This window comes from Orcinus orca, chromosome 13, assembly GCF_937001465.1.
Source record: "Orcinus orca chromosome 13, mOrcOrc1.1, whole genome shotgun sequence".
In the NCBI taxonomy this organism is placed as follows: domain Eukaryota; kingdom Metazoa; phylum Chordata; class Mammalia; order Artiodactyla; family Delphinidae; genus Orcinus; species Orcinus orca.
In genome coordinates this window covers 14,088,813-14,155,694 of record NC_064571.1, presented here as the reverse complement: position 1 = coordinate 14,155,694, position 66,882 = coordinate 14,088,813, and the positions used below count along the sequence as shown (strand labels likewise).

At 46.1% G+C, this 66,882-nt stretch overlaps 1 protein-coding gene across 8 annotated transcripts; it reads right to left on the bottom strand.

The window, feature by feature from the left end:
* Window positions 1–17,288: 17,288 nt before the first annotated feature.
* ST3GAL5 (ST3 beta-galactoside alpha-2,3-sialyltransferase 5) lies at window positions 17,289–66,387 on the bottom strand. 8 transcript variants are annotated; one of them, XM_049695800.1, is made up of 8 exons: window positions 66,175–66,315; window positions 65,628–65,735; window positions 40,386–40,509; window positions 37,758–37,869; window positions 27,495–27,838; window positions 23,617–23,803; window positions 22,000–22,158; window positions 17,289–18,518 (listed from the first exon to the last, which is right to left on the bottom strand). In XM_049695800.1, the coding sequence occupies exons 3-8, from the start codon at window positions 40,505–40,507 to the stop codon at window positions 18,270–18,272; spliced, it is 1,173 nt and encodes a 390-aa protein (XP_049551757.1). In that variant the 5' UTR covers window positions 40,508–40,509; window positions 65,628–65,735; window positions 66,175–66,315; the 3' UTR covers window positions 17,289–18,269. The 8 variants fall into 8 exon arrangements, with proteins under 8 accessions (XP_049551757.1, XP_049551753.1, XP_049551756.1 ...); XM_049695796.1 differs by lacking the exon at window positions 65,628–65,735 and having other exon boundaries at window positions 66,175–66,387; XM_049695799.1 differs by lacking the exon at window positions 66,175–66,315 and having other exon boundaries at window positions 65,595–66,096.
* Between the last annotated feature and the right edge of the window lie 495 nt (window positions 66,388–66,882).

Below are 66,882 nucleotides of genomic sequence, written 5' to 3'. Positions count from 1 at the left end.
CCTGTACTGGGCAGGCAGGCCAGGCCCCGGCCCAGGAGGGACGCTGGTAGGTGGGAAGCCCATTCCCATTTTACAGATGAGAAAACTGAGGATCAGAGAAGTGAAGTAAACTGCTGTTGAATGGTCAAGCCAGACCCACCCCGCAGTGCTCTTCCTCCTACTCCAGATAGAGTCATTTTGTGTGAATGTAACAGAATAGGCATACTGGAAACAGTGCCCTTCTTTATTTCACTAAAATCAAATTAGACCTGGGTAGGGGAGGGATAAATTAGGAGGTTAGGATTAACATATACACACTACTATATCTAAAATAGATAGCCAACAAGGACCTATTATATAGTACAGGGAACTCTACTCAATATTTTGTAATAACCTATAAGGGGAAAGAATCTGAAAAAGAATATATATATATATTCATATATAACCGAATCACTGTACTGTACGCCTGAAACTAACAGGACACTGTAAGTCCATTACACTTCAATAAAAAAAAAAATCAAATTAGACCTGACGCCACCTTTCCAGGGCTGCAGAAAAATTCATTGTTACTTGATTTTGGAAGTGGGAGTGGGGCTTCTCTCCCCTAGGCCCATGCAAGGACCCAGGAGCCTAACATGATGCCAGAAAAGGGGTGAGTGTGGGGGAGGGCAAATCTTCAGTATGTTGGGGCCACTGTGAGAGCGTCATGTCTAAGCCTCCAGGAGGCTCTGCTGCTTCCTTGCCAAGATCGGCAGCCCTGGGGCCTGGGCCCATGCCCACATGCTCCCTGGGCGCCCCACACAGCGCAGCCTTGCCACCTGAGGTCCTGTCTTCCTGGTGAACACTGCTACTCTGGGTCACCGCATTCTCCCCAGACTACCTCTTTCTCTTCTCCCCAAACCCTCAGCCCAATCCCCTTAAATTGCTCAGGATCCTGAAAATAAAAGCAGGAAAAGTAGGTTGAATAAGGGAAGGAAAGTAGATCAAGAACAAAGGGTAAATAATTATCTCGAGAAAAGTTCCTGCCCCTCTAAACTCTGCCCGGCAGCAACTTGTGCCTATGGGAAAATGCTATGTCCTTGGAATGACCTTCTTGCTGCAGCTGAAGCCAATAAGACACGGCTCAGACAGTGAGCAGGTTGGTTGAATCCAACTGAAGAAAGCCTGGGGGAGCGGTTGGTCATGAGGAATGGAACGTGTTAACTCATGTCCCAACTAAACCGATAAAAGCTGAAAAAGAGGTTATGGAAAACTGGGTAAGGGGATAAATACCCAGGGAGCCTGGGTTGCAAAGCCATTCCTATCTGAAAGGGATGGACTTGGGGCCCCTGTTGTGATCTCAAGTTTACAAAGGGCCTGGTGGGTCCAAACTGCGGCCCTCTGGACTCCGCAGTTCCCAAATCCACAATACTGTCTTGAAGTTCTGACCAAAAACCATCCACTGCTTGGCCATAAACTACCAGCTTAGTGTCACCGGTTCCCTGAGGGTGGTGTCCATGGCTTGCTAGAGATGGTGCATCTGCTTCCTCAAGGGCCCTTTTCCAATCTGGGAAAGTTTAGGTTTAAACATGAAGATGATGAAACAAATTAAGCCCTAAGGATCAAACTCTCATGTTAAGTTTAGAAGTAACATGTCTATAGTGGTTTCTTTAAAATATTGTAATAGTTAAGAGACTCTAACACATTAAAGACTGACAGATTAACGATGTGTTTTAAATATGTAATAGAATTTAGACTTGTGACTTTCAGTTGGAAGGGGAAAGAAAATTTGACTCCATTTTTGGGAATATTATGAGATTTTAAAGAAAACTGGTGCTTCACTGTATTAGTACATTTTATTTCTTAGGTTTATAAGAATTTATTACTTAGAGATATTTTTCCTTGTCGGGCAACTGAAGTGCTTACAAAGGAAATGTAATATATTAAATTTATGATTGCAGTTCAAAGTGTTTAGGGGAATTTAATTAATTAAGTTTGTAAATGATATTTCAAAGGAGCTTAGGGTCTTCAAGTTGAGTTAATAGATCATTAATCAAAGAGAATCGAAGGTCACTAGTCTTATCTTGCATATTTATAAACAGGATAACAAGATTTGTAAACTGAACATAACTGCTTAAGGATAACGAGGTTATTTCTGTGTTATGAAGGGAACATTAATTTAAAATCTAAGTAACTCTAAGTAGTCCCTTCTGGACTGCCCTCAGATTTAAAAAAATAATTCACAGGAACAGCTATTAATGCTAACAGCTAATATTTATGGAGGGCTTTACACGGACGATCTCATTCCATCTTCCATTCTAGATGAGACCCTGGGAGGTCAGGAACTTGCTCAAGGCCACACATCTAGGAGGCTGTACAGGTTGGACTTGAGTTGGCTCTTCCACTCCAGAGGCTACGGTATTAATTTTTGGAGGAGAAATTCTGCATTCTCCCTTTTTTTTTTTTTTTTTTGGCCTTGCCGCACAGCATATGGGATCTTAGTTCTCCAACCAGGGATCAAACCCATACCCCCTGCAGTGGAAGCTCAGAGTCTTAACACCTGGACCACCAGGGAAGTCCCCAGAAGCTGCAGTATTAACCACAGTGCTGAACGATCTTTGGGTCCTGGGTTTCCAGGGTCTGCACCGAGGTCCCTGGAGAATGGCTACACTTCCCTAACTCATACCAGTGAATGTGAGCTTGTCAGGGCCCCATCTGCCCAGCTGCTTTGGTGCTCAGCAGAAATAGGGAAGGGATTTTTTTTTGACATCTATTAATTTTTTTTAAATAAATTTATTTATTTATTTGTTTTTATTTTTGGCTGTATTGGGTCTTCGTTGCTGTGCACGGGCTTTCTCTAGCTGTGGCAAGCGGGGGCTACTCTTTGTTGCAGTGTGCGGGCTTCTCATTGTCGTGGCTTCTCTTGTCAGCTAAAGCACGGGCTCTAGGTGCGTTGGCTTCAGTAGTTGTGGCTTGCAGGCTCAGTAGCTGTGGCTCGTGGGCTCTAGAGTGCAGGCTCAGTAGTTGTGGCGCATGGGCTTAGTTGCTCTGCGGTATGTGGGATCTTCCCAGGCCAGGGATCGAACCTGTGTCCTGCATTGACAGGTGGATTCTTAACCACTGCACCACCAGGGAAGCCCTATTAATTTTTTCTTTTCTTTTTTTTTGCGGTACGCGGGCCTCTCACTGTTGTGGCCTCTCCCGTTGCGGAGCACAGGCTCCGGACGCGCAGGCTCAGCGGCCATGGCTCACGGGCCCAGCCGCTCCGCGGCATGCGGGATCCTCCCAGACCGGGGCACGAACCCGTGTCCCCTGCATCGGCAGGCGGACTCTCAACCACTGCGCCACCAGGGAAGCCCCTATTAATTTTTTTGTACATATACTTTGTCCCATTTTCCCTTAAAATGTATGCCTTCAGGATTTTTTTTTTAATATTGAGCTATAGTTGATGTGCAGTATGTTTCAGGTGTACAACATGTGATGCACAATTTTTGAAGGTTATACTCCTTTCACAGTTATTATAAAATATTGGCTATATTCCTTGCATTGTACAATATATCCCTGTGGCTTATTTATTTTATACATAGTAGTTTATACCTCTTAACTCCTTACTCCTATCTTACCCCTCCTTGGGGAAGGGACTTCTGAGTGGCCAATCTGAACCCCTAAGTACCATTTGTGGAACTGCCATATACTTGTGTCCTGTAAACACAGAACTTCTGACAATAGCCTGGCCTTGTGACAGGTGTGAACCAGGAGCTATGCATATTTTCTTCCTTGTTGTATACATTAGTCCTTTTCCCTTACTGTCCCTCTCCTAACGATTTACGTAAGAAATGGTGTTTAACATTACAGCATCGTTTCTAGGTAACAGAAAATTCAGGTGGGATTGGTGATTGAACTAGAAGAGAAATTAACATTGCGGAAAGATGGAGGCAGAGACTAGTGGGACCTGGTGTCTAAAATTTTGTAAAGAGAGTGCGTGTGAGTGACAGTTGCATTCTGCTAGGCAGCAGTGTGAGGGTGTAGTGATCCCTGTCACTCAGAGGGCTGTGCTGGGTCACGTCCGCTGTCTCCTGATTGCTTGTCTAACCATCCTCTCCACGGAAGGATTTGGAAATCTGAAAGCCGTGTTCCCTGACTCTCTACCTGTGAGGTTCTGCTGATGAGAGGCAATGGTGGGAGACTGGAAGGCGGAGATGGGAAAAGCCTTTTTAGGGGTGGGGGCTTCTGATAGCAACTCTCCTGGTAGCAGTGCTGGCAGTGGTGGCAGCAGTGGCAGGGGTGGTGGTACTGGGTAACACTGCTGCCCTTTTTTGCTTCCTGCAGGTACGAATCTGTAGGTAGCCTGAACTTCCACTTTTGTCCCTCCAGCTATTCCACCCCCTTTATCACTAATGCTCTGTGTTCAATCCCCTCTGTTTAAAATGTTTATGGTGCTTTCCATTTTGTTGATTGGCCTGAAACAGATCTCATTCTCTTGTTTGCTTTTTGTGCTCAGCTCTTTGATTTGAAGATAATCCATCTTGTAGCGTCTACACCAGGTCTGTCGCCTCTAACTTCATGGGGTGTGCATGGACCACACTGGACCTATCTCCTCCTCCAGGGTGGACACCCAGATTGCCCCCCAACATGCTGTCATAAATATTCTTATACATATTTCCTTTTTATACCCGTGTGAGAACTTATCTGCAATTAAAACGTATACCCAGAACTGAAATTGCTTTGTCATAGATCATAGGTATGTCCATACTACATCTGACTAAGTATTATAAGGTCATGACCCTGAATAGCCACACCTCCCCAAAATATAAGATAATGCTACATATACTATTCTGTAATTAAATTTCTCCCACTTTAGGTCAGACGAAAATTCAAATAATTCCAACTAGGGAAAAATTGTTTTTAATTAAGGTGCAATTATAATCAATTCTACTGAAACAACAGAAACGGTGTTTTGGATAACAGCTTCTAGAACGAGACTGCAAATTCCAGCTTCACCATGCACTAGCTGTGTGACTTTGGGACAGTTGCTTAACTTCCCTGTGCCTTGTTTTACCTACTTGTAAAATGGAGATGTTAATAGTACCTACCTTATTAGGAGGTTGTGAGAATTAAATGAGATAACGCACACAAAGTGTTCAGAATACTGCTGTTGGCTATTATTGTTGAATATTTAGGTAATATACAATTTTTTTGCTATTTCTCAACAATGCTGCAATGAAGTTCAAGATTTTTTATTATTATTCTTGCTGTTGTAAAAAACACATAGCATTAAATTTATCATTAATAAATTCACATCTTACTAAGCGAAATAAGTCAGACAGAGAAAGATAAATATCATATGATAGGACTTATATGTGGAATCTAAAAAATATGATACAAATCAACTTATTTACAAAACAGAAATAGACTCACAGACATAGAAAACAAGCTTATGGTTGGTTACCAAAGGGGAAAGGGTGTGGGGAGTGATAAATTAGGAGTTTGGGATTAACATATACACACTACTATATATAGAATAGATAAACAGCAAGGACCTGCTGTATAGCACAGGGAACTATACTCAATATTTTGTAATAACTTATAAGGGAAAAGAATCTGAAAAAGAATATATATATATATATATATATCTGAATCACTTTGCTGTATACCTGACACTAACACAACATTATGAATCAACTATACCTCAATAAAAAATGTTTTTTAAAATTTATCATTAGTGTGGGATTCTTAGACTGCCTATTGCACTGGAGTTCTGGCAGCAAATGCCAGCCTGATTTTAGCAACCTTTTGACTTGGGACACCTGGGTCTTTTTAGAGTAACAGGATGTCTCCACACCGTTTGCCCCACTGCTGCATGATCAAGGCCTGTGGCTGCGAGAGCCCTTCCTGAGGTTCCCTGATTTCTGCAGAGCCAAGATCCTTACCAGGGCCTTCCTGAGCCCTGGGGTGGGTGAGACAGGGCAATAACCTCCGGTTAGGCAGTGGAGCATCTGTACAAGGTTGTGTGCCATGAAGGGATAGAATTGATTCAAATTCCACAACTCTACCACCTGTGTGATCTTGTGCAAGCGATGTCACATCTTTGGACCTCTGTTGCCTCATCTGTAAAATGAATCCTGGCCTCGAGACTCATCAGCAATGTGGCTTGGGTAAGTCATCTTTTCCCCTGGGGTCTTAGTTTTCCCTTCTGTGAAGTGGGGTATCATCGCCTTTACAGGTTTACTGTAGGGATTAGGGATAATGTTTGCAAAGTGCCTGGCACAGTGCCTGGAGGAGATTCTGGGGCTGGTAGACAGTTTCAATACTGCGGATTCTGTCTGCTTGACCCTCTGGAAATTCTGACTCGTTGGCATCCAACCTGCGCATCGAACATAAGGTCCCCAAAGCCGCCTCATGCTTATGCTCCAGTGTCTCTCTGAGTTTGTAAACACTCTTTCTGGATGCCCTGTGGGAACATTAGGCAGCCTTCTGTATCTGGTACTGGGGCCACAGCCTCAGGATCCCTTCTGAGACCTCTTCCTTCTCCTCTGCCCCTGTCTCCATCCCGTCTTTATTTTCCACACTCCAAAGGCAACCTTCTTCCTTTCCAACATGAATGGATGAAGACATTTCATCTACATACATTCCCAAGGGCACCCCGGGAGGGGGCTGTCTCTACTTCCCCACCTCTTATTTGTAACTCAAAACAGCAAATCAGGGGGACCCCGGTTTTAGCTCTGAAATCTTGGAAGTCGTTGCTCCCATCCTTACAGCAGGAGAAAAGCTGAACAAACTGACAGATCAAGGAGACAGAAAATCAGTAATCACATAGTTGAGCTAAAGAGCACCATCAGTTGTCTGGATCTAATTGACACTTATAGAATACTTACCCAACAAGAACAGAATACACATTCTACTCGAGCTCACACAGAACTCTCACCAAGTGTTTGTGTCTTCCCCAAATTCACATGTTGATGCCCTAACTCCCGGTGTGGCTGTATTTGGAGATGGGGCCTCTGAGGTAGTAGTTAAGGTTGCAATGAGATCATAATGGTGGGGCCCTTATCCAATACAATTAGTGTCCTTATTAGGAGAGACATCATGTGAGCACAGAGCAAGAAGGCAGCCGTCTGCAGGCCCAGGGGAAAGCCCACACCAGACACCTACTGGCAACTCCCTCTAACTTGCAGTTCCAGTTTCCAGAACTGTGAGAAAATAAATTTCCATTGTTTATGAAACTGTGCCCCATAGAATTAACAGAAGCTGATAACAGAAATTCTTGAACTTGTCTTACATAACAACAGATAAAGGAACAACTTGTTAAAAGTCCTTTGCTTGTAAACTGCCTTCGTTGATTAAGTTCACTTTAGTTTTTTTCTTTCTTTTTCCCCCCTCTCTTTAATTACATACCTTCCCAGCTTCACACAGCCAGCTGTTCTACAGGAACTTGGAGTCAGCTCCTATTCAGTGCAAGACGGCTGGGGGACGACTGGGACCATGAATCCTAGACCTGGCCTGTGCAGATGTCCAACCAACAGCCTTTTGACATCAGAGGGCCAGAAAACTCCACCCTCAGATCATGCTAAGCACATGAATATGCAGAAGCATGTAACCCAGATGCACCTTCCCAAACACCAATTACCTCATCTTTTTCCCATACATCCAATCACCTTTCCCCACACCTAAGGCCACCCTGCTAATCCTATAAGTACCCCAATGCCCTCACCTTCCTTTCTTTTGTTGTTCATAACTTTGTTGTCATATCTAAAAAGTCAATGTCAAATCCAAGGTCATAAAGATTTACCCTTATGTTTCCTGCTAAGTTTTTTTTTATATATATATAGTTTTAGCTCTCATATTTAGGCCATTGATCCATTTAGAATTAGTTTTTTGTATGTGGTGTGAGATAGGGATCCAACTTCATTCTTTTGCTTGTGGAAATCTAGTTGTTCCAACAGCATTTATTGGGGAGACTGCTCTTTCCCCATTGAAAGGACTTGGAACGCTTGTTGAAAATCTGTATAGCACAGGGAACTTTACTCAGTATTCTGTAATAACCTATATGGGAAAAGAATCTGAAAAAGAATGGATTAAAAATAAAAAGAAAAAAAATCAATTGGCTGTCAATGTATGAGTTTATTTCTAGACTTTCAATTCTGTACTATTGGTCTATTTAACTATCCTTATGCCAGTACCACATTGTTTTGATTAATGTCACTTTATTGTAAGTTTTGAAATTTGGAAGTGTGTATCTTCCAACTTTTTTTTTTCTTTTTCTAGATTACTTTGGCTACTTGTGTTTCCTTGCATGTCCATATGAATTTTAGGGTCATCTGATCCATTACTGCAAATCAGGCATTTGGAATTTTGATAGAGATTGCACTGAATCTGTAGATCAGTTTGGGAGGAGTGCTGCCATCTTAGCAATTTTAAGTTTTTTGATCTATGAACATGGGATGTCTTTCCCCTTATTTAGGTCTTCTTTAATTTTTCAACAGTGTTTGGTAGTTTTCAGACTATGACTTTTGCACTTCTTTTGTTAAAAGTATACTTTTATATTCATAAGTATTTTATTCTTTTCGATACTATTGTAAATAGAATTGTTTTTGTAATTTCATTTTTAGTGTGCTCAAAGCTATTATACAGAAATATGATTGATTTTTATGAGTCGATCTTGTATTCTGCAAACTCGCTGAACTCATTTATTACTTCAGTCATTTTCAGTGGATGCCTTAGGATTTTCTATGTACAAGATTATGTTATCTGAAAACAGAGACTGTTGCAATTGTTCCTTTCCAATCTGGGTGACTGATATTTCGTTTTCTTGCCTAGTTGCCCTGTCTAGAATCTCCAGTTTGGGGGAAAGCATTTAGTCTTTCACCATTAAGTGAAAACCCATTAGCTGTGGGCCTTTTGTAGATGTCTTTTATCCAGTTAAGAAATTTCCCTTCTATTCTTAACTTGTTGAGTGTTTTTTTTTACCATGAAATGGTATTGGATTTTGTCAAATGATTCTCCTGCCCCCATCTAGTGGGATGATCATGTGAATTTTGTTTTTTATTCTATTGATATAGTGTATTACAAAAAGTGTTTTTTCTAAGTTAAACCAACCTTGCTTTCCTGGGATAAATCCCTGGTCATGGTGTATAATTCTATTAATAGAGTGCTGGATTAGATTTGATAATATTTTGTTGAGGATTTTTGCATCTATACTCATAAGAGATATTGCTCTATAGTTTTCTTTTCTTGTGATGTCTTTTCTGGTTTTGATATCAGGGTAATACTGGTCTCACAGAATGAGTTGGGAAGTGTTCTCTTCTGTGTTTTGGAAGCGTTTGTGAAAAATTGGTATTGATTCTTTAAGTGTTTGGTAGAATTCACCAATGAAGCCATCTAGGCCTGGGCTATCATTTGTGGGAAGTTTATTGATTAATTATTAACTTGATCTCTTTACTTGTTATAGGTCTATTCAGATTTTTTTTTCTTGAATTAGTTTCTATGTCTTTCTAGGAGTTTTTCCTCTTCATCTATTATCTAATTTGTTGGAATTCAGTTGCTCATAGTAGCCACTTATGATTATTTTCTATAAGGAAGGTCAGTAGTAATATACCCTTGTTTATTTTTTAATTTAGTAATTTAAGTATTCTCATTTTTCTTGATCAATGTAGCCAAAGGTTTGTCAATTTTGTTGATCTTTTCAAAGAACCAGCTTTTTGTTTTGTTGATCCTATAATTTTTCTAGTCTCCATTTCATTAATTTCTATGCTAATCCTTGTAATTTCTCTCCTTCTTCTTGCTTTGGGTTTAGTTGGCTCTTCTTTTTTCTAGTGTCTCAAGGTGGAAGGTTAGGCTGTTGACTTGATATCTTTTTTTTTTTTAAGCTTTATTTATTTATTTATTTTGGCCGCACCACATGGCATGCGGGATCCTAGTTCCCCGACCAGGGATCGAACCCACGCCCCCTGCAGTGGAAATGTGGAGTCCTAACCCCTGGACCACCAGGGAAGTCCTGAGATTTTCTTTTTTAATGTAGGCATTTACAGTTATAAATTTCTTTCTAAGGACTGCTTAACTTCATCCCACAATTTCTGGTACTTTGTGTTTTTTATTTTCATTAATTTCAAAGTATTTTCTAATTTCTCATAAATTTTTTCTTTGACTCTTTGGCTACTCAGTTGTGTGTCATTTAATTTCCACATCCTTGTGAATTTCCCTAATTTATTTCTTTGACTAACTTCTAATTTTACTGCATTGTGATTGGATAACATTCTTTGCATCATTTCAATCCTTTTAAGTTTATTAAGGCTTGTTTTATATACATTGGATAGAACAACTGGGCAGAAGGCCAACAAGGAAATAAATGACTTGAACAACGCTCTACAATAAATGACTTGAACAACATTCTACGCAAACTAGGCCAAGCAGGACATTTTCTAGAACAATGGCCACTAACCACTGGACCACCAGGGAAGTCCCAGCATGTATGTTTAAATGTATCAGTATCTCCTGTGGATGTGTATTATTTGTACCATAAAGAAAAAACACAAGTAGTGTTTCTTCCTGATGGCGGGTCTAGGAGTCAGGAGTTGTGGTGGGCAGGGACCAGCAGATCAAGGAATTGTCAAGGCCAAGCTGGGCTCTGCAGGGTCTATAGGAGCTCCACTGCCTCCCAGAGCCTCACTCTCCCAAACCGTCCACTTAACAAGGGACAAACTTGGATGTAAGAGGTGTTGCAAAGGCAGAATCCATCTGACCTTCCACCTGAAACTGGAGGACTCTGGGTCATGGTACCTGTGAGATTCTGCCTATCAGAAACTGAGTCGTTCAGCAGAAGAGCCCTGGAATTTTTGGCATTTGGAGTCTGAGGTCCAGGCTAGCTGGGGAGGAGGCAGTGTCCTGAAGGAGGTGGACACGCTGGGCTGTGGCTCTGGAGACTTGACGGGGAGGCCTCACTGCAGACCTGGGTGTGGAGTAAAGAGAGGCTGTATCAAAGTGTGACCCATGGGAGTGGATGACCCTCCAGGGGGAAATTACAACGGGAAGGGGAAAAGAGGATCACGGCCAGAGGCTTGGGAGGAGGAAGGGGAACCCAAAGAGAAGTGGTCAGAGATGGTGCAAGAAGGAGGAAATTAGCCCAGCCGAAGAAGAGGCCTGACACGCAGAGGAGTGGGTCCCACCGGCCGCCCTTGGGGCTGCTTGGAAGCCCGGGGCTCTGAGAGCCGCGCACGCACCGCAAGACACTAGGCGGCGCTGTGGCCCATTCTAACAGCCACTCCTTTTCGTGTCGGGGTTTTCTTCTTTTTAAAGAGAAATTAATGTGTGCTGCCCTCCCCACCCCACCCCCCCATTTCCTGTTTAACAGATGAGAAGCTCAGAGAGGGACTGTGGTTCCCCCCAAAGCATACAGGGGTGTCATGGCCGAGGTAGGGCCACCTTGCCCACCAGGCCCAGCCCTCCAGCACCACCCACTTTTTAGTCATGCCAACAGTGAAATCACCTTCCTTGGTTTTCCCATCCTTTCTGCTTCCGGTTCCCCATCGGCCCCACCCCCATTCTCCGTCCACCTGCAGCCACAGAGATGTGTTTCAGTATAAACTGAATCAAGTTGCTCTCCCAGTAACACCCTGTGGTGGCTCCAGATTGCTTTTTACCCCGACATTCAGCTTAGCCTGGCCTGCAGGGCTTCATGCCTCTAGACGCTTCACCCTGAGCCTATGCATACTTGCCTTTTGGGTTTGCTCTGATAAAGCGGGTCCTGCTGTGTCACCTCCACCAATCTCTTCGCTCTGCTTCCCCACTCCTCCTCTCTCCTCTAACTACCCCCTTGGTCTCAGGCTGACTTTCCTGGCTCTACAGTGCCCTCCCCTGTGCTCTAATGCCTGCGTTGTCATGTTCATGTCTTTAATGTTTTTTCCCCTCTGGACTGAACTCCAGGGCACTAGGACAGGGTCCATTTTGTCTGCAGCCTGTCCATCAGGGTCCAGCCGTGGCTCTAGGAAGGCTATCGCACTAAGGATGACCATGCTGGCAGAGCGGGCGAGGAGCTAGCACCAGGTGTCACGGGACAGGATCTTTGGGGCAGGTCCACTGAGTACTAACGTATAGCCAAGAGCATCTGTCTGGAACCGTGGGCAGACCATCAGCTGTTCTCAGCGTTTGAACCAATGGTGTTCCATACAGAACGGTCAGCCAGAGCCACAGAATCGAGTCAGCAGAAGGGGCCCCCACGGTTGGTCTCACTTTTGTATTCTAGGAGCTGGTATATTTTACTGTTTTTAAAAATAGAACAATCAGGGTTTCAGTTCCAAGTTTTGGAGAATGTGGGGCTGCATCTGGAGCAGGTAGGAATCAGCACGGCCTTTGTTCTCACCTGGTCAGACCTCTCCCAGAGATGAGGCCAACAGACCCTTGAGCCAGACAATGACTAATGTGGAGGCACCCACAAAGCTGATGGTGGACCAGCGCCCCGCCATGCTGTCGCTGTGGACATTACCAACTTTGGGCTGTTGGCCAATAGGACAAACATGTCAAAATATTTCCCTCTCCTTTCTCTCTTACAACAAAGCTGCAGCAGTGGGTGTTAATAGACGTTTTGGATTTCCCCAGTGCATAGGCCAGCTGCAGGGCTACTGAAACCCAAGTTTGTTATGCAAAGGAGGTCATGCACAGAGACTTCAAAAAGCCTGAAGAAATGAAAAATGATCTAAATAAGCTTTTCTTCTTTCTATTTCATATCTCAATGCTAAATGATATTTAAAATCCTGTTAACTTTTTTCAGGAGTATTCAAAATTGGACAATAGAAATTAGATAGTCCTTTGTTTCTGCAGGAAGTTTTGACACCAGGCTGTGGTTTTTAAATCTGCCTCCTAGCTCCAGGCCAGAATCTCCTCAGTTGTCAGCCTAATTTCGCAAACTTCCTAGAGAGGAAGGATTCTTTCTAGTTGGAGAGAAGCGAAATCGATGTTTAGTACAGGATGTGAACAGGGGGTGGGGTGGGCAGAGAAAAGGGAGAGGGGAAGAAAATCAGGACTGGCTCTCTATAGAGAAAGGTTTGGGGAAAATTCTGGAGCAACTTTGAAGTAGCTTCAGGCTGAGATGTAAGTGGTCCGGAGAACCCCTTCTGAAAGTTACTCCAACTGTCTTGGTATAAATACTTTAAAAAAACACAAAATAGGTCACTAGGAATAAATCTATAAAGCAATGAGTATGGTGATTATACTATTTAAAGTCAAAACCAGGATATTTGACAAGCTAATTGGACAGTATAATTGGAACTGAGACTGCCCACCCCTTCCAGATGAGAGGTGCCAGGCTGGCGTGCATGAACCCTAAATGCTCAGCCGTGAAGCAAGAGGTCGACCAGATGTTTCCTGATTCCTGGTCCTGTTTCCGGATCATGAGTGGTGGTGATGTTGGGAGAATAGGAGAGGTTAGTAAGAGAACAGAGGGTCTGTCCCTCTGACTTCTCCTCAGCTCACCCTCCAGGATCACAGCACACACCGTGTTCTTAAATTTAGGTCAATTTAGAGCAAAGTGACATAGATGAGCCACAGACGAGACAGAGGGGGAAAGGCCACTGCTGGGACATTCCACTCAACTTTTAACTTTAGGACAAGACTTTTGGTTTACACTGGAATCTATAGTTTTGCCTGTTTGGAGCGTGTGTGTGTGTGTACGTATATTTTTTTTGAGTCTTCCTGTTCATACTAAATATCACACTGGAAGAGGAAGCAGCTCTAGAACAAAACCTCATAGTCAGAAAGTATTTTGTCCACCATTTATTTTATTATTTATTTATTTGTTGGCCACACTGTGTGACTTGTGGGATCTTAGTTCCCCCACGAGGGATTGAACCTGCGCCCTCAGGAGTGAAAGCGCGGAGTCCCACTGGACCGCCAGGGAATTCCGTCATTGTCTTTAATGTCATTTTTCTTGAAACTGATTTTCTTCGATAAATCAAAAGAATATAAGCCAGGTAACAGAGAACAGAGTGGAAATACGTTACTCCTTTAGAAGTTACAAGTTTTTAGTGTACAAACAGTTATTGCTGTTATGACATATCTCCTGAATAGTTTCTTACTGTACATTTTCTGAAAGTTCACTTTGTTAATATTTCCAGCTACACAAAGGCTGTAATGGCTACATCTGCCCAATCTTGGATGGCTGCCTGACACCACAGCAAAACTTGACATCTCACTTCTGCCAGACAGAAGGAAACTTATAAACCTGTCATTCTTTGGACATGTCTTATTGACACAGCTCATTGGAAAAATCTGCTTTTAAAAAAGTCATAACTAAATTTCACAGCATGTAATTTATTCTCATTTCACCACAGCCCCGCTGAGTGGCTACTTTTCCTGTCTGCAGAATGGGTTGGAATTTAATACTGGGAACTAGTCAAATTGAATCATTTGGGTAATGAAAGTCCAACTACGAAGACTGCAGTTTCCTTTTGGGGAGCACTACTTTCTTGTCAAAATTTTTTTTTTTTTTTTGCGGTATGCGGGCCTCTCACTGCTGTGGCCTCTCCCGTTGCGGAGCACAGGCTCCGGACGCGCAGGCTCAGCGGCCGTGGCTCACGGGCCCAGCCGCTCCGCGGCATGTAGGATCCTCCCGGACCGGGGCACGAACCCGTGTTCCCTGCATCGGCAGGCGGACTCTCAACCACTGCACCACCAGGGAAGCCCTCTTGTCAAAATTTGAATGTGCATATGAATGAATGGTTCTCTTCAATTTACTTCAGTTTTATGTTGTGTCGGTTGTAGGTAAATACAGATAAACACCTTGTTCTGTGAACACAAAAACAGGCTAAAATGGCACTGGGATGTAGGAAAGAAGAGAAAAAGACAAGTTTGGGCCAGGGTGCCTGGCCCTCCAGGGAAGGGCAGGGGGTGCGCTATGTACTGGGTCTTTTCCCCTGTTGTCTGCACTTTAGTCTGAGAGCTGAGGGTGCGGTCATCTGGGCGGCCTTCAGGGAGGGTCAGCGTCTGGGGAGATGGTGTCGGTCCCACGGGCAGCAACACAGAGTCCTTCGTTTGAGGGAAGCATTTTGTCACCATGTGCGTGAACGGAAGTCAGGCCCAGCATTGCACAGTTCCTGCTTGCTACACAAGCATTCTAAAAGCTCACTTCATTCTAAGGGGAATTCTGCTAAATCACAGAACTAGTCATTTCCTTCTTTCTTAATGCGCTTGACTGAAGTGCACCAAAGAAAGGAAGAAAAAATAACCCACACTTGGATGCTGTAAACCTGCCAAGGAGAATAGATCCGATTTCAAAATCTTCCTATGATGCTGGTCTAAAAGTTTCTCCTGAGACAGAAATAAGGCAAACGTAACAATCCCTTTGATATCAAGTCCAAAAGCACTGGAGTTAGAATGTAGTTAAAATAAAGAGGTCCTTGGTTTCAGAAATCTTTAATACCCTGGGGAGACTAGGGTGTGACTACTTGTTGTTCTCTTTTACAATCAGCCCATGTCTGCAAACCAGATTGACTGTTGCCGGTCAAGAGGTCATAGTTCAACAGAAACAGTCCAAAAAGTGGGCTTGACAACTTATTTTAACTAATGGGTCCACAGATGATGAGACCCGCCCCCACCCCCAAATCTGTGAGAATAGACATCACCAATGCCTTATTAGTACCTTGTTGGGAAATTTAAAAAAAACACCACCACCACCGTGACACAAAAGTATCAGTGAAGAAGACAAGGTAACACCTAGAGGCATGAAGTTGTTCAGAAGATCCCAATTTATCTTTGTCTAGAAACATGGCACACGTCATCAGGAGATACTCATCCTGGTCCCCAAAACATTTTTCTACGGCCAGCCTAGGTTTCTGGAGAGAATAAGCTCTCTGTAGGAAAAAACAGAAAACTAAAACTCACTGAAATTTTCTGTGGCTCAAAGTTCTAGTGAGAAGTATGTTAAAGTACAGAACATGTGTAAGTCATCCTAAGTTGCCTCAAAACCGATGATTACATCCACGTAAGAGCATGTGTGCCTACAAGGCTGCACAAAGCTGAAAGTGTGATGGAGGAAACTCAGTTACTGGAGACCAACCTTGTGACACCCTGGGGCACCTGGAGGTCTGTTCCCAGAAAAGCAGGCGGAGACACAACCCTGAAGCAGAGAAGCAACTTCTAATGAAAACTGCCGAAGTGCTTAAAGTTCTCAAAGATGGTCTCTGGTCAACTCTGATTGGTGGACACCATGAAAGGTCATTGAAAAAAATACGCCTTTTTATTCACTTAGGGCACTTACTGCCTGCCAGTAATTAAACGTTGAGAGGCACGGGCAAAACAATGTAAAAATGAAAAAAAAAAGACACACAGAGTAGGAGGGGAGGGACGAGGCCAGGTCTGGTATTTGTTGAAAGCTGAGGAAGTGCTGGACGGGCTACTTCCCAGCAGCTGTGCAAGGCAGGGGAAACAAGGCCACGAGACCACGCGCACCTGTGAAGGGATGCACCGGGAAAGCTTTCCAACTGTTGGACCCTGGCTGTTTCTTGTTTTTTCTAATAAGCATTTGGGCTTCTCTAAGTAGCCCCTGAGGAACGAGGGGGTGGAGGTGTGTGGTGCAGGCCTGGCCTCACCTGAAACACAGGACAGCTGCAGACCGTTTCCTGAGTCTCAATATTCAGAGCTAAGTCTCACCGTTTAACAGATAGGAATTTTCTTTCTTCTTTTTTTTTTTTTTTTTTTTTGCGGTACGCGGGCCTCTCACTGTTGTGGGCTCTCCCGTTATGGAGCACGGGCTCCGGACGCGCAGGCTCAGGGGCCATGGCTCACAGGCCCAGCCACTCCACGGCACGTGGGATCCTCCCGGACCGGGGCACGAACCCGTGTCCCCTGCATCGGCAGGCGGACTCTCAACCACTGCGCCACCAGGGAAGCCCCAGATGGGAATTTTAAAGCATTTTTTCCTAAACAGTGTCTTACAGAGTAGAATCCATAGAAAATTTTAAGAAAAGACATAAAACCAGAGAAATCCTATTTTGCTACGCAGGCTGCTCTGAGCTTGACCCCAGAACCCTGGAGATCCAAGGGACTCATTCAGAGCTATGACCTGGTTCCTTGCACCGCATATGCCGAGGAGCCGGCAGATGCGGGAGCCATCGGCCTGGCCTGGGAGTCAAGAGCTGCACCGGGTGCTGTGGGAGAAATAGAATTGGGGGAGGGGCGGCGGTAGCAGCCAGCGGAGGAGACCCCTTCATCCCCCAGCCCTCCTCACAGGCATCTGCAGTGAGGTCCTGCCTAGCAGTGGCATCCAAGAAGGACATTTTGGCTAGACTTATAAACTTATTTTCTGGGGGGGAAAAAAAAAAAGCACTAAATTAACTAGACTGTAAGAGTTCCTCAAAAGCTTTTATTCTTTTTTTTTTTTTTTTTTTTGACCAGCACACTGCCTGGTACACACTGCCAAGGAGGCATTCAAAATAAAAAAAACGTTTTTTCTTAAACAGGCAATTTATAACACGGGGAAGACTTCATTTCAGTGTTTCAGAAAACATGATTATTCCTGGAAAGAGTTTATTCCTCTACGACTCTGGAGAACAGAGGTTTTGTCCTAATTTTTATAAGCCACCTCAGACAGACGGTGGAATAATCTGGATTAACATTTAAGTGTTTGGAAGGCAGTTAAAAACTCTCAAGAAATCCAAGAGTTGTCCGCCTGGGGCAGTGTTGCAGTACGCGGAGGACACAGAAAATGTCTCTGTGTCCCTCCTTGACCTGGGACCTGCAGGACAGCTCCCCTGCTTGATTCCTACAAGTCTTCCTGCAGAAGGCAGATCAACAGAGAGGGACGGTGAACTTCTCCGACCGGCCCAGGCCTCATGCAGCAGCATGGCCCAACCAGTCCCAGTGGTTTAGCTACCCAGCACGTCACCCTGGAAGTGCTTCCGACATCTGTCCCACCAAACAGACTAACAGAGAACCAGAGTCAGGCATTCAGGGCTGTCATCAAAGGAGTCGCCTCCCTTCTTCCACATAATGACCTGGGATTCTATGTGCAGTAGACATGAACAGAGTTTTTACAAATTAAATAACTTTCTTAAAATACAATAAAACATCATTACATACAATTCTCTTTGGAAAGTCTTTCCCATTCTCAAAATTAACTTACAAAATTTTGTGCAAAAACACTGGCTTCAAATAAATAGGGAAAAAAAGTGGGAAGAGCAGAACTTTTTGTATTGTTTTTGTTTTTTAAATTAAAAGTTAAAAAACACCAGCTGCACTTCAAAGTTCTTGCAGGACGCGTCAAGAAGGCTGTGAAAAACAGCCCTCCTGGTCAGAACTGCATTTTCAAGTGAGGTTTTCTGGGTTCAAAATTCACAATGGATGCCTCCGCTGAGATCCCTCACCACGCCCTCTCTGACCAGCTTCAGGAGGAACCCGGTCTCTGTGGTCACATTGTGCATGGTCTGAAAGTTCATGGCAGCCATACAGAGATTGTCAAAGTAGTGCAAAGGTGTTCTGGGTTGGCTGAGGTCATAGCCAAAGCCTGCCAAACTGACTTCATCGCACAGATGCGTGGCTAAGACAACGGCAATGACACCAATCGTGGGGACGTTCTGGAAAGGAGAAAAGACAAAAAAAAAAAAAAGGTCTTAGCACAAGTCGCTGCTTTACAGGTAGGCTACATGCCATGCAAAGTGATGAAAGTGGCACTGGGGGCTGCAATTTTATACATCACACAATTTCAAATATCCCCCAATTCTAAAGTCTGACTTGCCATCCAGGTCAGGAATCTAGACTCTAAATCATGGTCTGTGATGTGAATTCTTTTAACACACAAGCAAGAGGCAGCCTGGCAGGTCCTGCTGCACCAAGCTAAAAGGTGTTCTTTCTAAAACTTCCACCCACCGGTCCTGCACAGAATGACCATAATAGCAAGACTAACCCATTTCCTCTCTCATGCGACAAACGTCTACAAGGTCTGCTCCGGGACAAGTGGCCACAGCCCTTCTCCGGACATGGTTTGGGAAGCCGTCCCGTCCTGGCTGGCTCCTGTACAGCCTCTGCCTGAGAACAGAGCGGGCTCAGCTCTCGTTGGTCAAGACTGCCTTCACCCCTTACTTGTGAAGACAGTCTTACTTCACCCCTACTTGCCTTTCTGGCAAATAACACCCCCAGGCCATTTTCACACGTCCTGCAGCTCAGCCAGTTTCTGCTGGCTCTCTGTTCAGGCAAGTACATTTTTCGCCTCAAATTACGGGCTTTCACATTTGTTTTTTCCAAAATGTACCCTTGCTGACTTTGGCCTAGAATGCCAGATGTCCAGAATTTTGGATTCTGACTGTATCACCACTCCCTCTTCACGTCCAACATCTTGCCACTTGTACATCTGGAATTGGTTCTCGGGATCTCCCTCACAGACTTGGGTAAAGACAGCACACAGGGCGGCAGACAGGAATACGGAAAGCCCTGCAGTGCCTAAGCCCTCCTTGGAGACTGCTGCCCATCTAGTACTCGATATTCTCTTGTATCGTCTTTCATGTGCAAATATACCTCCTTGGTTCATCTCAGCCGAGTCTGTGACTTCCATAACCAGCTCTCCTTTTCTGTAAACTGGAACAACAGTGAACCTTTCAGAGTTCAGAGATTAAGGTGGGAATAGCGAACATCCAGGGAACCCATCATTTGATAAAAACTGCTTCCTGCTCCCCGGTGTGTCGTGTCTACCTCTCAAAGCCAACCTCCCTTATTAAAAAGGAACTCAACAGTCATTTTACATGTTTGGAAATAAAAACCAAGGGAAACTGACCCTAAAGAAGCCAGCCTCCTGTTTGGGCTTAGGACTCTAAGGCAGTGTGCCCTGTCTTCTCCACCTGCGGCCAGCTCGGCACACAGCATCTTAGGAGTACCCATCAGTGTCTGTGCAGGAGTATATAGGGGTAAGGCATGGAGAGTAACTCAGAAACTATCAAAAGCTCCCCAGAGCACGTTATCTCCAGAACACGTCCCCCAAGAGCAGCCCTCACTGTCCAACAGGCTCCTCTGTCTGCTGGGAGGGCAGATGCATGAGGGAGTTTCTGATGATGCAATTTTAGATCAGAAGCCATCTTCCAAGTTACTGCTTTTATCCAAAAGAAGAATACCATTTTGACAATGATAAAAAATAAGCAAATATTCAATTCAAATGATAAATTATAAAGCAGACTGTAAAAGACTCCTATAGACTCACTCTCCAGAGAAGGGCATTCTTCACAGTTTGGTCATTCTTTCCAAGCTTCTTCCTATGCAACTATATATACATTTTTAGTTTTTAAACAAAAACAGGATTAAATAAATGTTCTGTAACTTGATTTTCTTGCTTAATACATTGTGGAGGTGTTTTCATATCCATTAGTTTTTCTTCATCCTCGACAGTCACACGATATTGCATCGACTATACCATAACGTTTAAACAATTCTCTAATGATGAATGTTTAGGCTGTTTTTAGTCCTTTGCTATCAATGCTATGATGAACATCCTAGAATAGCCTTGCAGATTTTCTCTAATTTCCTTCTAATAAAATTTTTAGAGTCAAATTGCGGGGTCAAAGACTATTCATATATATATATATATATATATTTTTTTTTGCGGTACGCGGGCCTCTCACTGTTGCGGTCTCTGCGGTTGCTGAGCACAGGCTCCAGACGCGCAGGCTCAGCGGCCATGGCTCACGGGCCCAGCCGCTCCGCGGCATGTGGGATCCTCCCGGACCGGGGCACGAACCCGTGTCCCCTGCATCGACAGGCGGACTCTCAACCACTGCGCCACCAGGGAAGCCCAAGACTATTCATATTTTAAAGTGATATATGTATTGCCAAACCACCATCCGGAAAAAGTGCCAACTTATAATTCTACCTACATTCCTGCCAAACAAGGACATTATCAAGCTTTTAAATCTCTGCTAAGAAAACAGGCAAAAAATGTCACTGTGGCTCTAATTCGCTTTTACTTGATTACTGGTGAAGATGAACATTTTATCATGTATTCCTGGGCTATACTAATTTCTTCTGTGAAATGTCTGTTCATATCCTTTCCTCATTTCTTTATTGGCTCATCTTTTTCTTTTTGATTTAATAAGATCTCTAAATGCTTTGAGAATATTTACTCTGTGATTTCTATGATAAATCTTCCCCCACTAACTTTGTTTCTGATACCCTTCGCCATTCAGCAATTTCGTATTTCACGTAATTAAATCTGTCCATTTTTTAAAGGTTATTTTAAAAATAAAATCGACCTGCAAACCAACAAATGAGCATCTGCCTGTGTTTAAAAAAAATACTATGGAATCTAATAAAGAAATGGGGCAGTTTAAAAGATACAGAAATCTAAGTGCACTTATAGTGAAACCTCTTTATAACTTAGTTTAAGAATCTTGCCAAAGTATGTTGTCTTTTTTATAAAATTGTTTTGTTAAAAGTGATGCCAACAGGTTAGAAGTTGTAAGCCCACATTCCGGAGGAACCCATGTGCTCTGTGTGGGAGAGCCCAGCTAAAGCCAATCAGAGACCCGACAGTCACTGGTCGGGGGTAGGGCTGCTCTCCTATGAGAGGGAAAACACATCACGGGTTCTGGACACGTTCCTGCAATGGGCAGAAAATACATGGCCCTCCTGGGCTCCCCATGGATGGAGAGGCCAGAGCCCTGGAGGAAAACGGCGGACTGCGAAGGGAACAGCTTCCACTGTGTGAACCATTTCACCCGAGCTGGGTGTTCAAGCCTGAAGTTGGAGCCAGAGTTGGATTTAGCTCTTACTGATCGCAGTGAAGAACTAGGTTTTTGTTTTTAAGGAGACTATTCAGGTATTTGTTTTCCTTAACAAGCACAGGATTCTTCCTTTAAAATTTACACAGTTGTGTTAAAGCACCTTTTTAATTAGAATTTGATTCAAAGGGCAAATAGAAGACCCTGCTCATCTGCCTATTGGATGAGGACCCTGACTAGGTTTCATCCCTGGAAGATGCTTCTGGGTATACAGCTGAGCCTAACTGAAAGCTGTACAGGTGCCTCCTTTCCAACACAGAGAAGAACAGTTAAGTTTCAGTAGCGACAAAAATACCTTATCTCGGCCCCAGAACCTTGACTGAGGCTCTGAGTATCGAAGGATGTCAAAGGCAGTCTCTTTGATAATAACCGGATTCAAAATCCTGAACTGTTTTGGCTGGAGTGGGATTTTTTCCGCCACCTGCTTCCAAAAGAAGAGTCGCACCCAAAACGGCTAAGGAAAGAAAGCAAGCGATCGTTAGGGGGATTTAATCAAGTGATCTTATCAGTGGAGCGGGCAGAGCGCATCCCCTGCTAATGAGGCCAGAACCGTGGGTGTGGCCCCTTGTGGGTTTGTAGGCTGCATTCTGTGGTCAAGTCACAGATCTATGCAAATCCAGTACCTCAACTCAGGCAAGCAACTCTAAGGATCTGATCTATGAAGGTGGCACTGGACAAGGAAAGGAACTGCAGAAGCAGCTCTTATTGATTTGGGGAAGAAATTCTTCAGGTAATGACCTGAGAGAGTCAGCCTTTTTAGGATCCAAAGCCACCATTTTGCCCAGGGAAAACCAAGCAAACAGATCCAATTCGAGGGTATGAAGTGTTCTGGGTGCCCCGCCTGTGCTCAGGTCCCCACCACGCACCCCCTTCTCCACTTACTCCACTTCCTAGTCCTGTGATGTCTCTTGGTAACTGACTGTAAGTCATTTCGTATGTGCTTCATCTTTCAACTAGAACAACTACCCAAGAGAAAATCCAGAGGACCACAGTAACCTGTACGGAATCGAGCTTTGGAGATACAAATTCTCCAGCACGTGAAGCTTCTGTGAAAAGTCTGATATGTCCTGTTAACTTTACAGTCAGCTGGTTTGTGCAAGTGCATATAAACGCACACACACTGCTTAACAGCTGACCTCTGGAATTCATTTCAACATAATGTGGGGGGCTGGGGGACTATAAAGTAAGGTGATAGATTATTGTAAAGACAAAGAAAAGGAATATGACCAAGTTGGGGCCATCTCCTCCACATCTGCCCCTCTGGAACGCCGTGAATTGACTCCAGCGAGAACACCACCAGGGGCTTCCCCGGTGGCGCACTGCATAAGACGCCGCGCTCCCCATGCAGGGGGCCCGGGTTCAATCCCTGGTCAGGGAACTAGATCCCACAGGCATGCCGCAACTAAGAGTTTGCATGCCGCAACCAAGGAGCCTGCCTGCCACAACTAACACCCAGCGCGGCCAAATAAATAAACATTAAAAAAAGGAAAAAAAAAACACCACCAAAGCATTTTTGGAGAATCTCTTTGAAAATACTCTTCGGAGAATTTATGTATATTCTTCTGAATTGCCTCAATAATGGTTTATATTCATGCACATAAAACTAATTTCTGAAAATAGTCAGAAGCCATGTAAATTCATGTCTGGTGAATGAAGGTGGGTGGCCAACCTCAATGATAGCCATTTTGGTCCCAAGCTTGTTATTTCCACTAAGTAATGATCCCAGTTTCCACATGTGACTCAGTCAAGTTCTGAAAGCAATTTCCAGGGGAAGTTCTGAGGGGCTTCTACAAAGGGAGTGTTTATTTGAAAGCATGTGTGTTAGTTTAAAAATAAAAACCTGTTAATTCCAATCAGAGGCCCCTTCGCTTTTTACGGAGGCATAACTGATGGCTGAATTTCTAGTGCTTACCAGGGTTTCATTTTTGACCATCGCCTGAAGCCAGTTGAAGTCAACACTCTTAAATAAAACAGCAACAAACAAGTCATTGGAATAATATTCGAGGTCAGACAGTGGTGCACCCTCCGGATAAGTCATCCTTATAGTAGTTTTATTTCCAACATGCTCTGAATATCCTTCAACCGGTGCACTGTTTAACCTATTTAAGTAAAAAGGACAAAGATAAACTGACATTAACCACTTCAACACATGCCAAATTCCTGCAGCGTGTTTTCCACATTTTTTTAGGACTGGGAACGAGGGTGTGGTTGGGGGGTAGGGCACCCCTCCCAGCAGCCCTGTCATCCCTCAGCTCTGCCCTTTCCAGGTGCTTGATGAACGCAGTCTTCAGTCTGCAAGAGACTCCCGTATCCAATTTCTGAATGACAAGCAATTCCATCTAGTCCTGCCACTTTAAGCCAACCCAAACACATTACACTCTGGGCACTAGTAATGTTTCCTTGAAAGCTTCCCATTGTGCTTAGATATTAGTGGTTCTTGCCAGAATTTCAAAAAGGGAATCAAAAAAGAAAACCTAAAAACCGGGGAAAGGCAGACACAAACCATAGTTATACATAGACAGGGTTGGGCCCGAGGAGGGCACTGGGTCCAAGTGCAACCTGGTCTTACATTAAAGCAGGAATTTGGGGCACTCAGAACTGTTAGATCAATGAAGGCTTTGCCAGGGTGGATGCTCTGGGGAAAATGCTAAGAATTCTTCCCAAAGCAGTACCACTCACACAGGTACACAGTTTTGAAATCTCAAAAAAAGTCTGTTTGGTTCTTTCCCTGTATTATCACACCTGTACAAACGTTTCTTTTCTATTCCACCGTCACTTCCTCTTCCAGATCTCAGATACCTAACTCCTGGATTATTAAAAGCTATTATTAGGGCTTCCCTGGTGGCGCAGTGGTTGAGGGTCCGCCTGCCGATGCAGGGGACACGGGTTAGTGCCCGGATCCCGGAGGATCCCACATGCCGCGGAGCGGCTGAGCCCGTGAGCCATGGCCGCTGAGCCTGCGCGTCCGGAGCCTGTGCTCCGCAACGGGAGAGGCCGCAGGAGTGAGAGGCCCGCGTACCGCAAAAAAAAAAAAAGCTATTATTAGACATGACAACTAAATGCACAGCATGATCCTGGATGAGGTATTTTCTTTTTCTTTTCCTTTCTTTCTATTTTATTATTTATTTATTTTTGGCTGCATTTTTTTGGTCTTCGTTGCAGCACACAGGCTTTCTCTACTTGTGGCGAGCAGGGGCTACTCTTCGTTGCGGTGCACGAGCTTCTCATTGCACTGGCTTCTCTTGCTGTGGAGCAAGGGCTCTAGGTGAGCAGGCTTCAGTAGCTGTGGCATGTGGGCTCAGTAGTTGTGGCGCATGGGCTTAATTGCTCCGTGGCATGTGGGATCTTCCTGGACCAGGGCTTGAACCCGTGTCCCCTGCCTTGGAGGTGGATTCTTAAACACTGTGCCACCAGGGAAGCCCTCTTTTCCTTTCTTTTTAAATAATGGACACGACTGGAATAACTGGTGAAGTCTGAATAAGGACTGTAGCTAAGGTCTGTGCTGCATCAGTGTTAATTCCCTAATTCTGAATATCGTCATGCGGTTCTATAAGAGAATGTCCTTGTTCTTAAGAAATGCACACTGAAGTATTTAGGGGTAAAGAAGGAGTTTGAGATTTGTAACTAACTCTTAAAGGGTTCAGAAAAGAATAATAGTATATAAAGAGAGAAAATTATAAAGCCAGTGTGATACAGCGTTATCAACTGAGGAGTCTGGGAAAAGGGTGAATGGGAGTTCTTTGTACTACTCTTGCAACTTTCCTGTTAAGTTCAGAATTGCTTTAAACCTAAAAGTTACCCCAGGGGGGGAGAGGTAAATTGGGAGACTAGGATTGACATATACATACTACGATATAGAAAACAGGTAACTAATAGGGACCGACTGTATAGCACAGGGAACTCTACTCAATACTCTGTAATGACCTATATGGGAAAAGAATCTAAAAAAGAGTGGAGATATATATATATATATATATAGATATAGATATAGATATAGATATATATATACACACAGCTGATTCACTTTTCTGTACAGCAGAAACTATCATGGCATTGTAAATCAACTATACTCCAATAAAAATTAATTTTAAAAATAAATAAATAAAATAAAAGTTACCCCCAAAAAGTTTTTCAACTGATCTCCATCATAATCAGTCTAAGTCCCCTTCCTGGGTCCCCAGTGCTCCGTGTCCCCCAGTGCCTGTGCCTGAAGTCCATGCTGTCCAGTCTGGCCTCACCATCACTGGGCATTGAGCCACCTGCCCAGCCCCCTTTCCCTCTCCCAGGCCCTCGTTCCTCCTGCCAGGTAAGCTTCCCCATCCAGATCTCCTGGCCACCTCCTTCCTAAAGGGCTAAATGCCACCATTCTTCAAGGTCAGCTCAAGGCCGCCCTTCTCTTCCACTGCATCTCTCCTCTGGACCGGAGTGCGCATCCCAGTTTCTTACCTCTTCTCCTCCCGTATATCGGTCGTACACCATTAGAAGGGCATACGGGGTCCTGTCTGCCTCCCCCAGTGCTGCCTGTGCACAGCTGATCATTCAGCTGCTTACATAGAGTCAGGGTGAGGTTCTGGAAGCCTCAAAACCCTGCATTCGGAATGCTAGGCTCTGGCCTGGACTCTGTGCCCTACAGTGTCTCTGTGTCCTCATGCCTGACACTGGCTAAGGGGACGGCTTCACTATGGAACGAGAACATCCAGGGCACGTGACAGCGTCGGGCACACAGGAAGCACCCAGAGAAAGGAAGCAGTACCCTCCTCCTTCACCCCCCAAACCCCACAACCCCACTCCCACACCCTCACTTCCCACCTTTCACCTGAAAACGTAGTTCTTGTTTCTTCTATCTCTTGGCCCTTACAAAAGTCTGGTTCTTTCCTACAAACATCTTACACCCTGTGTCCTTTCCTCCTTAGCTTCCTACACATTCTCCCAAAATAGCTGCTAACATGTACTGAGCATCTACCCTGATTCTGACACTGTTCCAAGTGCTTTACATCTAGATGTGAACTCGTTTTGTTTTCACAGTCACCCTGTAAGGTCTGTGCCATCACTGCCCCCATTTACAGATGAGGAAACGGAGGCACAGGACAGCGAGGAAACGGAGGCACAGGACAGCAAGGAAACTTACCCGAAGTCACAGCTACTGGGGATAAAGGCATTATGTGGATATAGCACCACTTTCAGGCTCAAAATATCTGAGATGGATCTTGTCATCCTCCCTCACTAGCCAGAGATTTTCCTCAACTTCTCCGTTTCTGACAGCGGTCCCACTGACGTCTCAGACCCCAGACTAGAAATCTTGGCGTCCCCTGACGTGACTGTCAAACTATCACAAACTCCTGTAATGTAGGATGACTGCCTATTGCCTGTTATGTGGCTTTCAAACACCTCTGTGTGCTTTCTGGTCCCAACCGGTACCACCTTCCAGGGCTCACCTACCCCAAGCCCCGCTCCCAGAAGCCAGGCGTCCCACTGACTCAAGCTCCCCGCACTGCCTCCTCCTCTGGGCCCTGCCTAGCACAGCCTTCCACCTTTGCTGGCTTATCTGAATCTACCAATCCTTCCAACCTTCACCTCCTCTGAAAGGGTTTTTACCAAAATTAGGGTCAATACTGCACAGTTTGGGGCGTCCAATCCTTTCATGTCTTTGTTTCCACTTCTCAAACAGCGAGTCCCCTGCAGGCAGGGACATGTAGGGCTGCCTGGGTCCCTCCTGTTTTTGGTGCTGCCCTGACCCACAGCAGAGAACTAAAGTCCAGAGGGGAGAGGATGGTCTGAAAGCCAACGTACCTTATCACAACATCGAACTGGTTCAGGGCCCGGCCCAGCTCTAGCCCGTGGAGGATTCCACCACTTCCAATGACCACACAACGCCTGCAGCTCTTGGCTTTCAAGTGTGCAGGAAAGTCATGCTCGGGCAAGAGTTCCAAGAGGCTCTGGACTTTCTCGGAGAACTTGCGGAATCCGAAAGGAGGGTCGTACTTGTACTCGGCCTCGCTCCCTGCGGGGGCCTTCGTCACGAAAGGTGGCAGGTCCGAGGTGTACCTGTGCCTGAAGAGCTGCACCATCGACCTCTTGGCGAACTGGGGCCGGCATTCCTTCTGCAGGACTTCCTGGGCATATTGCTGGGCTCTCTGGAATGAAGCACACAGGCCTGAGCTTCAAAGGCTCTCAGGCATCATAAATATACTCTGACAGGTGACACTTTGTCCTGCGATGTTTGGTGTAGCTCCCTTGTGGATGACTGTCTTGTAACACAAAACGTCTGCTTTAGGGGGCTTCCCTGGTGGCGCAGTGGTTAAGAATCCACCTGCCGACGCAGGGGACATGGGTTCGAGCCCTGGTCCGGGAAGATCCCACATGCTGCAGGGCAACTAAGCCCGTGCACCACAACTACTGATCCTGTGCTCTAGGGTCCTTGATCCACAACTACTGAGCCCACGTGCCACAACTACTGAGCCCACACGGCACAACTACCGAAGCCCGCGCGCCTAGAGCCCGTGCTCTGCAACCAGAGGAGCCACTGCAATGAGAAGACCTCGCACCGCAATGAAGAGTAGTCCCCCTCTAGCCCGCGCGCAGCAACAAAGACCCAACGCAGCCAAAAGCAAATAAATAAAATAAATAAATTTTAAAAAACAACAACAAAAATCTGCTTTAAAGAGTTAATTTATGCTAGAAACTTGAGGGGGAAACATGGGAGAAGCACATGACAAGGAGACAAACTCAACAAGGGTATTTATTTCACGGCACAAGTAGAACAGGAAGGACCCCCACCTCCTACCCTCCCAGCCTAAGCTGTTCAAATAAATTCGGGGTGTTCAAATAAATTTTGAACAAGATTTGAACAAATCTGAACAAATTTTCAAATAAATTTTGAACAAGTAAATTTTGAAGAAATTTTGAGGTGTTTAAGCTGTTCAAATTTGAGGTGTTTAAGATTTCATGTTTCATAAAATCCTGACATGGGAATTCCCTGGTGGTCCAGTGGTTAGGACTCTGTGCTTCCAATGCCGAAGGCCTGGGTTCGATCCCTGGTCGGGGAACTAAGATCCCACAAATCGCGTGGTGTGGCCACACACACACAAAAATCCTTACACGCACTACAACATGGATGAATCTTGAGGACATTATACTCAGTGAAATAAGCCAGCCGCAAGAAGACAAATACTGTAGGACTCCATTTATAGACGGTATCTCACACAGTCAAATTCGTAGAAATAGGAAGAACAGTAGTTACCAGGGGCTGAGGGGGAGGGGAAATGGGGAACTGCTGTTTAATGGGTAGAGTTTCAGTTCTGCAAGATGAAAATGTTCCAGAAATCTGTTTCACAACAATGTGAATATACTTAACAGGGCCAAACTATGCATTTAAAAATAATGAAGACGGTACATTTTATGTGGGTTTCTTTTTTAAACACAATTAAAAAAAAATGATTTCCGGGACTTTACTGGCGGTCCTGTGGTTAAGACTCCGAGCTCCCAATGCAGGGGGCATGGGTTTAACCCCTGGTCAGGGAACTAAGATCCCACATGCTGTGCAGCACAGCCAAAAGAGAAAAAGATTTCCTATTTCAGGTTCCTGTCTAGTTGGATGAGAAACAGGCTTATTTATCAGAGGGAGTAATGAGCTTCACACGGTCTGGAATGGGAACCAGGTGTAACCTGCCACGGTGTCCGGTCAACAAAGAAGTTGCCTTGGTTTTGTGTACCATCTTCCCTGCACGTTAATATTTTGCAACAACAAGAAATGACTGTTGAAGGCCAAGTACACTAGCCTGGCTGAACACAGCAAGACGCGGAGAGACAAGGGACAGACACCCACTTGCCCCCCAGTCTGCGCCTGGGCTCAGTCTGGCCAAATGCTGCCTCGGGATCATCTGGCAGCATCACTGAGCTTTCTGTGCTCATCGCCACATGCAGCAGTCTTGGCCCTACCGTATCCCTCCTCCCACCAAGCTGCGTGCGTGCGTGCGTGTGTGTGTGTGTGTGTGTGTGTGTGTGTGTGTGTGTGTTCCTCTATTTATTTGCTGGGATATTTATTTTTAGGATTGAATATGTCTTTTGAACTGTGTCAGTACTATTATGAGGATTATTATTGCCATATACAGTTTTAAATGTTTGTCTCAACTATGTTTTTCCTCAAAGTCTTGTCTGATTTTTGTATAATAGAATTTTTGTAGAAATCATCATCTTACTGCAGGAGAACCCCACTCCCTTTTCTTTAAATTACAGCTTCAAAAAGTTCTTAGTACTGGGAAGAGCACGCCGTCTACATCTTAAGAGTCTGGCCCCATGTCTGAAGAAGGGAATGGATGTTCTTTGAGCCTCAGAAGATGCCGCAGACACGACATAAGGTCGCTGTCTGAGGTCACCGGCACGACACCTAGGACACCTCGCAAGACGGTCCTGAGCGTCTTCGCTTTGTGGGCTGCAGGCGGCACGCACAGGAAGAGGGCTGAGCTGGCAGGCTCACGTCGCCTGATCACCTCCCAAACCCCTACAATCCCAGCCTCTGCCCACAGAGAGCAGGTGACAAACACCACCACTGATACCTCGCGAATTAGCGTCTTCGCGAGGAAATCGGTCGCAACCCAGAACAGCCCCTGAGTGGAGGGCTCGCCCTGACCGGGCCTCCAGGTTGGTGACTCTGCACCTACAGGCACTTAATGCCCAACTCGGGGGCAGGGCAAGCAGAGGAGCCACATGTACTATCCATACTTGTCTCTACACCCCGGGCCTGAGGGTTGTGAACAAGTTTTTAGAGAACAAAAGGTCTAATTCTTCACCATGGAAGGACATCCCAAGCATCTTGTTTTACAAATCTCCTGGGATGGAAATGAACATCCGAGAAGCGCCAAGAGACAGAAGCTTAGTGACTGACTCAGGACTGGAGAGAGAGGTGAGGTGATGGAGCCGGACACCGGAGCACGACTCTCTTGGGCGCCAAATGTTCTAGTCTCATTTGGAAGGAGTGACATTTCATTCCATTTCCATTCTGGCAAAGAGTTCCATCTCAGGCTTCAGACTTAATTTTCTAGACTGTGGAAAGAGCATCTTCTGATGGTGACCCCTCCCGTCCCTCCGCAGGTGCAGTCAATCAATCCCAGGGACAATGTTCTAAATGCCACTGGAAATGGCCAAAGCCACAGCGATTCCTTTCCTTCTCTTGTTTCAACTTGTTTAAACATGTAACACGCCCCATAAGTGGCTCAGCCTCCCTCCTTCCTCTTTCAGGTTTCAAAGCTCAGAAGAAAAATGCCTTGGGAGGACAGCTCGCCTCGTGGAGCTGCGGTCATGACCGCAAGCATCTCGACCTTCCTCTTCTCCACTGCAGACAGTGCCAAGCCTGGGAGCCGGAGCAGGCTAGAGAGGAAGGACGCAGTGGGGTCCGGATGGCATCCGTCTCGGACGAGAACCACTGGGAACCAGAGGACTGGTGACCTCCCCAAAGATACAGGAACCCCTCTTCTCCCAAATCGAGGCATGGACACAAGAGCTTCATTTTTTGAAAGACTTCAAGGCTGAGCTTGCTGGCTGCCCACAACTGAGAATAAACAGACATCAGGCAGTTTCAGTTGTCACTGATGTGGCGATGTACCACGGAAAACCACAATGTGAGAATCCCCCGAAGGATGTTAAACCACGATGTGAGAATCCCCTGAAGGATATTAAAAAACGAATTTCCCTCAGTAAAAATCTCCATTTTCATTTCTACCCCGTAATTTTTAGGACAACCCTTCTCAGAAATATAGGTAAGTGGCATAATTCTTAGTAAAAGGCAATGTGTTCTTTTATTTATTGATTTAAACCCAGGACAGGGCACAGCATGTGGGATGAAGGAGAGTTTGGGGCCTGGAGCTGACTGGACCTGGGTAGGAGCCCAACTCCGCCACGGACCGCATGAACCGAGGGTATGACTTATGCAACGACACTTTCCTTTCCACGTTTGTAAACTCTGGTTTAACTTCCATGAGTCAGCTGTCTGTAACTTTTACCTGGTTAAAAGGAGAAAAATCTGAATAAACAAGTCACAGAGGGAATAGCACAGTAAAATCTCAGCCGATCAATGGTTGCCTCGGGCTGGTAGTTGAGGGTAGCGATTGACCACAGAAGGGGTGAGAGGGAATCTAACTTGTGTGCTGAAATGTTCTAAATAGGATTGTGGTGATGGTGTAAATTTAACTGTAAATTTACTAACACTCCTCCAACTGGATGCTTAAAAGGTGAAAGTCTTCTGTATGTATATTTTATCACAATACACGGTTAAGAAGAAAACCATCAGACGATCTGGATCTAGACCCCGTTTCGGATCTCTTTATCAGTAGTGTACACTTGGTTAAAGCATGAACTTTAAGGCTTTTCAAGGCTTCAGTTTCCTCACCTGTATGAGACCACTGAAGGATGGTCTGGGAAAAGCAAGAGCAGGACCCAGGAGAGAAAGGGATCGGTTTGGAAGTGCGAGTGTCTGGACTGATTTAACTCAGCCCAGGGTTACTCTGCTTACTTTTTTTTTTTTGGGCCACACTGCGTTGCTTGCAGGATCTTAGTTCCCCGACCTAGGATCGAACCCGTGCCCCCTGCGCTGGGAACGCGGAGTCTTAACCACTGGGCCACCAGGGGAGTCCTACTCTGCTGACTTTGGATACGTGAGTGTAGGTCTATGGAGTCACGGTGAAGACGTAAACTTGGCCATGATGAACCACACAGCCCAGGATGCAGTCCCCAGGGCGATGTGTGGTCTTTAGTTCCTGAGAGAAGGCCAAGTTCAAACTGGTGCTACCATGCGGTCTGAACCTAAATTGATGTGAATGTGCTCTTCACACATCTTTTTTTTTTTTTGTGGTACGCAGGCCTCTCACTGTTGTGGCCTCTCCTGCTGCGGAGCACAGGCTCCGGACGCGCAGGCTCAGCGGCCATGGGCCCAGCCGCTCCGCGGCATGTGGGATCCTCCCGGACCGGGGCACGAACCCATGTCCCCTGCACCAGCAGGCGGACTCCCAACCACTGCGCCACCAGGGAAACCACATCTTTTAAGTGCAATTTCACATCTGCACCACATTCAAACTATCCAAGCATCCCCGCAGAGACCACTGTTCGTCTTTTTTCACAAATGGCACGTTCGGGGACATCTTTAAATAGAAAATATAAAACCCACAGCAAACATGGCCACACCTCTGCTGTATACATGCAGGCAGAATGCAACCAGGTGTTCAGAGTCCAGCAGGGTTATTGACCTTGCAAGTTGTTGAATGGCATCAACAAAGCTCACAGGGCCCCACTCTCACGACCCTGAGACCCTCTTCTGCTGATACACAGCCACAATCATTCCGATTCGTCCAAACTCTCTTGGTAGTAAGGCTCCATCTCCACCGAAGCCTGGAGTCAGGGTTTTCTTTGTAGAGAGCTCACGCTGAACACCATCTCCCAGCCCTTCATACCAGCCAGCTTGCTGGCTACTTCCTCTATTCTGGGGATTTGAGAGAGGATTTCTCTTCTTGTTTAGGGATGTGTGACCAGATATCAAAGTTAGGAACTGCTCAGTGTGGCATTCAAGGCCTCTCACGCTCTGGCCCTGTCTCATTTTCAGTCTCATATCCTGCTACTCCCCACCCCAAATCCTCAGCAGTATCTAACTCTTGCTGTTCCTCTACTTTGCAAAGCCCGCTGAGACATGGGCTTTCTGCACACGCTGTCACGACCACTGTGAAAAGCAGGGCAATCTGACAGAGTCAGTAGTGCTAAAAAGCTACATTTTTTTAAAAAAGTCTCAAGCAATAGAATAAAAGTCACCCCTCATTCCACCACGGTTAGAGCAGGCTTTCACTTTCTACTTTATTAATTTCTGAATGGAGACTTGCACAAACCTGTTTGACTTAACCGTGCCCCCATTCCTCCTTCTTTCCACACCATTACGGGGGACTTTCTAATTGGAAAAAATAATGATCTTTTTAGAAGTCTTTTGGAAATGGGTTGACGTGGCGGTCACCGTGGGCTACCTCCTGGGTCTCCATTTCCTGTTCCTTCCTCTTCGGGAACCGTAGTGTCCTTCCTTCAGGCAGCCGTCACCCCTTCTCCACGCAGGCAGTGGGGCTTGGGAGGCTGATCTCACTCATCAGGTCCTTCCATCCCCCCATCAGGGACGAGTTAGGAATCCTTACTGGAGCCAGTTGGGACAGGGCACTAGCACCCATGAGAGGCTGTTACTGGCCCAGCAGTGAACTTAGGTTTAAAACTGGTCCCACCAGCCTAAAGGGGGGGACTCACATGCCATGGTTTAGGGGGAAAGAGAAGGGAGAGTCTGTTTACTGGGGGATATGAAGAGTTGGATAGGAGGTATCTGTCCCATTCCTCAAAGGGATATTAAACTTAATGTACATAACTGAAAGTCCTCAAAGAACTGCCTGTTAAAATTTAACTGTGGATTTTCTGTGCAATCTGGAGTTCAAAGATGAGACACCGTGCTGAGGTTTGAGTAATATCTCTCCTCCCTCTGGAGTTCAATACATATAAGTACATATTCGTTAATGTAAAATGTTATCCCACAATCCCTATCTCCCAAGGGCTTGCCTGGAGGACAAGTGGGGAAGACAAAACAGTTAAAGTACCACAGTGGTAACTGTCAAGATTAAGGTATGAGGGGGTTCCTAGAAGACAAGAGGGAAGGGTGATCGGAGAAGGATCTTAGAAAAAGTAAGCCCTGAGCTGAGATTTGATGTAAAAGATGAATAACAGAGAGCCACAGGAAGGGCTCCAGGCAGAGAAGAAAGAATGCAGCAAATACAAACTATTACAGAGAGAATGGATAAACAACAAGGTCCTACTGTAGAGCACAAGGAACTATATTCAATATCCTGTGATAAACCATAATGGAAAATATGAAGAAGAATATATGCGTGTGTGTGCGTGTGTATATATAAAATATATAAAACTGAATCACTTTGCCATACAGCGGAAATTAACACAACATTGTAAATCAACTCTACTTCAATAAAATACATTAAAAAAAAACACACAACGCAGCAAACACAGAGTAAAGTGTTCAACAAAGATGCTGGGACAACTGGAAAGCCACAAGCAAAAGAATGAAGCTGGACCCTGACTTCACACCATATATAAAAAGTAGCTCAAAAGTGGATCAAAGGCCTACATATAAGAGCTACAACTAGAAAACTTTTAGAAGAAAACATTAGGCAATGCTTTCTTAGATATGACATCAAAAGCACAAGGAACAAAATGAAAAGTAGATTAAATGGACTTCATCAAAATTAGAAACTTGTGTGCTAAAAATGATACCATCAAAAAAAAGTAAAAAGACCACCCACCGAATGGGAAAAAAATAGTTGCAAATCATATATCTGATAAGGAACTGGTATCTAGAATATACAGAGAACACTTAAACAGCTCAATAATAAAAAGACAGGCCAATTAAAAATTGGGCAAAGAATCTGAATAGACATCTCTCCTTAGAAGACCTACAAATGGCCAAAGAGTACATGAAAAGATGGTCAACATCATTAGTTATCAGATCAAAACCATAATGAGGAAGAAGGAAGCTCATTCAGAATAGGAAGAACCCAGGTTACGAAACCAGCCTACACTTTCCGGCCAGGTACTAGACGATTGCAGTGAACCACGGAATTCCAGGGCTGGAAGGGAGCACAGGGCCCTTGAGCCACCAACTGTCTGATGCCTGAGTTCCACCCCAAAACAGTTATCCTGGCTTTGGTCAAAGACCTCCAGAGATTCGCCACAAAGGTAGCTCAGTTTTTCCATCTTTGGACGTCGTGGACCATCAAACCCTTCTCCTTGCGGCTTGGCTGTCACCCTTGACCCAGAGTTCTTCCAGTGAGGCCACCAGGCCAGGCCTCTGGCTTGCTGGCAGGAGCTGCCATGTGTCCTGCACTGGTCTTCTCTATGCAAATGTTCCCATCCCTTCAAAGGTTCCTCGGGGACAAGGTCTAGAATCTCTTCTCTGGTCCTTCTCAGAAAGCACTAGGGAATTCCCTGGCGATCCAGTGGTTAGGGCTTGGTGCTTTCACTGCTGGGGCCCGGGTTCAATCCTGGGTTGAGGAACTAAGAGCCCGCAAGCCACGAGGTGGGGCCAAACAAATTTTAAAAGTCACTAGAATTCCTTAGGGGAAACTTAAACAGACCACCACTGGCCTATTAATGTAGCTAAAAAGAAAACAGCTGTAGGCCGTCACAGCACAGTTGATGCAGACAGCGCTGGCCAGGCACGAAAACCACTAAGCTGATTTCACCCAAGGTGTTAGCAAACCACATCTTCTCCATCCATCTCACAAGTACACACAGTGCTCTACTCTTGCACAGAGAGCTCACATCTCTCCTCAATTAACCCAGACTCGAGAGCAATGATCTCTGTTGTTGGTCAGGAGGTCAACGGCCTGATGAATGAAATGGACAGGACAGAGGGGACGCACAGAGAATGTGGAGAAGTGTAGCAAAGGGACGAGTTCACAGATACCAGCAATCATATATCACAGTGTCAAGTGTCAGCATTTCAGGGTTTTTCCAGGAGACAAAAAACAGAGACAGGATGTCTGCAAAGTTTATCCAAGCGAGCTGTGGAAGGCCTCGGAATTGAAAGGGATTTGGGAATGTCTGCAAGGCCAGCCGTTCGGGAGGGAAAGCCCGAGCGGATGATGCGGGACCACATCCTGCTCCAGCAGAGAGGAGGGGCTCATGCTGCCGAGATGAACTGAGTCGGCCAACATCTGAGGGACAGAAACAGCAGGGGAGGAAGGCCCCGTGATCAGCAAGACCCCTGAGACACAAGGGTTCTGCACAGGCCAAGCTGTGCATGTATTAACTACAATACACTCTTTTCATTTACATGTTTATACCTGTCTGTACTATGAAAAATGTGAGGTACTTCAAAGCATATACAGAAGAGAAACACGTGAATAAAAACCAGGCCTAGAAAAGGAGCTTTGTGCCTACTAGCTTACTGGACTTGGATGACCACCCCACTGCACAGACGCTGTTATCTACACCTCACAGCTGAGGAAACTGGGACTCCAAATGATTCAGTCACTTGCCTCGGGTCTCACTGTTACGAAGTGGCATTTAGATTTGAATCCAGGTCAGAAGTTTGAGCTCTCTCCTCTGCATCATGCCACCTGTAACTTCTGGCTTCCTCTCGGTGGACGCTCCCTACCCCAGCAGAGAGCAGAGTCATCAGGAGACGGGACTCTGAAACCACACTGCTGGGTCCAAGCCTTCACACCACCACTTACTTGCTGAGATAACCTTAGACAGGTTACTTAAGGTTCTTCCCTATACTCATCTATGACGTGGGGATGATAACAGCAGCTGTATCCCCAGGACTGTTATGAGGGTTCAATGAGTTTCTATTGCTAAAGCATTTTCAGAACAGCTACACAGTATATACTAAACTAGATTAACTAAAATAGTTAACTAAACTAGGTGTGAACTTGGGCCAGCAGCTTAACCTCCCAGGCCATCATCTGTAAGATGCAGAGAACCCTGGGATATCTCTCAGTCATGATGATCACTAAATGAGATAATATATGTAAAGCAGCCACACATGTCGGTTATCATTATGTCCAAGGCTGAACAGTATCAGATAATTTACAACTCAAACCATCAGTGAAATCAGGATTTAATATGTCAACTGATTAAAAAAATAAATATACATTGAAGGAAAAATCTTGAAATACAATGTGAAATCATTAAAACGAAAAATAAAACACAGAAATGACAAATGATACTAAAAGAATTTCTTCCTGATCTGCTTTAAGTACAGGTACGCTGGCAGCGTCATGGTGTATTAACTCCATGACAGGTGCCCTACGGGGTCAAATGGAACTCACCTCACCCCACGACTTCAGTACATGGGGGAAGAACAGTGAGTGTCAGGTGGGCGTTTTGAAGTGCTAAGGTTAAGTGTTTTCCCTTCTGTTGATAACTTTCATGAACATTTATTTATAACACTCGAGAGACAATATTACTATTTAAGCGTACACTTGGAAATATTCTAATTGAAACCACACTGATGGAATATCTAACCTTTATGCGGTTGGGGTCCACATAATGCACTTTTTTCATGTCACATTCTTCAGTAGTATAATTTAACTTGAGGATATAAAGGATCCACACTCCAAACACAAGCAATGTACACCTAGAAAAAAAAAATCAATCACGTATAATGACGTCGTCATGTGATAATCAAGAGAGATCATGTGAAATAACTGAAAACCTAACCCAAATAGAGTCTGCCTGCCACACAGCATAAAAGTACAGTCTTTAGGAAGACCTCTTAATTTAAGGCAGCATTTCTTATTTTTCTAACAAGTCATTTATGACTGTCTTTGTTATAAGCAAATATAGAAAAAACATTTTTCTGCAAAGGTACTGCAATAAAATCTGAATCACAATATAGATTACTGGACTTAAAAAAAAACTAAGTAATAAATTTTGAACGACAGAATCTCAGCTTCAATTTTTTGCTACTTTAAAATAGTCAGTCCTGAAGATGGTTATTTTGAGACTTCAGTCTGCCATCTTCTCAGGTGCCTGGCTTTCGGAATAAAGTCATATTCCTTGCCTCAATTAAAAAAAAGAAGAAAAGTCAGTCTTGGGACTTCCCTGGTGGCGCAGTGGTTAAGATTCTGTGCTCCCAATGCATGGGGCCCGGGTTCAATCACTGGTGAGGGAACTAGATCTCACATGCATGCCGCATTAAGAGTTCACTCTACAACTAAGGAGCCCACATGCCACAACTGAGGAGCCGGTGAGCCACAACTAAGGAGCCCACCTGCCGCAGAGAAGAGCCGGTGTGACCAAATAAATAAATAAAATTTTTAAAATTAAAAAAAAAATATATATATATATATATAGCATTTAGCATAGTATACCATAGATGCTAAATAGTTCTTAATATTTGAGGATTATGTTGCAAGAAAGTATTGCTAGGAAGTGTTTTCAAGACTTCTTGATTCTCATTTCAATAGACTCTACCATGAAAACTTGGACAAGCATCTTAATTCTTCTCTGGGATCAAATACAACGCTAAGTGAAAGGGATGCAACCATTTGCATAAAAAAGAGACGGTCGGGGGAGGGGAATACACACACACAGTATTTCTTACATACACAAGACTGCTAATATTGGTCATCTTTAAGTGGAAAGAGGAAATGTGGGGAGCAGGGATGGGAAGATGTTTTACTGACTACCTTTAACATCTTTTGAATCTTGTGAATGCAGTATGACCTATTCTTTTCTCCAGTCCCAGAAAAGGTATTATATTCAGTGCATTAATAATTCCCTTATTTTGATTATAAAAGAAAAAAAGGGGGAATTCCCTGGCGGTCCAGTGGTTAGAACTCCGAGCTTTAGATGCAGGGAGCACGGGTTCAATCCCTGATCGGGGAACTATGATCCCACAAGCTGTGCGGTGTGGCCAGAAAAGAAAAAAAAAAAGGAAGGAAGAAAAAGTTAAAAGCAGGCCCAGAATCTACAGCCCTGATTCCCTTGTTCTGTAATTCCTGGTTGCAAGTCTGTCTCGGCCACACTGTAAGCAGCACGGGGCCCAGGTCTATCTCCCATGCGGCCAGCACCCAGCATGGTGCCAGGCGTATGGGGGCCTCGATAATTACTGGCTGATGACAAAAGGAGATGGAAAATGATCTGAGTGTTTATTAACATACATTTCCTTTCCCACCTTTCTTCTTCTACACCTCCCGAATTAGTAACATGAGATGGGAGGCTAGATTTCAGGGTTGGATTTCTACCTGTCGGCATGAAAGAAAGGGTAGTTTACCACCTAGTTTGGCTGGTACCAAGTAAAACTGACAAGTTCCTCCTTTAACAATTCTATCTCGGGAGTTCCCTGGTGGTCTAGTGGTTAGGACTGGGTGCTTTCACTGCAGTGGCCTGGGTTCAATCCTCGGTCGGGGAACTGAGATCCCACAAGCCTTGCCGAGTGGCCAAAATTAAATAAATAAATATAATAAAATATTAAAAAAACAAAAAAACAATTCTATCTCTTACTAGGATGTACGGGTGACCTGGCTGGTACCCCTCTCATCCTTTTTAGTGTTTGATGTTCAATGTTATTCAAATGCCTGTAGGGGACTTTAATTAACCGTATTTTTAGATTCACCGGAAATGGCAAAGGCAAAGGGGATAGCCCTCTTGCACTAGGCAGCGGCTGGAAGGGCTGTGCACTAGAAGCTGTGGAGCCTGGAGACTCCCGGGCTGGTGCTGTGCTGCCACCAAGCACAGCCTGATGCAGGAGCCCACAGCACCTGTGCTCTGAGCCTTGACTCAGATGTGCCTTATTTCTTTCTTTCTTTTTTTTTTTTTGCGGTATGCGGGCCTCTCACTGTTGTGGCCTCTCCCGTTGCGGAGCACAGGCTCCGGACGCACAGGCTCAGCGGCCATGGCTCACGGGCCCAGCTGCTCCGTGGCACGTGGGATCTTCCCGGACCGGGGCACGAACCCGTGTCCCCTGCATCGGCAGGCGGACTCTCAACCACTGCGCCACCAGGGAAACCAAGATGTGCCTTTAAATGATCCTGAACAAGGGTGACAGCGGATGAGAGCCATCTTCAGGGTTCTCACTGAATTTTTCCCCCAGTTCTACCCAGTTGACCCAAATCAGAGGTGTCTTGCGACCTGAGGGCTCGTGCTTACTTGAGGATGTCTTTTAACAACAAGCTGGGTCTTCTCATCTTGTTCTGAGCACGGGTGTACCATTGCAGGGAGGGCCGCGAGCAATCGCTTTTCAGCTTCACACGGTTGTACTGGCTTGGCATTGCTGTGAAGAGAGGAGAGGGCAGGAGAAGGGAAAGAGGAAAGTGAGTTCAGCAGATTATGCTTTTAAAGAGCTTTTTTTTTTTTTTTCTTGGCCTCTCTGCGCAGCTTGTGGGATCTTAGTTCCCCGACCAGGGACTGAACCTGGGCCCTTGGCAATGAAAGCGCTGAGTCCTAACCACTGGACCGCCAGGGAATTTCCTAAAGAGCTTTTTTTTTTTTTTGCGGTACGCGGGCCTCTCACTGTTGTGACCTCTCCCGTTGCGGAGCACAGGCTCCGGACGTGCAGGCTCAGCGGCCATGGCTCACGGGCCCAGCCGCTCCACGGCATGTGGGATCTTCCCGGACTGGGGCACGAACCCGTGTCCCCTGCATCGGCAGGCGGACTCTCAACCACTGCGCCACCAGGGAAGCCCTCCTAAAGAGCTTTGATGCGGTATAGCCATACCATGAAATACTACTCAGCCAAAGAAATGAGTGACCGATTGATACACGCCACTGGATGAATCTCGAGGCAATTATGCTGAGCCAATACTAAAAGGTTACACGTTGCAGGATTCCATTTATATAATATTCTTGAAATGACAAAATTACAGAAATGTAAACAGATGAGGTGTCAGGGGTTAGGGAGGGGGTGGTGCAGTGGCTATGGAAGGGCAACAGGAGGGGTCCTTTTGGTGATGGAAATATTCTGTATCTTGACTGTACCCCTGTCACTATCCCAGTTGTGCTATTCTACGGTTTTGCAAGATGCTACCATTGGGGGGAAAGGAGTAATCTGTGTTATTTCTTACAACTGTGTGTGACTCTACAACTATCCCAAAAGTAAAAGTCTAATTTTTGTTGAGTCTTTAACTATTAGAGATACTTACGGAACTATTTACAGATGAAACAGGAGAAATGAAATCTGCTTCAAAAAAAAACCAGGAAGGGGATAAGTGTTTGTGGGAATAGCTGACACAAGTTGAGCTTTAAACTGCTGTAGAATCTGGGCAATGGGTACATGGGGCTTACTATACAATTCTCAAAACTTTTTGAAATATTCGATAATAAAAGTTTAAAAAGAAAGTGGTATATTAAAAGACAGGAAAAGGGTTACACTAAGAAAAAAAGAAAAAGAAAACATAGCAGTTTAAAAAAATTTTAATGGCAACTTTAAAAGAGGTTTTCTTTAAAAAATACATATGTTCTCTTGTATGCCTGCCTACTTATTCTTTTGAATTAATTTTATTCTCAAATTTTCAATTTTTAAGCAATATTACAAGGGGTATTGTAGTAGAAATCAAAACATCCCCCCTCATGTCAGTTTCCCCCTTCCTCTCTCCTCTGGATTTTTAGCTGGGCACATGGCCTCCCAGAAAAAAGACTACATTTCTCAGCCACCCTTGGAGCTAAGTACAGCCTTGTGACTAAGTTCTAGTCAATGGGATACAAGCAAAAGTGACCCGGAGAACTTTCAGGGTGCTTTCCTTGGCATACGCCCTTTTCTCCTTTATCCCCCTTCCTGCTGGCTGAAATACTGACACTTGATGAGCCAGTTTGGACCATGCAGCATGTCACCCAAGGGATGGAGGAGCAACAAGAGAGAAGGGGCCCAGGTCCCTGGACCACCCCAAGGACAGAGCTGCCAATCCACCTTAGACTGCCTGCCTCTGGACTCTTACATGACGGAGAAATAAACCTCCATCTTGTTGAAGCAACTGTTAATTAAATCCCAGCTAACACAGGCACCGATTGTGTTATGATATTTACATATTAATTCAAGAAATAATGTCTTTACTATACTTAGTCTTGAAGCCAGGAGGAAGTTATACCTCATTATTCACTTCATTTCCCCCATTAGTGCTGTGGCATTTTCTTTGGAAAAAAAATCTTTTATCAAATTGACATCCACGTATTTGATTTCTTGCTACTGTAAACACTCTCCCTCAACTGCAGTTTTAACTGTGTAACACTAGAGTACAAGAGTTTTCATAGACTTGCATCACTCCATTTGAGTAGTTTCAAAAAACTGAGCCAAGGGCCTCACTAGTAAACCTCTGCTGAAGAATCTACTGAATTCTTAAAGGAGAAGCGAGATCAACTGAGACCCTGGAAGGTTTTCAATCACCACAGCTTCGTGGTTACTTAGATGCACAGTCAGCCAAGTGGTGGGTCCTAGGGGGCTGCCTATGACCAGGCCATCTATAAAAAGGAAGATTCTATGATGCCCGTGTTTTTATGACCAGAATGACACTTCACACCCGTGTGGACCTCCCGAGAACAAAGCAGACGGTGGTATTGGAACCGGGATCCCACCCTTGCCCACGGCTGGCGCGCTGGATGGCGCTGTGGGCTCTGGGCTCTACTCTGCCCCCTCTTTCTCATCTGCTCTGCCACTCAGGCTGCAAGCCTGCAAACTGCATTCCCAGACCCTCTCTTGTGCCACCCAGCTTCCTGAGGAACTGCGATTGTGTGCTGTCTGGGTGGAAAACGGAAGGCAAAGGGAGGGGGCAGCCTTTCATATCTCCATGGTTTCTGGTTTCCTGCTGGATACGGACTGGGACATCAGATGACTCTCTTCTGCTACTTTTAGGAAAGTGGAACCAAACAGGAAGAGGTTCTGGAGGTGAGAGGAGGGTCTACAGTCCTGGACTCCTTCCTCTTCTCACCACTACTGCCACACAACACACTCACGCATCATTCAAACGCTCAAAAAAAAAAAAAAAAAAAAGAGAGATACAAAAGAAAAGAAAAAGACAGTCGTGTTTTTGTTTTGTTTTTCCTATCACACTGGAGGGGATCTCAGGAGAGACCCCTAGGCTCAGCTCCTCCACCTGCCACCTGAGAAGTCTGGGGCAACTGACTCTAACTCTTGTAGCTCAGTTTCCCCATCTGGAAAATGGGTCCAATATTACCTGCCTCCCAGGATTCATGTGGGAATGGTGGTTGCACATAAGAAGCACTACCTCAGTGCTGGCTGTTGCTACTGTTACACAGAGAGGGAAGTGACAGGCATTTTATACAACTATCTGACAGGGTTTTAAGACATCTGCATCCTTTAGGCACTCTCATTTCTGGCCACAGGTTTCCGCTCCAGCCCCATCAGGGGCCTGTCTTCAATCCTATCCATGTCCCTTCCTGGGGATCTCTGGAGAGGCAGCGTCCTCCCGAAGCCCCTCCTGCGCTCACCCAGTCAGGTCCCGGTCAGTCTCTCTCTCCCCAACCCCTTTCTAAACGCCCAGCTTCCTTCACCGGCCTCTCCTCCCCACCCTGACGGCCCAGCCGCTCCTTCACATGGTCTGCGCACCGCGCCGGGTGCCTTAGAACCACGCTTCCCTCCCGACCTCTGCAATGGTAAACTCCCCTACACACGGTGCAGGACCCCAGGGTCCCGGTTCCCACCCTCAGCACCATTTCCTCCTCGCTCACGTATATTCACGACAAGGTTCACCGCTTGCCTTTTACTCACCTCCTCAAGGGATCAGACCCCAAATCCATCACCCTCTGCAGGCCTCTCACCCAGCTCAGACCTGTCCAGCTAACGACCTGCCTGCTATCTTCTCCTCAAACAAAATCACAAAGCAGAATCTTTTCACACATCATTTGGTAGCTGTACCATCTACTCAGTCATCCAAGTCCAAACCTGCAGGTTGACCCCAGACTTCTCCCTGGCATCTCCAGGCTCAATCAATCCCCAGGGCCTCTCAATCATACCTTCTTGAACTTCCCGGGCCCACGGGCGTTCTCTTAGTGGAGGTCACTTACCCAGACTCCCGTCTCAGTTTTGTCCCTTCAAAGCCATCTTTCCGTGTACCTGCTTACTGGCTCCCAGCTCATCTCAGGTGCTGTGACGTCAGGTGACAAACTTGTCTGTTACACTCTAGCCACAAAGAAGTACTGTTAGAAGGCTGGATGTGCCACACTGTTGCCTCCGTGCCTTTGTACAGATGCACGCTCCGTCTGGAATCCTGGTGGGAATCCCCCCCACCAACGATCTGCCTGGTGAAGTGTCTCCTTTCATCCTTAAACCCTTCTCCTTCTCTGTGAAGATCATTTTCAACACCATAACTGTCCCTGGGCACTTCCCCATCTCTGTTTATGAACTGAAATGTTCTGTGTACGTTTGGGGTCTCCTCTACCTTTCTGCAAGCACCTGGAGGACTGAGCTGCAGGGCCGGGGCTCTGCTCATCTTTGTAACCCTAACACCTAGGATAGGGCCTGGCACACAGCAGGCCCTTAAGAAACATCCCACATTGAATGGAATGGGCATGACTCGCCTATGGTCTGTTATCAAACAAGATAAACTCCCCCCCCCAACAAGTGTACTTTCCCAATGATATTTAAGATTAAAACTAAAACTGAATGTTAACAGCAATTCTAAGAGCAAAGAGTAAAGTGTAAACTCTACTGAAACATCTAACATGTCGAGCAGCAGGGGAATTTGTTGGTAAATTATGGTGCAAACCACTTAGAATACTCTGCAGTTGGTAAAGCCTTTGCTACAGGAAGTGGAATCTGTGGCCACAGCCTCAGCATCAGCTGGGAGCAGGTTAGACTTGCAAAGTCTCAGCACTGCCCCCTCCATCTGCTGAATCACAGGATTCATACGAACGTTAAAGTCTGAGAAGCACTCAAGGTATTCGGTCCATACATTTATTGGCACAGAAAGATACTGCAAGAAAAAAGCAGGTCTGTAAAACATTATGTATATATACCTATAATCATGTTCTAGGGTGCACATACTCAAGGTAGGAGAATTTGATTTCCCGTGAAGTCAGTGAATCCTCCTACTTGGGGTGGAATGTCTTCTTCCAATTTAGAAGGGACCATATGGATTCAACACGACAAAAGGAGGGCCAAGCAGAGTCATCTTCACACACGTGCTGTTGACGTACGGCTGGGTGGCCTTAAGATGCTCCCTCGGAGAACCTGGGGTTTACGTATTTCTAGTCATGATCATCTCTGCACCATCTGCACTGTGTCCATTCATTGCTTTTGTCTTTAATGTGCTGTTTGGTGGAGGACGGGTTGCAATGAAAAGTTCAATTAAAACGCTTATCATCATGAGACGTGTTACACATAATTTCTGTCTTTTTAATATACATTTATCTCTCGTCTTCCCCACCGGAATGTAGGCTCCATGAAAGCAGCGGTCTTTGTTTTGCTCACCACTGAGTTCCCAGTGCCTAGGATGGTAAGGGGCACACAACAGGCAACTAATACGTATTTACTGAATAAATACTCAAGCTTCTTATGAGGTTTCAGAGGTGATGCTGGTTTCAGGCATTCCTCCCAGGACGTGTGTTGGCAAGCCATCACCATCTGTCCCGTGGCACTCTCCTGGCTCTGCTTCTCCATTTCCTTCACGGGCAGCTCGTCCCCTACCACCTCCTTCTAAGAGCTAGGATCCCAAGGCTGATAAATGTGTCCCTCCTTTCATTCAGACTGCCAGAGTAAGAGCCTCCACTAACCTTTTCTATGCAGAAAAGGCCTGGCTTTCAAAATTATATATTTCTACTCACAGGTAAAACTGTCACAGATGCTTCTCAAGTGCCTGTATACCTGATGAAGAAATCATTCTTATTAAGGCCCTGATGAAGAAATACTAAGGCAAGGTCCAGGCCTTCAGTCCACTTGTAGAACTGGCACTAACATTTTCAAATTAAGACTTAACCATCCAAGAATACAACAGACGCTGCAAAGCAGTACATGACAAACTGTCAGATTAACTGTAGAGCCAATTACTGGTGCAAGAGAGGGTAGGACATTAATATTTATTGGGAGGAATAAGCCTACACACGATATCATTAAATCCGAAAAACACCTTCTTTGGGGACTTCCCTGGTGGTCCAGTGGTTAAGAATCCACCTTCCAATGCAGGGGACGCAGGTTCGATCCCTGGTCAGGGAACTAAGATCCCACATGCCACGGGGCAACTAAGCCTGCACGCCGCAACTACTGAACCCACCCGCTCTGGAGCCCTCGCACCACAACTAGAGAAGCCCGCATGCCACAACAAAGATCCCACGTGCCGCAACTAAGACCTGATGCTGCCACATCAATCAATCAATCTTTTAAAAACCCAAACACCTACTTTTTTGAATTGCTATCTGCATTTAACCTGCCAAAGGTCACACACAGACAAGTAGGGAGCTGAAATTTTCAACCAACACCTATCCATGTCCAGGTCCACGCCCTTCCACCTGGGGGTACTTAGGCAGGGTAGATATTGGAATTAGGTGGGTATGCCTGTATGTGAAGGTTTTTTTGGTTCTTTATTTTTTTTAATAATAAAGGCACGCCAAAGCACAGATTATTAACAAAAACCTGAAACTGACAAAGCAGTAAATAAACCGACACAGCTGGAGCGGACAATCTGGGAAGATGAGCAGGTAGAGCTTAGATATTAACACGGCAGCCGGAAGAGCATATGCCCTTCAAGGTGGAAGGTGTCTTGAGAAGGACTTCACAGCAAGAGAGAAGGAAGCCTCACCCTAGGCTGTCCGGGGACAGCGGGGCACGACACTGGATGCTCGGGTGGAAAGGGAGCCTGAGGCCCATCCTGGTGAGGAAGAGGATGGGACGAGGACAGAGATCGATCAAGAAATGATGATATGTTTATGTATGACTGATTCACTTTGTTATAAAGCAGAAACTAACACACCATTGTAAAGCAATTATACCCCAATAAAGATGTTAAAAAAAAAAAAAAGAAATGATGAAGGGGCTTCCCTGGTGGCGCAGTGGTTGAGAGTCCGCCTGCCGATGCAGGGGACGTGGGTTCATGTCCCTGTCCGGGAGGATCCCACATGCCGCGGAGCGGCTGGGCCCGTGAGCCGTGGCCACTGAGCCTGCGCGTCCGGAGCCTGTGCTCCGCGATGGGAGAGGCCACAACAGTGAGAGGCCCACGTACCGCAAAAAAAAAAAGAAATGATGAAGACTAGCGCCAAAAAGAAGCAGGCAAAGATCAACCTGGGTCCCGGTTATGGAAAGCAATAGGACTGGAAGTCAATTTTTGTGGTTTAGTGATGATGATGTGAAGAACTTGAGATGATAAATAACTCGACAAAGACGCCCAGGACGCAGCTGGAAACGCGGCCTGGACTCCCCAGAACGCCCCTCCCTCCAGCCAGCCTTTCTTGGCAGGTCCGAGACTGATTAACTTCTCTCCTGTGAACCTCGACTGGTACAAGTCACATGCCACCCACGGGAAAGTGGAGAAGACAGTCACTGAAATCATGCTTGGATTTTATGTTTTAGATGAAGAACTGTACTTGATAAAGGAGGACAGGAGACAAGACAGAAAGCCTGCCTCAGGGGGAGACGGCTTTGGAATGCGCAGAGATTAAACACCTCCCAGTGCCAAGGATAACACACCCAGCTACAGCAGGAGCAGAGGGGGCTGGGTGAGGAGGGGAGACCCACCCCGTGGGCAGAAGGAATGAGCAAAGCAGAGGCCTGGGGAGTCAGGAGAGCGAGTGACTAGGTACAGCTGCGAAAGTATGGCCTGGGGTGTGGGCGCAGGCAGGAGTTAAGGGCAATACTGTGGTCTCGTTGGACACCCCAGGGCTGGTGCCACATCTCGGCTGTGAGTGTTGACTGCTGACAGCACACCGCTGCCCCCTTTTCTGAGGATCTGTCCTCTGTCCCCAGCCAACGATTGACTGACAGGGGGACAAAAGGCCTGGGATTACCCTGGAGAGCAATTCAAGCTCCAGAGCTCCCTGGGGGAGCAGCTGAGACCACAATTCCTGTTCCAGGCTCTGCTTCTAGGGAACCTGACCTAAGACAGGTCATTAGGTCAGCAGGGTCAACATACGGATGATGGCAGAAGGTCACGGACGATCATGAGAAGCCCTTGAAGATTTTATTCAGGGGGGTCATGAGATGTGGAAGAGAGTCGCCGGGGAGGCAGCAGGGACGGGGTGGAGGGGGAGAGCCAGAGACTGGACTGGTCTCAGCAGCAGACCCTGTGCCCCAGCCCCCATGCTGTGGCCAGGCGGGCAGGAAGGGCTTCCAGCTGCAGAAGAGACAGGGCTTGAGGCAGGTCAGATGTGGCAAGCAGGCAGGCGGTAGGAGAACTCAAGTGTCAGGGAGGTCACAAGGAGGACGTGTGCCCTTGCGGAGTCCCCAGTGCCAGTGGGCCATTAGGCTGATAAATGCCAGCTTGGAGCCCTGGGGAGGGATCTAAGCTGGAGTATCAGTCAGGGGTGCACTTGGTCGCACGTAACAGAAACCTGGGCACCAGCCGAGGCTTTCAGCCAACTGGGGGTGTCTTTTTTTTTTTTCTTTTTTTTGGCCATGCCACGAGGCATGCGGGATCTTAGTTCCCCAACCAGGGATCAAACCCGTACCCCCTGCAGTGGATGTTTTAAGTCCTAACCACTAGACTGCCAGGGAATTCCCCAGGCGTGTGTTTTTCTTACAGAACAGGCGCAGTGGCTCTGCAAAGCTGTCCCTGTCCCTGGCTCCCACCAGCCTCTGCTCCAAACTCCAAGCAGGAAGGAGAAGAGGGATGAGCCAGAGAGGAAGGGGAGGCACCCCCATCAGGAAAGGAAAAACTTCCCCGGAAATCCCTGACGGGCTTCCAATTCTATCTTGTTAGCCAGAACTGCATCACGTGACTACCCCCAGCCGCAAAGTTGGCCAGGAGCTTTTCACAAATTGGGCAGGCTGCTTCCACACAAAATTAGGATTCTGCCAGTAATGAAGGAGGAGAGAGGGAATCTCTAAATCAGCAGTAGGGCCAGCCACAGCCGAGATAAGGGCCTGGGGCTGTTTAGATAAAGGAACAATTAAGGCTGTTCTAAAGAGATTAGATCTCCAAGGGGAAGAACAAAAGGCAGAGCCTTCTAGGGGTTGGAGAGGTGAGGAAGAAGCACAGGAGGTGCTGCTGGAAATCAGAAAAGGAAACCTCAAGTAAAATCTGTGACTCTGCTGTGACAGTTCCAAGCCTGGGTTCCATAACGCTCCGGAAATTCAACTATTTAAGAAAGGAGCACAACAGTTCCTAAAACAAAATGCATTTTGGATCGCTTTAACCTAAAAAAGTAATATGGGTGCCCCCACTGTACACAGAAAAAAGGGTGACTTCTAATTTCATCAGTTCCTCCAACATGCTCTGTGGGAATGCCAAGATGAAATGGATTCAGTCCCCGCTTTCTAGAAACCCGAGGTCCAGGGAAATGACAACAGGAACGTGACTCCAACTGCGTGGGGAGGGCTTCAGGAAAGGAGGCTGTTCACAAGTGTGGTGCCTGACATCCAGCGCAGACACAGGCACGGTGGCCTCCCCAAAGCCCACCCACAGGTACTATCACCAAAGCCACGGGGCTAGGGCCCAGAAGCTGGGAAGCAGTGGGTCAGAGTGAAGTTCTAAACTAAACTTTCTTCTGCCCCCAGCCAACAGGAAGGAGAAGTGGCGGGGGGAAGATGGTCTCGTTGGAAAAGTTCAAAAGCACACCAGCCAGGGCCTTATCTGGGGCTCACAGAGTCTTGGTGACCTGTGCTCCCTGTCCAACCAAGCTGACAGGCATCCTCATATAATCTAGGTGGCTAATTTCAAACCAGTTTCAGCCGTGGAACTCTTTTTGTGTTTCAAACAGGAACACTCGCTTAGAATCCTAACATATAACACAGATAAGAGGCATGGAGTTGATCGCTTGCAGGGTTCCTCTGCCTCGGCACTACTGACATTTGGGGCTGGGTAATTCCTCGTTGTAGGAGGCAGGGAGGCTGTCTTGTGCACTGTGGGATGTTTCACAGCATCCCTGGCCTCCACCCACTAGATGCTGCTAGCATCTCTGGTCCTTGCCCTCTCTCCCAGTTGTGACAACCAAAAATGTCTTCTGACCTTGCCAAACATCCCCTGGAGGACAAAATCGCCCCTGACTTTACCCATTGGGATAAAGTCACTATATATATTAAAATCTCAATACTGCTGTAGTTTTTAAAGGATTGCAGGTAATTAAACAATGCAAAAACTGAAAATCAAAGACTGTGGGCTGAAAATTGATGTTACTTGACCTTCGGTATCCAATCTTTTTCTAGATTTGGTTTGGGTTGCATAAGCTCAGAAAATCCTGATTCAGCAAGATACGTGGTCGTGTTCTCATGTGTACAATGGAACAGGAACCAACTGGCAGGCACAGCCCTGCATTCACACACCAGCCTGCTGAGGCGGGTTCACAGGTGTGCATGGGGGAGGAAGGACCGCTTTCACTCCTGGATCCATGCAACTCAAGCAGATCACCTTAACCATCTCAGTCCATGCCCACCGGCAAAGGGTGCAAACCTCTGCTATATGGGACCTTCCTATTTCTGCTGGGTAGGCAGTGTCTCATTTCTATTTTAGGAATGTGAGATTTCACCCATGATGTCAAAACCACAACAAAAGTGCTGGTGAGAGCACTGATGCTGAGATCACGCTCAGACATCTCCCCAAAGCTTCTTTGTTCAATTTAATTGATCAATGCCTCCACCCGTCTCAGCCTGCGGTTCTCCAACCTGACCACGCACAAGAACCACTTGCTGCTGTAACATCCCCAGAATTTCCCACCTGGCAGGACCAGGTGAGGACACCAGATGTGCATTTTAAGCACGTTCCCCCGAGTTCTGTGGGTATGGCCCTTTAGGAACCCTTGCTCTCCAGCAAGCTTCTCACAGCTGCGATTAACAACAGATCTCAGCCTAAAGATTTTCAGATCCTCCTGCAAACTGCACAAAATTATGAGGACCTGTCTTCTGAGAAAGCAAATAAAAGTGTTGCTCTGCGAATACGTAGTCTACACTCTACTAATTTTGACCACCTACCAAGATGCAAGCAACTGCAAGATGATTCTGAGGTATGCTTTTTAATCTACTTCTAATCAACTGGTATAGCTCCAATGCGGAGAATACATGATGACTATCACTCAATCGCCTGCTTTTTATATGTTTAAAATTGTTCAAGGCAATTAACTGAGCCCTCACAGTACGTAAACATTTTCCAAAATGAGAACATGCCCGGCAACTGCAGATGGTATTTCTCCAAGGCTTTACTGAAGTGACAAAAGATATTAACAGGACATCGACTGTTGCAGTGTCAAATCTGGAGCCCTCTCCCCGTCCCTGCACTCTCCTCACTCGCCTCCTCTCTGCTTCAGCCTAGCAGGCCTCCTGCTGTTCCTCAAGGGGTGGGGAGGCCATCCCCACTTCCACTTCAGGGTCTTCACTGGTGGTTCCCTCTACCCCTCTTCCAGAAGGCTCCCTCCCGCACCATCTTTATCCTGGTTTTTATTCAAAAGTCGCCTCCTTGGGCTTCCCTGGTGGCGCAGTGGTTGAGAGTCCACCTGCCGATGCAGGGGACACGGGTTCGTGCCCCGGTCCGGGAGGATCCCTCATGCCATGGAGCGGCTGGGCCCGTGAGCCATGGCCGCTGAGCCTGCGCGTCCGGAGCCTGTGCTCCGCGACGGGAGAGGCCACAACAGCGAGAGGCCCGCATACCGCAAAATAAATAAATAAATAAATAAAGTCGCCTCCTTGATCACCCTCTGTAGCACTGCATTCTCACCCTAAGCCCTGTGATTCACTTTCCTGCTTTACTTTACCTCATACACTCATTACGACCCGTACGTATTTGCCTACTGTCTGCTCTCCCCCCTAAAACATAAGATTCCTAGACTGTCAGTGTTGTTCACTGCTGTAACCTCAGAACCTAAAACAGTGCCTAGCATGTAAAAGGCACTTAAATACTTGAACGAATGAACCAATGAATAAATGAATGCACTGGTCAGCAGCCTGGACTCAGATCCCCACAGAAAAGCTAACCCAAACTCAGCAAGATCCTAACAGGAGGCAGATGTGAAGACCAGACCCTTCTATGCGTCCAGATATCACAATCATTGGTTATTTGTACAGTCTCCAGGGCACACCTGGCATACAGAGAACAGGGATAGGAATCCTTTTTCAAACAAGAATCACTGCGTGTGTATGGTGAGGAAGGGTGAGGAAGGGAGATAAATGATTGTCCCACTCACCACCAAGGAAATAAAAGAGCAACTGGAACAACACTTATATGTGGAATCTAAAAAAGCATAACTCGTAGAAACAGAGAGTAGAGTGGTAGTTAACAGGGGCCGGGGGGGTGGGTGGGAGAATTGGGGAGGTGTCAGTGCCCAGTTATAAGAATAAGTTCTGGGGATCTAATGCACAACATGGTGATTATAGTTAATAATACTGTATTTGCATACTTGAAAGTTGCTAAGAGAATAGATCTTAAATGTTCTCACCACACACACACAAAAAAGATAACTATGTGCAGTAATGGATGTTTTAGCCAAGGCTATGGTGGTCATCATTTGGCAACATACAAGTGTATCAAGTCAACATGTTGTACAACTTAAATTCATACAATGTTATATGTCAATTATATCTCAATAAAGCTGAGGGAAAATCCAATAGAAATAAAAGAGAGACTGGATCTGTTTTGTTTTTCAAGAAAAGAGGGAGAAAATACTTAACTGTTTGGCTGTTGCCTGTGTCACGGTGGCCAAGTCACCTCTCTGAGGATGTCTGCTAACATGTAAGAAGCAGGTTGGGTGCTAATGAAGTTACACTCTGCCTGGGAAGCCTCTTTCGCAGGACAGCTGGAGGTCTATTCTCAACCAGGCAAATGTGTGCATTGGAGTTGGTTGACCAGATACCCGGGGATGCAGCAGGAGCGACGCCTTCTGGGACAACAGTGGTGGTGACATCAACAGGAAGTTGGAGAAAGAACCTTCCTGTCAGGTGAAACCACACTGAGTGGTCTCTATCCTGTATTCTACAAAACCAGTTCTGAAGAGAGCTCAGTGTTGCTGCAAATGATTCAGCAGCAACACTGGAAAGGGCAGCCACTGAGAGCGCTGGCCTCTGATCCTACACTGGCCGCGGCACCATGATCTGGAGGCTTCTGGGTTTTAAAAACTTTATTTTTGGAAATAATCTCAAACTTACAGAGAGACTGCAAGAAAACTACAAAGAATTCCCCTCACCCAGACTACCCACTTGTTACCATTCTACCACATTTGCTTGGTGATTCTATTATATGATGCACACACCACTTCTTTTTTTTCTTGCGGTACACGGGCCTCTCACTGTTGTGGCCTCTCCCGCTGCGGAGCACAGGCTCCGGACGCGCAGGCTCAGCTGCCATGGCTCACGGGCCCAGCCGCTCCGTGGCATGTGGGATCCTCCCGGACCGGGGCACGAACCCGTGTCCCCTGCATCGGCAGGCGGACTCTCAACCACTGTGCCACCAGGGAAGCCGATACTACTTTTTTAACCACTTGAAAGTAAGTTGAGGACACAATGACTTTCACCCCTAAATATTTTAGTATTTCCTAAAAACAAGGACATTCCCAGACACAACTGCAGTATTATGATAAAAATCAGGAAATTACTGTTACTTTAATACTGTTCTCTAATTTAAAGACCTCAGACAAATTTCTTTAGCAGTCCCAATAATGGCCTCAGAGCAAAAACAGGATCACATGTGGCATTCAGCTGTCATATCTTTTTAGCCTCCTCTGATCTGAAAGAGTTCCTTTATCTTTCATGACTTTGGCATTTTTTGAAAAGTACAGGCTAACCGTTTTGTAGAATGTCCCTCAGTGGATGTGTCCGTTTCTTCATGATTCAAGTTACACATTTCCGGCAGGAATATCACAGCAGTGGTGCTCGTCCGTCTTGGTGCATTTTCTCAGGAGGCACCTGATGTTGCTTTGTCCCATTACTGGTGATGTTAAATCAATTGGTCAAAGTTGGGTAAGGCAGCGGGCTTCCCTGGTGGCGCAGTGGTTGAGAGTCCGCCTGCCGATGCAAGGGACACGGGTTCGTGCCCTGGTCCGGGAGGATCCCACATGCCGCAGAGCGGCTGGGCCCGTGACCCATGGCCACTGAGCCTGCGCATCTGGAGCCTGTGCTCTGCAACGGGAGAGGCCACACAGTGAGAGGCCCGCGTACCGCAAAAAAAAACAAAAAACAAAAAAAACGGATTCTGGCTCCACTATTAACGGCAATTTGCTTCATGTTTCTGAGCTTCTGTTTGCTCCTCTATGAAATGGAAATAAAAGTAGCATCTACTTCATAGTGTTGCTCTGAACATGAGATGCCTAATACATGAAAGTGCTTAGACGTGTCCCAGGCACGGAAGAGGTACTGAGGCATTGGTGGCTGTCTTCCATCAAGGGCGTGCTTCAAGCCTGCACTACCGTTGGCTGGCAGTGTGACCATGACCTTTCACCTCTCTTGGTCCCAGATGTCTCATCTGCAAAATGTTGGTGGCACCTGTGTAATTGCTTCGCGGTATTGTTGGGATAGTAAACTGGAAAAGTTCTGCACGCACGTAAGATTTCAATTTGTTCTTAGTGGCCCCTTCTTTTTCCATTACAGTCAACAGTGTGGTAAAGGTCTCTTTTCCTGAGAGAGGATGCTGAGTGCTGGACACAGTGCTCAGGCCCAGCCTAGGCATCCACTGGTCACCATGTTGGACTCAATGCAAGTAACCAAGGCACCCAGGGAGATGCATTTCTTGGATCCTCCCTGGGCTCGTGAATGAGTCCAGAGCCTGGTTTTCTGTCTCTCCTTTTCTCAATTAGGGAAACAGTTGAGCACTGTGTGTTCTTTTTCAGGTCTCCACAAGCCCTGGGGGTGGGGGGAGGAGAAGAGAGGAGACAGGAAGAAACTCTCCCTGTAAAACTTGGCTTTGACAGAATAGCTTCCGGTTGCCTTGAAATCCAATCTTCTTTTGAACTTGAATTTGCCATCAGTCACATTCTTGGAAGGCAATGAGCTCCAGCCCCAGTCCTGACAGTTGGGAGGGATAATACCTTTCCAAGAACCCCACTCCTGGTGTGGTAGAAGCTGACCGCCAGCTAACGCTTCTTTTCACCTGCTCAGGGAGAGTGGAGTGTCATGGACTTCAGCTCTGAGAGACCCTACAGACATCCTATGATCTGGTTCAGGAGAGAAAGTGCTCTCTTTCTACCTCTGTCTCTAGAACTGAGGGATAGTTTGATATCTCTTTTATACACTGTTATTGAATTCTCAAATGCTTGGCTTCCCCACTGCAACCAACAAAACTTGACTTCAGGCTGGCATTCACTAACTCATGAATTAATTAATTCAACAAATGTGTATTCAGTACCTACCATGGGTTCTAGGCATTTGAAGAACAGTGGACAAAATGAACAAAACACCTGCTCTCCGTGAAGTTCACCCCCAACACTTAGCCAACCAGCAAAAATCACGACTGAAATCTGTCAGAGAGAAAGACTTGGACCACAAGTCAGAAGATCCAGGTCTGAGAGAGAGAGAGAGCTTTACCATGTAAAAGACGTCTGACACCAGACGTCTGACACTTAGGTTCCCTGAGCCTCAATTTCTCATCTATAATGGGCATTGTATGGCCTGCTCATCCCCTGTCCTTGCAATGATAAAATGAAGGGAAATAAGTGAACTCATTTTGTATGCTGCAACATTGCATGCCAACTGATCCAGTACAGATCTACCGTGCCAACTCAAACTTTTTATTTGGTTATGGAAGGAACATTTCTTGAGCACCTACTACGTACCCTGCATTTGGAATACAAGGATGAAGAAGATACGGCCTCTGCCTTCCAGTAGAGGAGACACACACAAAGCAGTTGGTTATACAGCTGTGTGATGAAAGCAGTGATGAAGCCATCCAAGAGAACCATGGGAGAGTAGAGGAGGGGGTCTAGCCCCATCCTCGGGTGACGAGGATGATGGGACACTTGAGCTGAATCTTAAATGACACATTGGAGGTAGCCAGATGAAGAGAGTGGGAGGGGAGGGGGACATGCTTGGTAAAAAGGTGTTGAGAACAGAAGAATGGAAACCAATGACAGCTCAGTCCCGTGGTTCTCAGGCATTGAGTATTGACAGGAAGTGATGGAAGAACAGCTGTCTACAGGAATGAGCTTCTGGAAGGCCTTGTCTACCATGGTGATGTGTTGGGGTATATTCTCTAAACAGCAGGGAAACATTAAAAGGCTTTGAGCAAGGACGTCAAAGCATCAGCTCTAGGTTTTAGTTACTGGCAGTTGTGTGACAGATTGGCTGAAGGGGCACCTGCAGAGGTTGTGAGACAAGAATATTGCTGTAGGGCTTCCCTGGTGGTGCAGAGGTTGAGAGTCCGCCTGCCGATGCAGGGGACATGGGTTCGTGCCCCGGTCCGGGAAGATCCCACATGCCGCGGAACGGCTGGGCCCGTGAGCCATGGCTGCTGAGCCTGTGCGTCCGGAGTCTGTGCTCCGCAACGGCAGAGCCACAACAGTGAGAGGCCCGTGTACCGCAAAAAAAAAAAAAAAAAAAAAAAAAAAAAAGCTGTGTAAGGCAAGTTTAACTACTGTCAAGTTACTCTTTTCCCTTTGTAATTAATAAGTAACTTGATGGGAGATACTTAGAGACTAAGTAATTACCCTGTTACTCATCCAATCTACTGGTTTCAGCACCCAGGATAAGGATACAATTCTGTGTGAGGTCAAGCAAGGTCAAAGTTCAGGAAAAAAATCCAGGGCTGGTTGAAGCAGTAGCTGATGAGCAAGAAGTAGCATTGAGACGCCTCTACCAGACTTAATTCAAATAACCACAAGGTGTGTTCACTCTTTGCTATTAAGAAAAAAACACCTCTAGATTTGCTTTGGAGAGTATACCATGAGTGCCTATGACTGTGCTATTTTCTCTTACGTTGAGTCATGCCTGCTGGACACAGCCGTTCATTTACAAGTGTCCAGTGGCAACACCCAGGTTCAGAGGGCTGACAGCTACCCATCCTCCTGTGGAGGCCTGGTTCTCCAGGGGCAATGCTGAGGGGTCAGCTCGGTGATTTCTGGTCCGCTGTGGCATGGCACAGGGAGCTATATTCAAAAACAAAACTCCAACTCTCCCTTGCCTTATATTAAAGCACAATCAGGTTAGGAACTCCGAGTTGGATTATTCAAGAAACGTTAAAAAAAACAACAACAACAACTCTGTTATCGCAAAGTTAGAAACTTCAGAGAGAACATTTTGAAATCACACACCGGTCGTTACACTACAGTGCAGTGATATCCACTGCTAACATTCTGGTCTATATTCCATCTGCCTTTCCTCTTGGCGTATGTATATTTTATCAGGTTTAGGATCATATTACCTATACTAGCCCTCTTCAGGCTGGGTCCACTGGAGATTAAGCCCTACAGAAAAGGATTTGAGTGTCTATTTTCTTTCAAGATTTTTTTTTTTTTGACGTGGACCATTTTTAAAGTCTTCATTGAATTTGTTACAATATTACTTCTGTTTTACGTTTTGGTTTTCCAGCTGCGAGACATGTGGGATCCTAGCTCCCTGACCAGGGATCAAACCCTCACCCACTGCCCTGGAAGGTGTGAAGTCTTAACCACTAGACCGCCAGGGAAGTCCCTGAGTGTCTATTTTCTTAATTCTCCCAAGGATGGTATATAACTAGAATCACTCCAGAAGCACAGGAGAGAAGTTCATTCATAGTATACAATGGTGACCTTAGCGCATTAGGGCTTAATTCTCTTGTAGAGCCCCAGCTGGGGAGGGCTGGTCTGTACTGCTGTATAATTTCCTTTGTTCACCTAATAATCCTTTAAACAGACATTTAATAAGCATACACCAAGCACTGGGAATATAAAGAAAACTAAGACACAGCCTTTCTCTTGAAATGAAAAACCCAGCTAGGGAAAGCAAAAAATAGTTAACTACTCAAAATGCCAAATAACAGAGGAACCTGGAGAGCCCCGGGCCAAGGGACCACTAGCTCCATCAGACAAAATCAAGGAGGCCTCCCTGAGGACATGATGTGTAAACGGATCTTTGAGGGATAGGCAAGACCTCAGAGACAGAAAGAAGAGAGAGCAGGCACTCTGGATGGAAGGAAGGACATGTCAAGATGCCCAGAGAGGGCTGCTCAGGCCAGGTCACAGGGGACCTGGGGGAAAGTGGCAGAAGATGTGACAAAGAAGGAACCAGGCCCTCCCAACTGGCCCCAGAGGAGGAAGCGGCCTTAAGTGGTTCTTAAGCAGGGGGGCGGAGAGCTCACACTGGGATGTAGGAGGCGACGGGATGGAGTGGTCAAGGGGCTGCTGTGACCACCGCAGCCAGGGGTGATGGGGCAGCTGAGCCAGAGCAGGGACGGCGAGATGGGGGCCGACAAGAGTGGTGGAGGAAGAAGAGGCCACGGAACTTGGTGACTGAGCTGGCAGGGGCTGTTCTTGTCGCACCCAGCCAGCCGAGATCCGGCCTGCATAACAAATTCAGGCCGCTAACGGGAGAAAAAAAAGAAAAAAAAATAGCAAAGTATGCAAGAAGGCTCCACCAGCTGCCACCATTCCACCATCCGCTGAGATGATTTCCCGGCGGAGGTGTGGGCACCCATCAAAGAGGAGGAGGCCAGAGGGAATAAGACAGGACACTGGGATAAACTGAGGAAACTGCCCAGAGAACTGCCTGTCCTCCTTGGGCCCCACCAAGCTCTAACAAAACACCTTACGTAACAGCTCTCTGGCGGTGGGCCTCCACGTGACAGCAAATTAGACGAGCAGAATATGCTACAGCAGAGCACGTCTGTGGCAACCTCATGAGTGCCATAAATAAAGCCAAATCTAGAAGCTACCTTTTTAACGGGAGATTTCCCTCTTAATCTAAAGGAAATACAAGGAGTCAGGCTGAATAAAGAATACTTAATAGGAGAAAGTGAAAGTCAGTAGAATGAACAGTTAACAAAAGCAACTCCGGGACCCAACAGAAACAAGCTCCAAAATGGCGACCTTCCCCCAAACAGGAGCATAAAGGGAAACACCAGGTAGATGATGGAAAAGTGAGTGTGCAAATTCTAAAATAACCAAGACCCCACCCCAGAAAGAAAGGGTGAGGATATGGCTTCTTAAGGTTTGGGATTATGAAGAGACATCCCCAAACAGGACCTTAGCAATAGTCCTCAGGGAGCAGCTGGCTGGTCAATGGGGAAGGGAAGGTGGAGGATTCGATAGGCAGTTGATACACTAATCCGGTACAGTGGTCCCTCAGTATCCAGAGGAAATTGGTTCCCGGACCCCCCCTTGGATACCATATCCATGGATGCTCAAGTCCCTTATGTTAAACGGTGTAGTATTTGCATATAACCTATGCACATCCTCCCGTATACTTTATTTATTTTTCTTTTTTTTTGCGGTACGCGGGCCTCTCACTGTTGTGGCCTCTCCCGTTGCGGAGCACAGGCTCCGGACGTGCAGGCTCAGCGGCCACGGCTCACGGGCCCAGCCGCTCCGCGGCATGCGGGATCTTCCCGGACCGGGGCACGAACCCGTGTCCCCTGCATCGGCAGGCGGACTCTCAACCACTGCGCCACTGGGGAAGCCCCCCTCCCGTATACTTTAAATCATCTCTAGATTACTTATAATACCTAATACAATGTAAATGCTATGTATGTAGTTGACATTATGCGGCAAACTCAAGCGTTGTTTTTCGGAACTTTCAAGAAAGTTTCCGTTTTCAGTATTTCTGAGCCACAGTTGGTTGATACGGAGGGCTGGCTGTATTCAATAACCCTCTTTGTTCTACTGGAACAGAAGAACTATACTAGTCATGTAAAACCCGAAATCCATTACCAGAAAGTGGTAATGACCCCAGAAAAGGGACTGGAGGGACAGCGACAGGGAACAACCTGGAGGCTGACAGGCCCTGGCAGTTGAGAGACTTGAAAGAGAGGGAGCAAACACAGGAGACAAAGGAAAGTTTTGTTTGGGTCGCTTTAAGCCCAGAATAAGTTAAGCATGTTTTGAGTTCCTAAAACTGACAACATGTATTTAGGTCTGTAAGAAGCATGGTTAAAACATACAGTTGCCTTTCACACCCCAATCACATGTCCCTTTTACTCTCTGCTCCAAAAATTTGGGAAACCAGCACTTGGGCAAGCTCCCAAACAGGCATACTGTCATTCACGTAACCCCGTTTTTAAACAGGCAGGGAGTACGTGCCTGGGGGTAGAGCAAGAAGCAACACAGAAACAGCCTCTTCTAAAAGCTCTCATCTCATTTTCAAAATCAGACAAGTAGATCTAACACCAATGTAATTATTTTCCTCATTTTTCTTTTTAACTCACTCTACATTGGACATGAGGGCAGTGTCAGGAGGTATTTTACATTTGGAGGACGTGGGTATGTGTGTGTTTGGGAGGGGCTTAGAAAAGGCTCACGCCCACCCCAGGAAAAGAATGGGTAGGACTTGCTGGGGGTGGGGAGACAGGTGCCGCCTGAGCAGGGACAGTAGGCACTGAGGGGAGTTTCTGAAGGTCTAGCCCCAGAGGGAACAACGTACCCAGAGGCTGGGAAAGGAAGCAGGTCATGCCATGGTGGGTTGGAATTTTATCCTAAGATAAAAGAAGCAACTGGGGGTTGGGGTGTGGATTTGAACTGGAATTGGAGTTTGGCGAGACCTCTCTTGAGGCAGGACTGGAGATGGGGAAGTCCTTTTGTGAGGCAGGACCAGTGAGGAGGCTGTCATGGAGACCCAGCAGAGTGACAATGCTGTGCCTGGAAACGCAGGAACCTGGACCAGGGAACAGAGCTGCCTCAGCCACCTCAGATCATCCTCTTAGGAGCCCTTCTGAGGGGTGGGGTAGGAATGTCCTGTACACTGCAAAGACAGGGATGCATTTGCCTCATCTGCGCCCTCCAGGCCAGACTGCCTGAGTCTGGATCCCGGCTCTGTCCCCTCGAGTTTCTTAGTTTCTTAACCTCCCTGAGCCTCAATATCCTCATCTGTAAAATGGGGATAATAATGGTACCAAACTCATATGGCTTTTGTGAAAATTAAAAGAACATATATATATATATATATATATATATACACACACACATATATACATATATATATATATACACACACACACACACATATACGTAACATGTCTAAAACAGGTAAGGACAAAGTGAGTCAGTAGAGCATTTATCTTTGTTTCTGTCCTATGTTTTGTAGCATGTGGGTTTGTTGGGGGGGGTGCTTATAAGATTTTCAAAAAGAGCCACCCTCTGCTAACCACAAAACACTCTTAGATTCCCATGACCCTCGATTCACTTGGCAGATAACTGAACCCCACCACTGTTAGCTCTGACTGTCCTGTTTACCACCACAGATCTCCTCAACATTTACAGGAGGCGAAGATACCATAGTCACGTGTGGCTGCTGAGTAATTCAGACATGGCCAGACCACATTGAGATGTGCGCTAATAAAAGTATAAGATACACACAAGGCTTTGAAGACTTAGTTTGACCAGAAGAATGTAAAATAGCTCAATAACAATTTTTATATTGATTTCATAATATATTATACATATTGGGTTAACTAAAATATATTATTAAAATTAAGTCACCTTTTTTTTTAAAATTCCTTCCTTCTAACTCCTTGGATTTATTTTCATTGCTGTGTTCCTAACTTCTTCCTAATTTAGCTGACTAGCTCATTAGTTTTTGACTATTTTCTTGCTAATATGAGTAATTAAGACTGTGTATTTCTCTTTAAATACTGATTTAGTTGCATCCCACAAGCCTTACGTGTACAATTCATTCTACAAGTTTTTTTTTTTTTTGCGGTAAGCGGGCCTCTCACTGTTGTGGCCTCTCTCGCTGCAGAGCACAGGCTCCGGACGCGCAGGCTCAGCGGCCATGGCCCACGGGCCCAGCCGCTCCGCGGCATGTGGGATCCTCCCGGACCAGGGCACGAACCCGTGTCCCCTGCATCGGCAGGCGGACTCTCAACCACTGCGCCACCAGGGAAGCCCCATTCTACAAGTTTTGATTTATATATTTTCATTGTTATTACTTCTTTATCTTTCAAATTCAAAATTTTTAATTTTTAAAATTATATTCTTAAATTGATACATAATTTAGTTTCACTGTGTTCAGAGAACTTGGTCAATACGATACCGATTATTTTAAATGTTAGGACTTACTTTATGACCTGGTATATGTTCGATTTTTGTAAACATATAATCTTCACTTGCTGGAACTATGTTTTCTATTTAATCAGTTTGATCAAGCTTATTAATTGTGTTGCTTGTTGAATCAATCCCTTATTGGAAAAAAAAAATCCCTTACTGGTTTTTAGTAAGCTTGTTCTATCAATTACGGAAAGAGATATGCTAAAATCTCTCACTATTACGGCAGGTTTGTCAACTTTTTCTGTCATTCTGTCACTTTTTACTTTATACAGTTTGAAGCTGTGTCATTAGGTTAGAAGAATAAGCATAAGAGTTAGAAGGTTTTTTTTTATCTTCCTGGGAAACTGAAACTTTGATCCACCGGTTTCCTTTTAATTTTTTAAATGTAGCTACTAGAAAAATTTTAATTATATACATGGCTTGGGTTATATTTCCGTTGGACAGAGCTGGTCTAGAGGAAGAATAAGCAAGGAAACCAGCTACCAAATCCTGGGCGACTAAGGACTTGACTGCAGAAAATGACAAGCAAAGAGAGGAGAGTACTGGCAGCCCTGTAAAAGTACCACAACTCTGTTCTCCTCTCTTGCTGCTGAAGTCTAGATTGGAAATGAGAACAAGACGCTTGTGAAAAGCAGAAAGGAGTTGATGAACTCAATACATATAAGCCTTTAATTATGAAAATGACACCTAGTCTTAAAGGCAGACTTCATGTTCAAAACACAACCTACTATTCCATCAAAACAAATTTGTTATTTGTATCACTTTTTCCCTGTTTAAATTAATCAAATCATACCACCTGATTCTGAACTATTAATTCCAGATATTTAAAACTGGAAAAGGGGAAGAATTCATGGGTATAAGGCGTTGATGAACCATCCAGTAACTTAATCCTGGATGTTCTTCCACACTCTAAAGGGGGAACAAAAATGTCTTGCTGAGTTTGGAAAATCTGTTGAACAGTAGTATACTTATGCCTACTTTCCTAGTATGTATGCTCTACTTAGAAAAACAAAGAAAAAGCTGTCCAGGTAAGGAAAGCCTGGTAGCGTCCTTGTAGCCCTCCAACCTCGTTTTTCTCCCGCTCCCCTATCCCTCTTCCTCACTCCCCCTCTGCACGTGTGCTCAAGCTGGGTCTCTCTCCCCGGACAGCCTGCGTGTCACCAACCACAATCATGCAGTCATGGCTCCCTCCCACACTAGGCCATTGATTCACCCACTTCTGGATGCCTTTGCTAACTTATACCCCTCATACCGATCCAGCCCTTGCTTCTCCTTCCTCAGCAGTTAGGGAAGTTCGTTCCATCATTAATGTGTGTATACTCCCAGTTGCTTTAATTCTGCCAAGGCTTCCCAGCTAGACCAAAAACATAGAGCATGCTCTCTGGGAGTGTCTCCACAGGCAGTTCAGATTAAATCGCTTCTCAGGACCTAGCAAGGTGTGGAAAGTGAGGTTTGACCCTCTTCCAAGACTAGCCCTTCCGCCCTCAGCACCTGGATGACTCACACAGAGGACCCAGAACCTTTTTTACTGTCCCATTCACCTCCCAAGAGCCAACCTGCTAGATAAACTCCTGCCAAACAGACCAGCAGGGAAAGCAGGGAAGGACTGAAGGAGACACATCAAAGAACAAAGGGTTTGTTCTTATCCTGTCTTGAATATAGTCTTAAAATTCAATACTACTACTCAGCCATAAAAAAGAACGAAATAATGCCATTTGCAGCAACATCGATAGACCTAGAGATTGTCATACTAAGTGAAGTCAGACAAATATCATATAATATCACTTATATGTGGAATCTAAAAAAATGGTACAAATGAACTTATTTACAAAACAGAAATAGAGTCACAGATGTAGAAAAGAAACTTATGGTTACTAAAGGGGGTGGGGGGAGGGATAAACTGGGAGATTGGGATTGACATAAACACTCTACCGTATATACAACAGATAACTAATAGGGACCTACTGTATAGCACAGTGAACTCTACTCAGTACTCTGTAATAACCTATATGGGAAAAGAATCTAAAAAAGTGTGGATATATGTACATGTATAACTGATACACTTTGCTGTACAGCAGAAATTAACACAACATTGTACATCAACTATACTCCAATAAAAATTAAATTACAAAAATTCAATACTAATCTATTGTGGTAATATGAAACAATTTGGCAGTCTGTGCCAAAATTATAAGCATTTTCAAAATAGGTAGTCATAAATGTGCATTTTTAGAATTTCTGCCTGTTGGCCCTCTCCGTCTTCTACAAACACCTTCGTGCCTTCCCACCTCACCCATTTCTTTTCTCGCCTAGAGGAAGACACAGCTAATCGTAACCAAGGTTCATTTTATCTTACAGAAACAGCGGCACTCAGACAACGGACAGACACATGAAAAGGCTAACGACATTCCAGTCACAGGGCTCTGCCAGTTCACATTAGTCTCTCCTTGTCCCAGCACTGACTGGAATTTAGGTGATCCCCTGCTCTACGACTAGAAATTTAAGACATTCTTCTAAACCATCAAGCTTTCAGGATTATGTGAGTGAAACCACAACCCATCCTGACAGTTTTGAGTTTGTGCCCCTTCACTCAACAGACAGGATTCCTCTTCCAGGTTCAGGATAGCGCAACTCTTCTGTGGAAGAGGATTACCAAGAGAAGGGCTCCGCTTAACACCAGAGGGCAGGAGATGCGTCTCCTTTCTCTTTGTAATCCCAACACCCAGCATGGTGCGTGGCCTAATGAGCAGGCAACCCGAGGGTGCCAGATGAAGGGTAGCAGGTAAAACCATTTTCCCTTTTAAATGAACAATACCTAATGAAGCAACGTCGTAAACATGAATTAAGACATGAGGACATAAATTTGTCTTTCAAGTCAGCTAATGATTCTGCAGGACCCTCTTCATTGGTCAACACATTTTGCAGTCAGAACCGCAGAACCAGGGGCCTGAAAGGGGCCTTGGCCATCAGCAAGTCAAACCTCCCAGTACAGATCAGGAGATGGAGTCCTACAGGGGGATCAGTGTCCGCCAAGGTCACCCACCTGATGTGGGGTTGGGCAGGACCCCTCGCCTCTTCCTATTCGAAGATGCTCCCCGAAAATCTTGCATTACTTACACACTAAAGGCTCATATGAATGCCATTGCTTACAATTCAGGAGAAACCAAAGGTCACCAAAACGTGTCTCTTCCGCAGGGCTGGCCGCATTGAGGAAGCAGGGAAGATCACTGGCGAATTTCTACCTGCAGACACCGCACGCTTTCCCGATGGATGCAAAGGTCAGTTTCCGGAGCTGCTAGTCATAGGGTCCCCCAATTCTGTCCCGGGGAAATGAGTCAACTCTGCTCTCCTGGGCTCGGAAGCTTCCAACAATGAATTAAACCCCAAGTCGATGTGAAAGACTGAGGGGAAAGGGACACCGCGCCTGGACCCCACGTCCCGGTCGTTCACCCCTCCGCCTCCACCGCGTCCACACTTGCGCGGGCCGCGGCGCCTCCCGCCGGTCCACTCCGCCCGAGGCCACGACTCCCAGCCTGCGCCCCCGCCAGGCGCGTTTTGGGGAACCGTGCCCTGGGCGCTGCCCGCGGGGGTTTGGGCGGAGTCTCCGGGCCCAGCCACGCGGGGGCAGGGACGGATCTGAGCCGCCGCCCCCTGCCCGCGGGCCCCGCTACGCAGAGGAGGGGGCTGCGCCACGTACCTCGACCGGCAGGTGCCGCCGCCGCCGCCGCCGCCGCCTTGGTCCGCGGCTGTAGGGGACGCCGCTCCGCGCCGCCCTCCGCCTTCGTCCGCATATTAGGGAGCGGGCGCCAGCCTGCCACCAGTCCTGGGCCCGGCGCCCCGGCCCGCCCCCTGCGCCGCGCTAGCGCCCATTCAGTCCCGGACCGTCTGCTCCCCAGCTCAGATGCGGAGGAGGGGCGTGGGGCGGGGCCTGGAGTCACGAGGACACGAGAACCAATCGGAGCGCGCGAGGGCCCCAGAGGCTGCCCTGCTCCACCGATGCTCAATCCTCCACCCTGCGGGCTTAGGGGAACTGGCCACCCCCAGCCAGACGCCCGTAGCTGGAAACGCGCTTGGCTGTGTGCTGGCCCGGGTGAGGGTCCCGGGCACCCACCGCCCTCTGGATCTCTGCGTGCGGTTAGATGGCGAAGGAACAAAAGGTGTTTATAGGCTGGTTATAGGCTTTTACTGCACAGAGGACTCGTAGATGCGGAGCCGCTGAATGAAGGGGCTTTATGTAGTCACGTGCTTTATTCTCTAGGACGGACCCGCAGGCAATACTGGTTTGGAGTTCCTGGAGCCCTCGACACAATGAGAGCAGCCTGAGTGTGTCTGGGCATTTGCCGAACAGCTTTCTGTTGTTCCACGTATCAGAAAAAATCGAGGGAGCACTAGTTTCACAGATGGG

Bases quoted from the DNA above. Each gene is read 5' to 3' on its own strand.
- ST3GAL5 (XM_049695796.1), bottom strand. From the start codon at position 66,268: ATGCGGACGAAGGCGGAGGGCGGCGCGGAGCGGCGTCCCCTACAGCCG. The intron at 40,510-66,174 runs GTACGTGGCGCA...CTCTCTTCACAG, and splicing joins GGCGGCACCTGCCGGTCGAG to CAATGCCAAGCCAGTACAAC. The intron at 23,804-27,494 runs GTACGTTGGCTT...TTACTTAAATAG, and splicing joins CAGTTCGATGTTGTGATAAG to GTTAAACAGTGCACCGGTTG.